The 72,089-nt window shown below is 38.5% G+C and overlaps 3 protein-coding genes across 4 annotated transcripts; 1 reads left to right on the top strand and 2 right to left on the bottom strand.

The window, feature by feature from the left end:
• The first annotated feature begins 22,175 nt into the window (after positions 1-22,175).
• LOC109207763 (putative rRNA methyltransferase YqxC) lies at positions 22,176-35,896 on the top strand. Of its 2 annotated transcripts, XM_019370746.1 has the most exons (9): positions 22,176-22,406; positions 22,622-22,709; positions 23,923-24,002; positions 24,708-24,810; positions 24,907-25,063; positions 27,778-27,906; positions 28,067-28,153; positions 32,984-33,028; positions 35,078-35,896. In XM_019370746.1, the coding sequence occupies exons 1-9, from the start codon at positions 22,289-22,291 to the stop codon at positions 35,228-35,230; spliced, it is 960 nt and encodes a 319-aa protein (XP_019226291.1). In that variant the 5' UTR covers positions 22,176-22,288; the 3' UTR covers positions 35,231-35,896. The 2 variants fall into 2 exon arrangements, with proteins under 2 accessions (XP_019226291.1, XP_019226292.1); XM_019370747.1 differs by lacking the exon at positions 22,176-22,406 and having other exon boundaries at positions 22,625-22,709; positions 24,703-24,810.
• A 638-nt stretch (positions 35,897-36,534) lies between these two features.
• LOC109207762 (ubiquitin-like-conjugating enzyme ATG10) lies at positions 36,535-40,182 on the bottom strand. Its single transcript, XM_019370745.1, has 7 exons — positions 40,018-40,182; positions 39,646-39,821; positions 39,513-39,563; positions 39,327-39,410; positions 38,528-38,627; positions 37,878-37,975; positions 36,535-36,957 (listed from the first exon to the last, which is right to left on the bottom strand). The coding sequence occupies exons 2-7, from the start codon at positions 39,817-39,819 to the stop codon at positions 36,724-36,726; spliced, it is 741 nt and encodes a 246-aa protein (XP_019226290.1). The 5' UTR covers positions 39,820-39,821; positions 40,018-40,182; the 3' UTR covers positions 36,535-36,723.
• A 3,982-nt stretch (positions 40,183-44,164) lies between these two features.
• On the bottom strand, positions 44,165-52,050 carry LOC109207761 (rhodanese-like domain-containing protein 4A, chloroplastic). Its single transcript, XM_019370744.1, has 4 exons — positions 51,296-52,050; positions 45,645-45,747; positions 45,069-45,305; positions 44,165-44,526 (listed from the first exon to the last, which is right to left on the bottom strand). Exons 1-4 carry the CDS (start codon positions 51,964-51,966, stop codon positions 44,473-44,475), a joined length of 1,065 nt encoding a protein of 354 aa, XP_019226289.1. The 5' UTR covers positions 51,967-52,050; the 3' UTR covers positions 44,165-44,472.
• Positions 52,051-72,089: the final 20,039 nt, after the last annotated feature.

The raw sequence follows: 72,089 nt of genomic DNA, 5'->3' as shown, positions 1-72,089 counted from the left end.
CGACTAATTAAGTTGTGTATGATGATTTAGGATGTTTGGTGTGCAAAAAATATGAAGAAAAGATGCTCCATCTATAGGAGAATAGGTTGGATGCGTCGCATCCAACCTTGGAAAAAAGGCTATTTGGAGCACCCTTAGCAGTGAAGTCTCGAGAAGGCATCCATGTCGCGCCCCCTTTTTCTCGCGAAATCGGGTTTTCGACATTTGGTAGGGACAACTCGTTCCTTTTGGGAAAGGGGTTTTGCTATTTTGAAGAGTCGCCACCTAATGATTAGGGTGCATTAGGACACCAGAAGAGTTCGATTTGAATAACCAGAGATAGGGTAAGGGCTTGAAATTATTCTAAGGGGAAGGTGTTAGGCACCCCTCAGAATCCACTAGTGTGGTTCCCGGCCAGACAATTATTGTGAATTTGGGTACAATCAACATATAAGCAAATAAGGCTCAAATAGGAGGGGATTTCATCACATAAAGGTTTGAAAGTAAACAAGGTTTGAAAGAGTAATTAGAAAGCTGATTTTAAAAATAAAGAGTTAAAATGCTGAAAAGAAAGAAATAAAGAATAAAGGGAGAGGGGTCCTAGGTTTATTAATAATATGGATCACCCCACACAATGCCCGGTAATCACTCCTCAATGAGGGGCTACATGTGACATTATCGCGTGGTCATCATATCCATATCTACCCTTCCCATCCCGTTAAGGTATTAAAGCGCGGAATGGTCTCGATTACTTATTGCATGCTATTACCCGCCCCAATCCTATCAGTCCCGGAGGCACTTACGACTACTAATCCTAAAAGGGGAGGGATATTGGGCTTATTTGAGGTTTCGAAAGGTAAAAAATCTAAGGCGGCATACAAAACACATATTGCACATTTTAGGAGGAAAAGCATATAAACAAACAGGGGCTCAATTATACTTCCTTGAACAGAAAAGCACATAATTAGCATGACTTTCACATACTGTTTAGGTCTGATTAAATACTAAATGTGAGAGAGAATTTAAGAGTTGAGGCAGACTGGTTCATTACATAATTCAGATAAGAAGCCCGAATCAGGCCTGCTACTGGTTGTAATTGTTAAAACAGATTCAGTTTATAGTTTTACCCTATGGCTTGCCTAAGTGTTAAGACGGGGTCCTATAGACATGATATCTACTGAATTTAGAAGGTAATAAGACATTAAAATTCGAACGAATTGCTTGAAGACCCTATAGGCATGCTTGCTAAACTTTGGTTAAGCGAGGGATTCAAATTATTAAAGAGAGGCTGAATTTAAACGAATTGATTACAAGCTCTGCAACTAACAGTATCCATTATTACTGATTTTATATCTAACACTGAGTGAGGCGAATCAGATTCATTTAGAAACTCCTCTAAGCATATTTTCTACATATTGCTGATTTTAGACACTTATAGACGTGGTTTCTAGATGCAGGACTTGTTTTAAAACTTATAAACATGGTATCTAAATGCAGAAGTTGAACCTTATAGACATGGTATCTAAATGCAGAAGTTGAACCTTATAGATATGGTGTCTAAATGCAGAAGTTGAACCTTACAGACATGGTATCTAAATGCAGTAGTTGAACCTTATAGATAGGGTATCTAAATGCAGTTTGAACGGCGTTGGAATAATCCTATAGGCGGAATTGAATATGCAGAATTGTAACAATCCTATAGGCATGATTTCTATGTGTATTAGAATAGACCTATAGGCATGATTTCTATATGTATTTGAATATGCAGAATTGTAATAGACCTATAGGCATATCTGAATATGCAGAATTGTAATAGACCTATAGGCATGATTTTCTACATGTATTTGAATATGCAGAATTGTAATAGACCTATAGGCATGATTTTCTACCCTTCGCATGCATAGTTACCCATCCCTTTTTTTTCACTAGCCAGCCCCAAGCGTTTATTACAATTTATTACAAACCAGAATGAATAAAATTACATCAGAAAAAAGTAACAAAAGTACAACCAAAGGAGAGCCTGATTTAGACTTCCTGTCTGAATTATGAGATAGACCAACTCAAAGACCATTGATCCAAATCCTTTCACCTATTTGAGTGTGTCAGAGTTCCCTAAGAGCCTCAATGGGACTCCGGGCAGTGCTCACACCCAAATTGCATCACCAGAGTAGGGGACAAGTGCAGTGTGGAAGTGTCAGCCCTCAAGTGTCCAAGTTCAGAGGGAACTCAAAGCGTCCCAAGGCAAGGCTCACAAGAGGGGGGCGGAACTTAAGTCTAAGAGAGAGTGCAAGTGAAGAAAACAGAGTTTTAAAGAACTAAGAAAGTACAGAAGAGGGAGAAAGGGGCTGGGAAACAGTCATAAACAAGTCATACAAAGGGTTCAGGGATTGGGGAAATTGCCAAAGAGCCTATGTATTTAGGCATTAGCTAATCCTGGGCATACATAGCAATAGAGAGTGTTGTTATGCTTGCAGAATCAACAAGAATACACAACACATGATGGTGACATAGAGGTTATGATTCCGGGGGAATCAAGTTTGAGCCATAGAAAATAATATTTAATATTGTCATGCCTTAAACAAACCATTAATATCAAACACATTGGGGTATGGGGGTTTGGGATTCATAATAGGAGAAGATTATAGCATGCTAAAGTAAACGCTGAACTGAGCACAAACAATAGGCAGACATACAAGCAAAGGTATTAAATAAACACATTGTTTGTGATTGCTGAAAATCTTAATCAGTACATACCAGTTTCAAGGAGGCAAAATACAGTAAAAGCAGTAGCAGGACTTTGAAAAACAGGCCACAGTACAAGTAACAAGAGAGAATGCTTTTTTTTTTTGAATGTGAGTGTGAGTTCAGAAAACTAAGAGTGTTCGTGTGTGTTGTGTTAATGAGAGTGCAGGGCGTTTATAGTTTGAAAACAGGTGCAGAAATAAGGCAAGAATCATAGTTTAGTAGTAATTATGGAACTATGTACCAATTAAAATGAATCAGTATATGGACTTCCTTTAATTAAGGAGTTCAAACTTAAGCGGTAATGAACAGAAATTATTTAAGGAAGGAGATCAAGTAAACATCTTGTGCAAAGTAGACAATTGGGGGTAAATACATAGGAGTTTAATTAAGGGAAGAATTAATGAAGACTCTTTGAAATACACGGTTAACCAAATAAGGTAAGAAACACAATAAAATCAATCAACATATAGTAAATCAAGGAGTCAGGGATTCGAAATTACTGGTCCATGAGTAAACCAAGTCAGAAAGGCTAAGGAAAGTTTTCGAATCAAACCAAGTAACAGGGAAATTAGCACAACAAGGAAAGAATCAATCAGACTTACACAAAGGAGGTCTGAAATCAGTCAAAAATTGAAAGTCATTTTAGAGGGGAATCTCAGCATATATAAAGAGTACACAAGCGTTAGGCATGCGAGGCTGAATTTAGGACAAAGAGAAAGCGTCATGCAATCACAAAAGTAAGTAGTGAACTATAGGAACATGGTAGTCATCTTAGTGACAAAGAAGAGGGAGAGTATCAAATAACATGCAGAGGGTCCAGTAGAAAGACCCTAGAAGAGTTTAGCAGGAAATTAGAATCATGTAAAGAAACAAAGGTTGAAACAAAGATTTCGAAACTCAGTCGAGCAGTAGATGAAACAACCCTCAGAAACTCGAATAGGTCCAAAGGCGTTAGGGTTTTGAAATCAAACAAGTTCAAAGATGAAGAACAAGCAAATCACATTGCGAATAGTCTCAATACTCGGACGAAACCCCAAATTTTAGGGTTTTGCCATCAGTCGAGTGTAGAGATGAAAGGACAAGTAATCAAGGCAAAAAATACTAACGAAATAAGTTCAGAAATCTCATAAAGGAACTGAGACTTTTAACGTGCATTTTCCAGTAGAAGAACAACATAACAAACATAGCAGAAGAACGACATAAAGAAACATAATAGAAGAAACTCATAAAGAAATGCAGTAGAAGAAAACTCACAAGAAACACAGTAGAAGAAACGCATAAGAAACACGGTAGAAGAAACTCATAAGAAACACAGTAGAAGCAACACATAAGAATCACAGTAGAACATGCTAAAGATCAGAGAAACTTGAAAAAAATCCTAAATCGAAAAGATAAAGGTTTCGAAAGCAGAGTTTACTTAAAAAACGCTTGGAAGCTTAGATAAACTCAGATCTAGAACAGATCTAAAGAAATCAGAAGAACCTCAAAAGGTTAGGGCTTCAGAAGAAACCCAAAGGGTGAGAAAGGCTTGGAAGGTCATTGATCTGAGCAGGAGAAGTCAAGATCAGGCTTGAACAGCCATGGCTAGCTGGAGCAATGTCGGAGACAGCCATAGGACTCGAATGAAACAAAGTCTAGGCCAAGCTTCTTCAAGGTCTAACCTCTAAACCATAGTAACCAAGCATGTAGGAGTCATAGGAGGCAGGTATAGGACTTCGATGGCCTTGGAAGCCATGGATTCCGGTGATTTTGTGGTGGAAGTGGAGAGAGGCAGCTAGGGTTTGAGAAGCTTCGAGAGAGAATTGAGAGAAGGGGGAATTCAAGGGCGGCTACAGAAGGGAAATGATTAGGTTTAGGGGTTAGGTCGGGTTAAAAAAGGAAGGGGCAAATATGAGCCGTTGATCTAAGTGATCAACGGCTAGGATTAAAAGGAGAGTCCGGGCGGGTTGTTTAAAAGGGTCGTGGGTCGGGTAGATCAGGTAATTGGGTTGGGTAATTGGGTTTAATTAGAGGTTCAAATCCGGCTAAAATTGAAATGCAAATGGGCTATCATTTAAATAGCCATTTTTCCCTCATTTATTTTATAAAAAATAGTAAAATAATTTCTGAAAATAAATTAAAGGTACTAAAATAATTAATAATACATAAGTATCAAATTAAAAATATTGGAGTTAATTTTATAAATACAAACACGATTAAATCTTGAAAGAGGCTAATATTACAATTATATGCAATTTAGCTTTAAAAAATACTAAGCAAATTTACAAAAATATGCGAAAGTTATGTTAGCTATATTTTAGAATAGGTATGATAATCCAATTAATAAATCACCAAAATGATATTTTTTGGAGTAATTATTGGGTTTTTCCTGATAAAAATAAAGCAATAAATTGATTTAAAAATCTTTGAAAATTAGGGAAAACTAGTAAAACATTGGACATGCTTATATATGCATATAAAGGCTATTTCGAAGGTATTTTGCATATTGAAATATACAGGGAAAAATTAGGTATCAACAGCTGCCCCTCTTTACCCGGGAAGGATGAAAGAGTTGTTGGGTAAAGATATGATGGCCAATTTTGACCTGGCGAAACGGTTTGAAGAGGACATAGGCCGTGCTCTGGTTTCTGAGCTGCCTACATATCCCCGGTCTTACAGGAATCAGGCCGTATGTAGTTCAGGATCTGTCGGCGGAGTATGCCGATGGAGACTTTCAAGAACGGACGCAATATTTAGGACAGGATGAATGGTTGAAATCAGATAGGGCTGCGGGAACTGGAGCGGGATCGCTCCTGCCGAGATAGGCGTTGCTTGCTGGTTTACCTACAAACAAGCAATACAAACATATATTGTGCGTAAAACGTGATGCAGATTCCCGTCGGACCATGAATGTTGTCTTTGGACGGTAAGAATGACGTCCTTAGACCATGACGTCCTGGGCCATGAAGCGCATAATAATAAAGGATCGCAGGCCATGAAATGATGCTCTCGGGCTATGAGAATGATGCCTTTGAACCATGATGCCTTTGAATAATGATATGCAAAAGATTAAAGGGATCCTCGGGCCATGGCATGGTGTTCTCGGGCTATGCAAATGGTGCCTCCGAACAATGACGCCCTCGGATAATTTGGCGATCTTTCAGCCCATGAGATGCAGTGGGTGGCGATCTTTCAGCCATGCAGGATGTAAGGGCGGTGATCTTTCAGCCATGCAGAAGGTAAATAAGGTGGTGATCGTTCAGCCACGCAAAATGTAAAGGTGGCGATCTTTCAGCCATGCAGAAGGTAAATAAGGTGGCGATCTTTCAGCCATGCAAAATGTAAAGGTGGCAATCTTTCAGCCATGCAGAATGTAAATAAGGTGGCGATCTTTCAGCCATGCAGAATGCAAAGGTGGCGATTTTCAGTCATGCAAAATGTAAATAAGGTGGCGATCTTTCAGCCATACAGAATGCAAAGGTGGCGATATTTCAGCCATGCAAAAGGTAAATAAGGTGGCGATCTTTCAGCCATGCAGAATGCAAAGGTGGCGATCTTTCCGCCATGCAAAATGTAAGGGCGGAGATCTTTCAGCCATGCAGAATGTAAATAAGGTGGCGATCTTTCAGCCATGCAAAATGCAAAGGTGGCGATCTTTCAGCCATGCAAATGCAGATGGAGACAGTGTTTAGTCTCGGAAGGCAGAATGGTAGCCTTATGCAATGTAAAAATGCAGATGGAGACAGCGTTTAGTCTCGGAAGGCAGAATGTTAGCCTTATGCAATGTAGAAATGCAGATGGAGACTGTGTTTAGTCTCGGAAGGCAGAATGGTAGCCTTATGCAATGCAGAAATATAGTAAAACAGCAAATGGTAATAGAGTTTCTTAGCTGATAACATGTTGCGATATTATGACTGCTGGGAACATTGCGGTATAGGGAATGTCGCCGGCGTGCGTGAATAGCAAATGCTGGTAAATGCAACAATTCTGAGAGTTGTATTCCTGAGCAACGTTTGTCTCGTGAGTGTATAGTATGTCCGATGCTTTCACAATCCAAGTGTCTTCATCCAAAGAAAAATTGTGAGTTTTGTAGATGGGAGGTTAGTTCGTATCCCTGCTAGCCTTGCTTGACCTGTTCGGCTTTGAATAGGTGATACAGTATGCATCATTGGGGGTAGCGTCGCTGAACAAAACGATTTTGATAATAAACATGCATGAATTTTTAAAAATATGACATAAGTATATATTTAAGAAATAGCTTTTAGATAAACCGACGATTGTGACGTGGCTCAAGACATTGCGACCTCTCTTGCTACGGAATTTTGAGGGTCCTCCTCAAAATTCTGCCCCAGTTTACTGGGTTGATGCTTCCGACGGCTGTTTGCGATGATTGACTGAAATTACTTCGGAATTTTGAGGGTCCTCCTCAAATTCTGCCCCAGTTTCCAATTGCGGGGGAAATGAAATTTTTATTGAATTGTGACCGAACCCATAAGGCTGCCTACGTATCCCCTCTTAAACGGGAATCAGTCAGACGTAGTTCAATTACATCATATAGGGAAAGCATGAAAATTACACATAATAACGCTTAACTGCATCTGAATTGATTGGTTTTGGCCAAACTTCTTCGTCCATTTCTACAAGTATAAGGGCTCCTCCTGTCAGAACCCAGTGAACCATGTACGGACCTTGCCAGTTGGGAGAGAATTTCCCTTTGGCTTCATCTTGATGCGGAAAAATTTTCTTTAATACCAGCTGCCCTGGTGTGAATTGTCTCGGTTTGACTCTTTTGTTGAAGGATCTGGACATTCTGTTCTGGTAGAGTTGACCATGACATACCGCACTCATTCTTTTCCCATCTATAAGAGCTAGCTGCTCGTAACGACTCTTCACCCATTCCGCATCGTCAAGCTCAGCTTCCTGTATGATCCTCAAGGAAGGAATTTCTACTTCGGTGGGGAATGACGGCTTCTGTACCATAAACTAGCATATAGGGGGTTACCCCAGTTGATGTGCGGGCTATGGTGCGATACCCCAATAAAGCAAATGATAACTTCTCGTGCCACTGCTTATGCTTCTCTATCATTTTCCTCAATATCTTCTTGATATTCTTGTTGGCGGCTTCTACGGCTCCATTCATCTGAGGCATGTAGGCTATGGAATTCTTGTGTTTGATCTTGAAAGTTTCACACATAGCTTTCATCAAGTCACTATTGAGATTGGAGCCATTATCAGTAATGATTGACTCTAGAATCCCGAATCGACAAACGATGCGGTCGCGGACAAAGTCTGCCACGACTTTCTTGGTTACTGCTCTGTAAGATGCTGCTTCGACCCATTTGGTGAAATAGTCGATTGCTACCAAGATAAATCTGTGTCCGTTGGAAGCGGCAGGCTCAATTGGTCCAATAACATCCATCCCCCAAGCGGCGAACGGCCATGGTGAGCTTGTTGCATTAAGCTCGTTTGGAGGTACCTTTATCATGTCTGCATGTATCTGACAACGGTGGTATTTCCGGACATACTGGATGCAATCTGTTTCCATAGTCATCCAAAAGTAACCAGCCCGTAGTATCTTCTTGGCTAAGACAAAGCCCTTCATATGTGGACCACAAGTCCCAGCGTGGATTTCTTCCAGTAGCTTGGATGCTTCCTTTGCGTCGACACACCTTAATAGTCCCAAATCAGGAGTCCTCCTATATAGGATTCCTCTGCTGTGAAAGAAGTTGTTGGATAACCTCCGAAGTGTGCGCTTCTGAATAGGATTTGCAAGCCCTGGTATTCTCCCTTTGCTAAATATTCCTTGATATCATGAAACCAAGGCTTTCCGTCTGCCTCCTCTTCAACGTGGGCACAATAAGCTGGCTGATCATGGATTTTTACTGGAATGGGATCAATGAAGTTTTTGTGTGGATGTTGTATCATGGATGATAGGGTAGCCAATGCATCGGCGAATTCATTCTGAATTCTGGGAACATGTCGGAATTCTGTCTTTGTGAACCTCCTTCTCAACTACTGCACGTGATGCAGATACGGGAGTATCTTGGAGTTCTTGGTCGCCCATTCTTCTCGGACCTGATGTATGAGTAAGTCTGAATCTCCAATTACTAGCAACTCTTGTACGTTCATGTCAATATCCATCTTGAGCCCTAAGATGCAGGCTTCGTACTCGGCCATATTGTTGGTGCATGGGAACCTGAGTTTGGCAGACACCGGATAATGCTGACCGGTTTCTGATACTAGGACTGCTCCTATGCCAACTCCTTTGAAATTTGCTGCTCCGTCGAAAAACATTCTCCAGCCATCATAGGATTCTGCAATGTGTTCTCCTATGAATGATACCTCTTCGTCAAGGAAATACGTTTTCAGGGGTTTGTATTCTCCGTCTACGGGATTTTTCGCAAGGTGGTCTGCTAGTGCCTATCCCTTGATTGCCTTCTGGGTTACATAAACGATGTCGAATTCACTCAACAGGATTTGCCACTTGGCTAGCTTGCCAGTGGGCATGGGCTTCTCAAAGATGTACTTTAGAGGATCCATCCTTGATATGAGATATGTAGTATAGGCACAGAAGTAATGCCTTAGCTTCTGGGCCACCCAAGTCAAAGCACAGCGGGTGCGCTCTAACAAAGAATACCGGGCTTCGTAGGGAGTGAACTACTTGCTGAGGTAGTAAATGGCCTGCTCCTTCCTCCCTGTTTCATCATGCTGCCCCAGGACGCAACCGAAGGCACCATCTAATACTGCAATGTAGAGTAGTAAAGGTCTACCCGGCTCGGGCGGGACCAAAACTGGTGGTGTTGACAGGTATTCCTCGATCCTGTCGAAAGCTTTCTGGCATTCATCAATCCACTTGGTGGCGGCATCCTTCTTCAACATCTTGAAGATCGGCTCACAGATGACCGTAGATTGGGCTATGAACCGGGTGATGTAGTTGAGTCTCCCCAAGAAACTCATCACGTCCTTGTTATTCTTTGGTGGTGGCAATTCTTGAATAGTTTTGACCTTTGATGGATCCAGCTCTATTCCTCGGCGACTCACAATAAACCCAAGCAACTTTCCGGCGGGGACCCCAAATGCACACTTCGCAGGATTCAGTTTCAGGTTGTACCTTCGCAACCTATTGAAAAACTTTCTCAAATCTTCCATGTGATCGGTGGCCTTCTTGGACTTGATGATAACATCATCTACGTACACCTCGATCTCCTTGTGTATCATATCATGAAAAATGGTGGTCATAGCCCAAATGTAGGTGGCCCCTGCATTCTTTAACCCAAACGGCATCATCTTGTAGCAGTACATTCCCCACAGCGTAATGAAAGCCGTTTTCTCAGCATCTTCTTCATCCATCCAAATTTGGTGGTAACCGGCAAAATAATCCACAAATGATTGCAATTCATGCTTGGCGCAATTGCCGATCAGGATGTGTATATTTGGCAAGGGGAAGTCGTCTTTCGGACTGGCCCGGTTGAGATCCCGGTAGTCGACACAGACTCTAACCTTCCCGTCCTTCTTTGGTACTGGCACGATATTGGCTAACCACGTTAGGTATTCCACTACCCTGAGGACCTTGGCTTTGACCTGCTTGGTGACTTCTTCCTTGATTCTCATACTCATATCCGGCTTGAACTTTCTGAGCTTCTGCTTTACCGGCGGACATGTCGGATCGGTTGGCAGTTTGTGAGCCACAATAGACGTGCTCAGGCCCGTCATGTCGTCATACGACCAGGCGAATATGTCCTCATATTCTCTAAGAAATTCCGTGTATTCCTTCTTTTTTGACGACGATAAGTGAATGCTGATCCGTGTTTCTTTGACATTCTCTTCATCCCCCAGATTAACAATTTCTGTCTCGTCCAGGTTCGACTTTGGTCTATTTTCAAAATTCTCAACTTCCTTAACAATCTCCTCCGGTATGTCATCTTCCCCTGAATCTATATCTGTTTGTTGCGTTGTCTCATTGCACGTCACAGTCATTGGTTCATCAAGATAAGTAATAGTAATGTTGTATAAGTAAAGTAATGAGAGAAAGTAATAAGAGTGTTGATTTATAAGAAAAATCGAAATGCTTTGATAAATTCCATAAATGTTTTGAACATTGAAGATCTTATTGCGGAAATTTAAAATGCGAAGGAAAGTTAACTAGTAAAAAAATAAAAGATAGTGCATGATGCTTGTTCAGCCTTGCTACCCCGAGGCTCGCCGGGCTCTGGTAGTTCTGATGGTCCAGTTATTGAGGTATGCTCCTCTACTTAAGATGATCATGTCAGAGTGCACGAACTAACCTTTGGGGAGGGGAATAAAAACAAAAAGTAAAAAAACAAAAAGGTAACCAAGTTAGTGAGGATTATGAAAAGTATTGCAATATTTAAACACATAGTGCAGGAATGTAAAACGCGTCCTAATTGGGGACCTCTTTATGCCCGAGGTAGGCCTAGCGACAACTTGATTTGGAGAACTTGGAATGGTAAATGCCTCATTTTATTGATAAAAAAATAGACGAATCCCAAAATGACACTAAATAAGCAAGAAATAAAATCACTAATGGCCATTGGCCTTATTACATTTTATAAAGCGAAAAGATAAACTCCTATCTATTTGGTCCCAGAAGGACCTTCCTCAGGTTGAATGTTCTCGTTGATCAGATCTTCCAGCTCACGTAGGTTCACCAGTAAAAATGCCTTTGCTAGGTGTTCTCCTTCGCTTCCCTCAGAGTTCTGGCAGTCGGTGACTCTCTTCCTCACTTTTCCTTCCAATTCCAGCAGACTGTATTCCAGATATTCCAACTTTTCGCTAGCTTTGGCGGCTCTCTCTTTCCACTCATTGATTTGGTCATTTGATAGAAGACTCCTCCACCAGTCTAGCAAGAGTGGGGGTGTGCTAATCATACCGAAATTGGGGACCTCGTGCCTCATTTTCTGCAAAACAAAAGGGTTAGACCCTACCCCCACCAGACTCGACTATTTAATATCAACAATTAGCATGAAGCAATCTAGTTCTCCAAATAAATGCACAGAACGTGACGACGTCCATTTTGGGTTTAGGGAAACCCAATGGACTTTGGACAAGGCTATCTTAAAGAGTCATTATGCGGACAACATAACTGACTTGGCTAGGTTTGACCATGATGCATGCACAGTTAAATAGAGTGAGGTTTCTATGGGGTTTTAGACTGGTACCCTTGAGCGGACAAATCAAGGGGGAAAGGCACGGAATCATTGACTACACCGTTGATCGACTGGTTTTACCGCAAATATGCCTTTTCCGGATTTAGGGGGTGATAATATCGGAAGAGCGCAACCACTCATTATAAGCGTTGCTATGAGATTTGTTTGGCATGAGTGGAATATGATGTTGAGCATGATTATGCAACAATTAAAAGCATGTTGTCACGCATTTGCACGTTTAAGAAAGCAGTAAATACAACAGTTTAAAGCGGCAATGAAGGAAAGCAGTAAAGGAAAGAAACAAAAAGACAAGTCAGTTTTGCAATCGAAAAAGAAATTGAATGCTTAAAAGAAATAAATAAATAATTGCGCGTAAAGAAGCATAAATTCACAATAATAGTCTGAAATGGTAAAAGCCTAAAAATCCCCAGCAGAGTCGCCATGCTGTCGCGCCCCCTTTTTCTCGCGAAATCGAGTTTTCGACATTTGGTAGGGACAACTCGTTCCTTTTGGGAAAGGGGTTTTGCAATTTTGAAGAGTCGCCACCTAATGATTAGGGTGCATTAGGACACCAGAAGAGTTCGATTTGAATAACCAGAGATAGGGTAAGGGCTTGAAATTATTCTAAGGGAAAGGTGTTAGGCACCCCTCAAAATCCACTAGTGTGGTCCCCGGCCAGATAATTATTGTGAATTTGGGTACAATCAACATATAAGCAAATAAGGCTCAAATAGGAGGGAATTTCATCACATAAAGGTTTGAAAGTAAACAAGGTTTGAAAGAGTAATTAGAAAAGCTGATTTTAAAAGTAAAGAGTTAAAATGCTGAAAAGAAAGAAATAAAGAATAAAGGGAGAAGGGTCCTAGGCTTATTAATAATATGGATCACCCCACACAATGCCCGGTAATCACTCCTCAATGAGGGGCTACACGTGACATTATCGCGTGGTCATCATATCCATATCTACCCTTCTCATCCCGTTAAGGTATTAAAGCGCGGAATGGTCTCGATTACTTATTGCATGCTATTACCCGCCCCAATCCTATCAGTCCCGGAGGCACTTAGGACTACTAATCCTAAAAGGGGAGGGATATTGGGATTATTTGAGGTTTCGAAAGGTAAAAAATCTAAGGCGACATACAAAACGCATATTGCACATTTTAGGAGGAAAATCATATAAACAAACAGGGGCTCAATTATACCTCCTTGAACAGAAAAGCATATAATTAGCATGACTTTCACATACTGTTTAGGTATGATTAAATACTAAATGTGAGAGAGAATTTAAGAGTTGAGGCAGACTGGTTCATTACATAATTCAGATAAGAAGCCCGAATTGGGCCTGCCTACTGGTTGTAATTGTTAAAACAGATTCAGTTTATAGTTTTATCCTATGGCTTGCCTAAGTGTTAAGACGGGGTCCGATAGACATGATATCTACTGAATTTAGAAGGTAATAAGACATTAAAATTCGAACGAATTGCTTGAAGACCCTATAGGCATGCTTGCTAAACTTTGGTTAAGTGAGGGATTCAAATTATTAAAGAGAGGCTAAATTTAAACGAATTGATTACAAGCTCTGCATCTGACAGTATCCATTATTACTGATTTTATATCTAACACTGAGTGAGGCAAATCAGATTCATTTAGAAACTCCTCTAAGCATATTTTCTACATATTACTGATTTTAGACACTTATAGACGTGGTTTCTAGATGCAGGACTTGTTTTAAAACTTATAAACATGGTATCTAAATGCATAAGTTGAACCTTATAGACATGGTATCTAAATGCAGAAGTTGAACCTTACAGACATGGTATCTAAATGCAGTAGTTGAACCTTATAGACATGGTATCTAAATGCAGTTTGAATGGCGTTGGAATAATCCTATAGGCGGAGTTGAATATGCAGAATTGTAACAATCCTATAGGCATGATTTCTATGTGTATTAGAATAGACCTATAGGCATGATTTCAAAATGTATTTGAATATGCAGAATTGTAATAGACCTATAGGCATGATTTCTATATAAATCTGAATATGCAGAATTGTAATAGACCTATAGGCATGATTTTTTACATGTATTTGAATATGCAGAAACATAATAGAAGAAACACATTAGAAGAAAACTCACAAGAAACACAGTAGAAGAAATACATAAGAAACACGGTAGAAGAAACTCATAAGAAACACAGTAGAAGCAACACATAAGAATCACAGTAGAACATGCTAAAGATCATAGAAACTTGAAAAAAAAAATCCTAAATCGAAAAGATAAAGGTTTTGAAAGTAGAGTTTACTTAAAAAACGTTTGGAAGCTTAGAGATAAACTCAGATCTAGAACAGATCTAAAGAAATCAGAAGAACCTCAAAAGATTAGGGCTTCAGAAGAAACCGAGAGGGTGAGAAAGGCTTGGAAGGTCATTGATCTGAGCAGGAGAATTCAAGATCAAGCTTGAACAGCCATGGCTGGCCGGAGCAATGTCGGAGACAGCCATAGAACTCGAATGAAACAATGTCTGGGCCAAGCTTCTTCAAGTTCTGACCTCGAAACCATAGTAACCAGGCATGTAGGAGTCATAGGAGGCAGGTATAGGACTTCGATGGCCTTGGAAGCCATGGATTCAGGTGATTTTGGGGTGGAAGTGGAGGGAGGCGGCTAGGGTTTGAGAAGCTTCGAGAGAGAATTGAGAGAAAAGGGGAATTCAAGGGCAGCTACAGAAGGGAAATGATTAGGTTTAGGGGTTAGGTCGGGTTAAAAAAGGAAGGGGCAAATATGAGCCGTTGATCTAAGTGATCAACGGCTAGGATTAAAAGGAGAGTCCGAGCGGGTTATTTAAAAGGGTCGTGGGTCGGGTAGATTAGGTAATTGGGTTGGGTAATTGGGTATAGGAATTGGGTTTAATTAGAGGTTCAAATCCGGCTAAAATTGAAATGCAAATGGGCTATCATTTAAATAGCCATTTTTCCTTCATTTATTTTATAAAAAATAGTAAAATAATTTCTGGAAATAAATTAAAGGTACTAAAATAATTAATAATACGTAATTATCAAATTAAAAATATTGGAGTTAATTTTATAAATACAAACACGATTAAATCTTGAAAGAGGCTAATATTGCAATATATACAATTTAGCTTTAAAAAATACTAAGCAAATTTACAAAAATATGCGAAAGTTATGTTAGCTATATTTTAGTATAGGTATGATAATCCAATAAATAAATCGCCAAAATGATATGTTTTGGAGTAATTATTGGGTGTTTCCTGATAAAAATAAAGCAATAAATTGAATTTAAAAATCTTTGAAAATTGGGAAAAAATAGTAAAATATTGGGACATGCTTATATATGCATATACAGGCTATTTCGAAGGTATTTTGCATATTGAAATATACAGAAAAAAATTGGGTATCAACAATCCACTTCAGCATTCGCATCTAGGCGCAACAAAGTTGAGGGAACAGAGGGTGGACGCAAAGCATCCACCCTAACATCCGGTGCTAAGAAGTTCAAGCTGAGGCGGATGCGAAGCATCCAACTCAGCATCAATTCCTGAAGCTGATTCGAAAAAGGAAAAGAAAAGGAAAACTTTGGCCCACGACTTTTGTACGCAATATATAAGCCAAAAATGCCTCTTTTAGGGCATCTAACACACTTAGAAGCAGAGAAAAGCCATCAGAGAGTTTGGAAACCAAGGAATTCGTCTTGAGTTCTTACTTTTTCCTTCTTTTATTGATATTTATGTGTTTTTGGGAATTAATTAAGATTGCTACCGTGACTATGCGTGGCTAAACTCGTTTTATTCTGGGATTATGGTTTTACATGAATGTTGATATTCGAATATTGATTAGACGAGTTAATTTATCATATTGGGTTGTTTATTCATATCATGAATTTAATTATTTTATTGTCTAGATAACAGTGAAATACTATATATGCGTCTTGAGTTGAACTTGAAAGGGGTAATTCTTGATTGCAATAGGATTGAATAGAGCACGATCTTGAATCTAGTCATTGGGGAATTGATTTGCGAATATGGATAGAAATATACCTATTTTTCGTGCTTAGCCAGTTGTGCAAGAAATTGTAATGCGTTATTTTTATCTATAATCTCATAGGAATATAGGGGTTAGAGTAAATTAAATAGGCGAATAGAAGTTGTCGAATTTCTACAAGTATTATTATCCTTGCAAGTTAATAACCCCGATTAATATTAAATCGAGTCGATTGAAGAATTCAACAGGATTGTTAGCCAGTCATAGCCCTGGAATATTATCTCTCATTGAATTCAAGCCTTCGTGTTAAGTGTGCTAGTTAACTCTTTCTTCTTTTTTAATCGCAGATCTAGTTAGTAGAATTAATTAAACAACAATCCTCTTGACATTGTTTTTGACTCGATAAATCAGTATTTGCTTGATTTAGTTGATATTGATCACAAGTCCCGCGAAAACGATACTCTACTCACTTTTTATTACTTGAATGACCGTGTATACTTGCGTGTGCGATTTAGGCAACAACAAGCACCAAAGTTAGGCAGTAAAATCCTATTTTCTTATTCTCTAGCTGCTGTCAATATTTGCTCTTACCCAGTTACATGTTTTCTTCCTTACTAATTAAGGACACCACTTGAAAGTTTAAAACTTATACACCTAGTTCAATCCCATGTTATCAGCTAGTAAGTGGTGGGTCTGGACTACTTTACGTCTTTACAAATGATTAATCAAAGTCAATTACCTTAAATCTCAATTTGTAATGTGTAATTGGCCCACTAGCTACTTATTTAATATACTATCTTATATATTATAATCAATTCTCTTTCACTACCTTAATATTTGACCCAATAGTTATAAAAAAAATTAATTTTCTAATCTCATAATTAATAAGTATATTAAAAATAATATTGGGTTATTACAAATAAATCCCGAGCTACCAAGAAAGCATAGATTTACTCTACCCAATAGGTTACACCTAAGATGAAGGTTACAACCCTAGGCTTTTCCCTATTTGATAAAAACATCAAAAATATTTCAAACATTATTTGCTCATTAGTTAGTTAAATCTCTTAGAAGTTAATTTAGATACTAGTTACCCACTTTTGTTTGAAACCTAAATTAGGTTATTTCGAGTTCTTTTCTTGAGTGTTTACCTTAACACCACTTTAAACTCCCAGCATTTTCGACTCTGACTCGCGTTAGCTAATATTGTTGTAATGACCATTTCATACTTATTGATTGTGAAATAGACGTGATCACTGAGTCATAGTGTCCATAAACCGCAACATGTCGTCCCATGACCTCCTGAAAGCATGGCGTTGTCGTAAACTCTGCCGGGGCCTGCTCAGCTGCAGGTATCTCATCATCTTCCTCAATAATAAGATTCTCCACTAGATCCACAAGTGGTTCCACTAGGACTACTCTAGGACGCCCTCGTCCCCCAATAGGAGCTCTGGCCCTTCCTCGGCCTCTACCTCTAACGGCCGGCGGTGCAACCCCTATGCCGCCGGATAATTCCATCGCACATGTTCTTTCCATCTGTAAGAGAATAAGATAAAGATTTAGATTAGAACAATATCGACAACGCGATAGGAAAATGAATAAAGAAAAGCTTCCTAGCCTCTCGAAGATAAGTACATACGTCTCCGTATTGATCCGCAAGACTCTACTAGGTCTGCTCATGATTCGTGAAGCCTATGTGAATCTAGTGCTCTAATACTAAGCTGTCACGTCTCATTTTCCCCATAGGCTGTTATGGCGCCCAATACCATCGTCAGGCAAGCGAAAGAAAATCAACACAACGATCGATAGTCATAATACTTTTTAAATCAAGAAATGAAATAAATAAGCGGAATTTGATTTAGAAATCATGATAAAATACCAACATCTTCGCCAAGATACGAAGTATGAAGAAAATAATAAGCTAAATGTCATAACAACTATACAACTATAATAACTATCTAAAATCCCCAAAATTCGGTGTCACAAGTGCATGAGTATCTACTAGAATATACAAAACTGCAACTACTGCCTAGTACTAAAAGCAGACAGAATACAATAGAATGGGAGGAGACTCTGTGTGCTACGGGCCGAACATAAAAGGCAGCTCACTACTAAGTCTCCTAGCAAGTGCACCAACGCGCCTGTGTGACCACCAGAAGTGACAGTCTCAGTACCTGCACAATTAATGCAGAAATATAGTATGAGTATGTAAATCAACACATACCCAGTAAGTATCTAGTCTAACTTCGAAGAAGTAGTAATGAGAAGTCGACATCGACACTTATTAGTGGTCCGATAATCAATATGCGTAAAAGATAGTAAACATGTAAGAGACATGGCAAGTAGAAGCAAAGCAGGTAAATATTTACAACATATATTCTAATAAAAGAAACAGGTACAAGTCCGTCAAGATACTTATGAACATACGAACTACCTTTCGAGATATTTCACATAACCCTGCCGAGGCGAACAACTCGGTCCTATAAAAATGGTGTTACATGATCCTGTCGGGGCGAACGACCTGATCCCATAAGAATAGTATTACATGATACGGCCAAGGCAAATAGCCCGATCCCATAAGAGTATTACATGATATTGTCAGGGCAAACATCCCGATCCCATAAGAGTATTGTTGAGGAAAATAATACATCCCAAAAGAATAATATTTCATAATACTGTCGATGCGAACGGCCCGATCTCATTCAACGGATCACTAGCCCAACTCACAAAGTTACATGCGAGTTTAAGTAGTCATGAAACTACCAAACAAATAAGTACGACACGAGGATATGTACGCAAGAGAAGGCATAACTCTACCGGTAAACAAGTATCCCGCCAAATTTTATAAAGTAACAAGGCTCGGTAAACTACACAATTCTAGTCTCAAGCCTAGTCATGAATTCAAGTATTTAAATTGACAAGATTAACTCAAGCAATATAGTTAAAGCATGGTGTAAGTCTAAATCTACCCGGACATATCTAGAATATAGCATACGCACAAATGCTCATCACCTTGTACGTACATAGCTACCATAATACATAGCACATAACAAATAGAATACCTACGGGGATAAGTTCCCTCTTGCAAGATTGAAAAAGAGACTTACCTTGCTCCAAAATCTGATAATCGGCTCTAACATCTCTCTAACACCTCAAACCAATGCCAACCAATCCGAAACTAGCCAAAGAATGTGCAAACCAATCAAACTATACTCAAAACCCTGTAATTCAACAATTAGAAGCAATTCTCAACTCCATACGAAAAGTCAACAAAAGTCAACCCCAGCACACGCGCCCGGATTTCAAAAATTTCTAAAAAATAAATATTACTCATACATCACGAACCCAAATGTATAATTTATTCCTACTTCAATGTCCAGTTTCGTGGTCAAATATTATTTTTATCAATTATAGGTTTTCTACAAATATTCCACTATTTCTACTAATTTGTATGTTAAAATTCACATATAATCCATGTTTTTAATTAGCAACAAGTTGGAATTGCTTAGCTTGTATTAGTATATGAAAATCAAATTGCCCAAAATCGCCTTAACAAGAGAGAATTGCAAAATTATATTCTACCTAGGAGCCCTTCTCTACGATCGCGGAATCACCTCGCGATCGCGAAAACCAACTCCGCCACTGCCAAAATTCCCTTCTTTACAAAAGCGAGTGACCTCTTGCGATCATGACACTCCACCTGCCAAGCCTATGCGAACACGTGCCCAGTTTCGCGAATGCGAAGGCCAAACCTTCCAGCCCCGAACTTTCTCTTCCACGATCGTGAAGGAACTCATGCAATCGCGCTGAGCAACTGCTGACCCAGGACAACACCCGCTATTTCACGACCTTTACCACGTGAACGCGAAATACAACTAGTTCACCTTCCGCGATCACGTAGCCCTTTTCGCGATCGCGAAGAACAAATTTCCCACAGCTCCACACAACACTCCGCGGTTGCGAGATCTTCTCCGCGTCCGTGATGAACATCAGACACCAGCAAAATTTTCCAATTTCAACATGCTCTGGTGGTCCGAAACGTATTCGAGCTACCTGGACCCCCCTCCAATCACATAAACAAGTTCATAAACATAATCTGGACCTACTCGAGGTCTCAAAACGCGTAAATAACATCACAACCAAGAATTGCGGCCCAAACCAATCTAATCGACTTTTCAAACTCTCAACATCTTTCAACAAACTCCGAATGCGACGAACCATATTTAGACAACTCGAAATGGAACCAAATTTTACATACAAGTCCAATATAACAACACGAATCTATTCCCAAGACAAACGGGTTCTGATATCAAAGTCCATTCCAAGTCAAACTTAGCAAATTCTAAAACCTTCAAAATGCCAACTTTCAATAATAAGCGCCAAACCGCTCCCGGGCCACCCGAAACTCGACCCAAATATATGTCCAAATAAAAAATCACCATACGAACCTATTGTAACTTTCAAATCCTGATTCCGAAGTCATTTACTCAAAGTGTTGACTTAATTCAAACTTGGTCACCTTAGGCCAATACTGTGGAACTAATCAATCGAACCCTTCTAAAATGAAATCAACCGACCCCGCAAGTTATATATATAGGAGAAGTACATACGGGAAGTCTTAAATAGGGGAATGAGTTTCTAAAAAGTAAAAAAATCGATCGGGTCGTTACAGATTTAAAACCCAAAAGTTCTTCTCGGAGTTTGCACTAGTAAAGGTTCAAACACTAAAAATCGTTCCTGGAGTTTGAACTAGTAAAGGTTTAGACACCAGTAATCATTACTGGAGTTTGAACTCCAGCACATTTTATCGGGCTTCCACTTTTCAAAGCTTTGAAATCTAGCATCGATTGCTGGAGTCGTATTCTGTATCTTAGTTAGGGGCAAAAGTATTAATTTAATCGATCAATGACTATTTTGTCATTACAATTTAAAATATGGCTAAACTCTAATAATCGACTTAAAAATGGCTAACCAACTAATTTAGCTTTTTAAGTTCTGATTAATATATCATTGAAAATCATAAAAAAATATTATCTGGGTTGGTTTGTTATGGGCCAAAATTTACAAAGTTAAGACCCCTAATGTCAATGCATGCTATTGACAAGAAATTATGTTAGGTGGGTATTCATAAGACCACCATTTATATTTTGACTCCATTAAGAAAATCTTAGCCGTGTTAACCTTCCGCCAGATTTTCTTCTTCTCCTTCTCCTTCTCCCTTTTTTTTTGGCATCTTCTTCTTCTACTGCTTCATCCTTCTGCTTCTTCTTCTTCTTCTTCTCTGTTCTCGCTTTCCTTCTTTTCTTCCAATTAATTATGAGCATACAACTAAACTTTTTACAAAATAATAAAATAAATAGTGTAGAAAATTGAAGATTCTTTATTTATTTGTGATTAGGATTGAGTGGGTAATGTTTCATTGAACTTATATTATCTATCTTTAATGAATTGAATTGATTTGGTTGGACAAAATTAAAAAAAATACCACTGCTGACTGCTATTTGACCTTAAATAAAAACTTATTAAAATAGACAAAGTGGATCTATTATTTTTGAAGGTTTAAGTTGAATCTAACTAATGAAAATTGTTGAAATTGATATTAGAAGGTTGTATATCAAATTTGGAGTCATTTAGAATTGATTTTGATAAATTTTGAAGTAAAATATGATGGTAATTCTTTTGTACAATAATTATGACAATGATCAGAATTTGTGGTCAGATATAACAATTATCAAAGTTTTTACAAATCAATTATGGTGATGGTCATAATCTATGACCAATTATGACAATTTGTCAGAAATTCTAACCATCGCCGTAAGCTAAGAAATTCTAATGAGCATGCATCAAAATTTTGACCAAATGTTATTTTTCAAGATTTTTTTAATAAGGTTAAAATTTCAGCTGTGGCAACAAATGATCCCGTTCGTGCAAATCAGGGTGAAATTAAAAAATAGCCAGATTTACAGGCAGTAATTGAGAAATAGGCACAGTTTCAAAAATAATCGAAATTTAGCCACTTTTTATGTAAAGATAAATCTTAATGAAAACAGTATTCAAAATCCGAAAAATATTCCTAATATAATATACGGGAGTTCAAATTTTTTACATGTGAACTTCCAGTATATTATACTGGAGTTCCAGCATAATATACTGGTCCAGTATATGCCGGAAGTTTATACACAAGTACTCTAATCTCCGGTATATTATGCTAGAACTTTTCGTGTGCTTTCGTACACATGCTGAAAAAATAGTAACTACTTTTCAATAATTTTACAAATGCCGGCTATTTTTCAATTATCGGCCCAAAAAGTGGCTAGCCGGTGCTATTTTTACTACTATCCAGTGGGCCGCTAAACCCAAAAAGCCAGTCCTTGCAAAATCTGCGTCTCCTAATCTCCTCTTCCTTGCAGAGGTCAGAGAAAATGGCGCTTCAAATACTGAAGCTACCCATCATCATATCACGCTGTTACTGTGCTTGCAGCTCCAGCAATAGCTTCTTTTTCTCCTGCAAATTATCATACAGAACTCCAAAGCTTTCTGGTACTTTTAAATTTAACTCATTTCTTCACTTGTTTTACGTTACAACCCAAGTCTCTGTTGAAATTGGTGCATTTTTCGACTCTTCAAGTACAGCTGCTACGTGAGGCTTAAATTCTTATCCGTTTTTTTGTATTGAGCTTATATTTTTGCTTTTTCTTGGTGGGTTTATACGGCATAATATTCTGATGATAAAATTCTGTATTTTTATTGATCAGCGAGATGGGTCGAGTTCAAAGCCCGCAATCATCCTTATGTAAGAACCTTTGCTTCACTGACCACGGAGAAGGGTCAACCAAAGAAAAAGTAATATTTCTCTCTTCTTTCTGGTTTCGTATTAATTTATTCTTCTTCGACCTTTGACCAAAATGTGCTTTCTTTCGAAATTTATTCCAAGAGTTGGCAGCTTTAAAAGAAAAGTACAAAAAATAAGCAAAAAACATGTGCTTATATACCAACTAAACATAACTGATGTCTGGAGGGTGGCCTTAAAGATAAATCACATGAGATAATATGTTTTATTAACCTCAAGTTAAAAAGAGTTTCGCCAGACGCATTTGTGTTTTCTCCAATTTTTGTGTGTAGATTCCCTAACAGGTTTGGCAGAGAATTGTTCAATTCTAGAAATTCGTAGGCGTTTTACAAAGCATTATTGTGCTTTAGTGGCCTTTATAGTATGTATTTTCTTATTACACATTTTTAAATTTGATCTGACGTGTTGGCCTGTATAATGCAGTCTCGTGATAGATAGAGTACTGTCTAATTAACTCGCATTTGGCAAATGAGATTTGCATAGTAAATATGTGCACAAACACGTATATAAGCATGAGTGATCGAGGAGGATTCTTGTATCCATATAACTCTAACCATATAGATAAAGTACTAAGTTGCGCTATTTATGTTTAGAAGAACGCACATTTTGGTCAAAGATGCAATTAACAATGTTGTGTTGGTGTTTCGCTTAATGGCGTCCATCAATTTTGAGCTTTTAGTATTTTTTTTGTAATATTACTCAAGGTTTCATTTCACATATGCGATTTTGCATATTTTTGGTATTATCCTAAAAATAGCACACCACTGAATTGTTGAGTCCAAAGTACATGTTTTTGTCAAAAGGTCATTCTTCTATTCCTTATAGATGGGCAAGAAATATAAGCAAAATGCAATAGTTCTTACTGAGGTAACAAACTAATGAATACTATAACATGCTACGAACCAACTGCAATATTAAAGGCAGTAATATTAAATTTGAAACATTAGATGTTAACTAAATATGCTCTACCCACATACATGACTCTTGGTTCTAATAACTAGTAGGTGATGGCATCATCAACAGAGTTTTTTTCTTCTTCTTTTTGGGCTCTGAAAAATGTTTGTCCTTACATCTGCTCAGGACTGGTACTCTTTTAGCTATTTACTCAAACAAAGGTCTAAGCTCTCTGTGTATGTTATTTTGTTGATAACTTCCAGTCTTTTTCCTACCATCATATTTGGCTAAGTGTTTGTCTGGTTTCATTAGGAAAAGGAGACTGGATGAACTGTGTCTTGAGAGATTTCAGCAATACAGCCGGACATTTATACAGTCATGGATTCTACAAGGTAGTTGTTATTCATCAAGCCTATTTGACACTTCTTTTTGATATTATAATGGAACTTCTGGATTGCTCAGTGACCTTGAGCTTCTGTAATCAAACCTGATTTTCGCACAGCTCATTGCAGGGTAAAGAGATTTCCTGTCTCTGTTCTTATAATTTGGTTTGAGCTATTTAGGGTTAGAAATTTATTCTTTATGGTACAGTTACAAGGTAGAATACCATTATTTGAGTAGAGTCTATATAACAATAGTGTAGCTATCATAAATCACACTAGTAGAGTAGACACTGAACGTTTCTAGACGCAATTTTTCAGGAAATGTAATTATATAACAGATTTCTGATCAATCCTAAATTATAGTATTTCAGATGTCAATAGTTGTACGGGTATGTTAATTGGTCTTCCTGAAGGAAATGTCTCTATTTCTTTTCAGACAATCTTTAGTGATAGTTTCTCTCAATTTTTTGTCTTATGAGGTATCTCAACCTGACAATGTCAAACTCCTATTCAGGCTAGTTTATCTCCAATCATAAACTTCATCCAAATCATCTTATGGTGTTTTCGAATTCCTTCTCTTCTTTTCGGGTTGACAACTTATTGTAACTTCTTTGCTTCCACTTTGCTGTCAAGTTGATATATCCTAACTAGAGGTTGATTTGCTTTTGTCTCTTTGTCTCCATCTCCGTAACTCCTGACAATCTTCTAGCTTAGGCAAAGTGCTTGTGGACGGAAAAGTTGTTAATAAAGCAGGGAGTCAAATCTCTGATAAAGCTGTCGTGGAGATCATCGCTGAAGTTCCCAAATATGTCTGCAGGTGAATATTCCTCCTCTGAGCCTATATTCTATTTTTGACATCGTACTATGCTGAGATCCCTCCAGCTAATTGACTTGCTTGTTGATGTATACTCAGAGGAGGACACAAATTGGAGGCTGCTATTGAAAACCTGGGGATTGATGTTGCAGGGAAAGTAGCTCTTGATTCAGGCTTGTCTACTGGAGGATTTACAGATTGTTTGCTTCAGTATGGTGCTTCATTTGTCTATGGAGTTGATGTAGGATATGGACAGGTAACATCATCATACTATATTACAAGCATGAACACTTTTAGGAGAAGTTATTTTACAAAAATATCCTTCAAAAGTTGAATGACCAAATTATCCTCTATCTGATATTAAAATTACCTCCCATTAAATAAAAAAGTAAAATTAAAACGCCACCCATTAAATGGTTTATTTGAACTAAATAGCAGCATAGGCTTATTGCTATGTTGGTTTCGCCAGATCAATACCCTCAAAATATTAAATTAGGATCCTATTACATGTAAAAACGTTAAAGAAATAACATTTTCTACGTCTCTCCACTTACCTATCATTATTGTATTCTTTGAAGCACTTAAATTGTAGAGTTAATCTCCTTAAATACAATAATGTCATATGAATTTGAGCAATACGAAGAGACTAACTAAATAATATTGCAGTTGGTGTTATTCCGATAGATATATGTAAAGCCTTAACGTTTTCTGAGTTAACTCTTCATTTCGATAGCTTGACTGTTAAATTTCTAAATGCTTAAAAATATTACAGGCATGAGACCCAATGGTCTCTATTAGAACGTGCGATGTCAAACGAGATGCTCCCCTGCATAAGTAGTTTCTTGCTTATTATTATCCGCTAAATCTTAGTTATGCTGGATATAAATTTATTGGAAGCAGAGATGTTTTTCTCAGGTTTCAGCACAGAAAAAAAAGGTACAATATTTAGTGTGCATATGAAAGGTATTCATCAGATAAAGAAGCATATACACGATTTGATACTTGCTCGTTCCCCTTCATCCCAGGTTTATGTACTGGACACGATTCCAGATTTTGTATATAATGGAAAACTTATGTCTTTGGCTTTTATTATCTCTTGATAATAGAAATTTGTTTCTGATTTTTATATATCAGATTTTGGTTTGGATTAAGGGCAGTGGTGAAGGAAGGTTATGTAGCAGTATGAGACAAAACATACATGTTTTCGATAAGGCACTAAGAATTTAAAAAAAATCAGGATATATACCGTTCAAATTAAGTGTCATTCTCCATATTTTTTTTGTTTTTTCTTTATCTTTTCTTTTGAAAAAATATACTCATGTTTTCTTCTTTAACTATTTTTTATAGTGACTATCGTTTGCTTTACGTTGGAATAAAAGTACATTGCTACACTTACAGTTTAGGCATGTACGATCAACTTTATCTTCTTTTATTCTTTGAATTATTTTCCACATTAATTTTAAATCATAACCAACAATTTAATAATTGCATATCCTTATTATAAGAACAAAACCCTTAATCTTACATTCAAATTTATTCATATGCTTTTGTTTATTTTTCTCCAACGGCAAGTTTTATTTTCTTTGATCTTAGAAGAAATTACTTTAATTATATTACAAAAGTGGAAGCTGAAACCTTTTGTCGTTATGCTAAACATTGATCATTGAGATCGTACAAGCCTTGTTTTTTAACTTTTAATGTGTTTAATTTATGTTCCTGCAAAGTTTATATTTGGTTGAAATGAAAAAAGTTTATTTTTTCTTGGTGGGTAAAAAGTAGTCCTCCTCAAAAGAAGAATTCAGACATAATTAGTAAATGAGAGACTATGTTAAAGTTTAACCTTTTATGGTAACAGGAGTAGACAAAAGTATCATATATATATTTAGTTAAATTTTCTCTCATTGCTTTTGGTCATCTTTATAGTATTGCATTTGTTTAATTGCAAAGTAAATTGGACACTCTCTTTCAGCCTAAATAGTTCGTATAATTTGGATCAATATGATAAAATTAAAATTTAAAATTGTACTTAATAACATTAAAATTGAGTTCATTATACATCATACGTACCTAACTAAATGCAGTTGTATAACCGATATCCAATTATTTGTCATCAGTCAAATAGGTTCATCATTTAGCAGTTTACGCTTATATTTATTCACTTCAAATTTATTTTTTTGTGGTACTCATCACACATGTATTTTGACGCTACTTATATCATTTTATAGTACCGATTAACATGGGCTACATGTGCAACGCACGTGTCCAAAAACTAGTCAGAATTAAAAGTTGATGCTCATAGAGCTTCTATTGTTTTAAATTTTCTTTTACTGGTATATACTCTAATCAAGAACGCAAGTTAAGGTACTGGTCATCAAATTTGAGATGTCTTAGAGACAGAATGGATAAGATGCTGAATATAACACAGTGCCAAAGCTTGTTGGAGCAGCTTTAGCAAGCAGTGTTTTATTTGTCAAAAGATAGAAGACGAAAAGAACATTGTGTTCAAATGCATTGCCAAATTTAAGTGCACTGTGCAAGTTGGAAAAGGAGGGGAAAACATGAAAAATCCATGTAACCTCTTAATTATAAAACCAAATTGCAAAAATGTACATTGTAACTGGAAGTATCTTTCTACACAAAGCTGAGCTCTGTAGATGGAAATGGTAACCTGAAACTACTTCTAGCATAAAATAAGCTAAGCAGGTGGAATAATGTAGCAATGAAACAGCTTTCTTTTCTCTTTCTGGAAAGTATACTAGTGGCAATGACTGCCCATAAAGAAAGTCTCTACACACTAAGTTCAACAGTTCACTAAATCCTGAATTATGAGATTGTCCTTGTTTTGGCAGCTCGAAAACATCTTTCACGTCTTTGAGTTTAATTAGTTGCCAAGCGGTCCTGGATCGATTTCATATTCACTGACTATTTGGTTGTTTAAATTTGTAAAGACTTGCTGATTTTTTTTTACAGGTGGCAGATAAAATTCGGCGAGATGAGCGTGTAAGTGTTATTGAGCGTACAAACTTGAGATACCTTTCTGAACTCCCACAAAAGGTTGATTTAGTAACTTTGGACCTCTCCTTTATTTCGATACTTCTGGTAAGCTTTCTCATCCGAAAATGCTTCCAATGTAATTTCTTTAATGTAGCTTCCTAAGTAAACAGTTTAGCATATAAAATTAGGCTGTTCCACATCTGTAGATGGTAGATGGTCTTTGTCAATACCTAGTAATACTCACATGTTCATTCCTCCAATCCAGGTTATGCCTGCAGTTGTCAATTTGATGAAGGAAGAAGCTACTTTAGTTACTCTGATTAAACCTCAATTTGAGGCTCGGAGATCCCAAGTAAGCATTTTTCATAGATCATGCCTGCATTTGTAAAGCGTTAGTATGCCGTGAGAAGTGACCCATTGCAGACCTAATATACATAAATAAAAGTGTCACTTTTTACCAACATTCTATAACTCAAAGCTCTTATTTGGATTGCTTAGGGATGCAATTTGATCAAGTCTTAAGGATTGTTTGTACACATCTCTGAATTACCTCATCAGTGAATCTTTTTCATATTTTACAGTATATGGATACCATGTCTATGGTGAAGAAAGTTGAGATGGACCAATCTTTTAACACCGTTGAATTGTGTGACTATTCTATCTAAAAGCTTAGGCCATTCAGAAAAGTGATTATACTGTTTTTTTTTACTTTATAAAAAAGAAGCTATCAGAGAAGTGACACTTCTATTTATTTATATTAGGTCTACAAGACATCATTTATGTGTGGGTCCGATTTTTTTCCTGGACCAAGCATGTGGAAATAATTTTGGTTGATGGTGCCTGTGAGACTTTAACACAGAATCTATGCCTGCTTTTGGTACCATGTCAAATTGTGTGACAACCTCATCTAAAAGCTTAAATTGTTATTATGGAGAACTACTTATATAAGTCTGCAACAAATATACTAAAATAGGCGATTTTGAGTGGACAGACTGGTAGAGTACTTTGTTACAACAGCAGTAACAACAACAAGCCTAGTGTAATCCTACAAGGTGGGGTCTGGGGAGGGTAGTGTGTACACAGACCTTACCCCTACCTTGTAAATGTAGAGATGTTGTTTCCGATAGACCCTCGGCTTTGTTGACTTAATAAGTGGACCAATTTCGCTGAAAGTTGATCACAATTGAAAATATTCAGTTGTCTGAAATTGAGCTTACTCACTCCAATCAAATGCAGTTAAATGAGCTTCTTGAGGTGGTGCTCCCGTTGTGTTTGGGCATGAAGGATTCCGCGCATATATAATATAGGGTACAAGTATCAGCTTATCAATATCCTTTTCAGTCCAAGTGTTGGCTCAATCAGATCAACTGAAGCTCAATTATCACGACCCCAAAATTCCACCTTAAGGATCGTGATAACATCTAGTCTTTAAAACTAGGCAAGCTGATCACTTACAACAGTCAAACCAATTAAACATGACATAATCAAAACAATTTAATATAAATATAGAAATAAAGGTGATACAAGCCTACGCTGCAAAAATCACAACAAATTCTCCTAGACTAGGTAGTACAGAGTCACGAACTCTACTGAATACATAGAAAACTCGAAATACAATACTGTTCGGATAAGAGAATGGACAGTAATAATGTAAGCAAAGGACTCCAAGAGACTGTGACGATCAAGCAACTCTATCTTGAATCCTCATGATCAAGAAGCTCTCACTGCCTGAATCCGGTAGCTCTAATACCTAGATCTGCACAAAAATGTGCAAAAGTGTAGTACGAGTACACCACGGTCGGTACCCAGTAAGTATCGAGACTAACATCGGTGGAGTAGCGACGAGGTTCAAGTCAAGATACTCACTAACCAAGTAACATGTACAATATATCAATATAAAGCTAACAACAGAAAGCAAAATAAATGGCAACAAAGAGTAATCATGTGATAAAACAACAAAATAATCAAAGCACAGATAAAACACAAGTGAAAACAATTAAGGGAAAGCAATGACAGTTCTAACCATCAAACTGCTCTGACACAAGATTTACAACAAGAGTCACCCCAAGGTACCACACCTCATAATCACAAATCTCAAGTTACAAATCACGAATCATATACACATGGCACCTTGTGCCCACATTATAATCACAACCGCACGGACAACTCACGTGTTGCACGGACAGCTCACGTGCCAATATCACAATCTGCTCGGTGTGGTCACAGGTTCAATATCACAATCCGCCTGGCGTGGTCACAGGCTCAATATCCCAAACCGCAGAGAAAGAAGATATACAAGAATACATGTACATGATCAATGAACATCAGTTTCATACTTTTGGACTGGTTTAAATGACATGTTACGGTGTATGCATGTGCAAGTGTACTATCACAGGGAAACAACACAACAAACACGTAATATGCATGACACACACAAAGAAGTCCAACCACCACACAAAATATCATCAATAATACGCCCCCAGTCCATTGCACATCATCCCCACATAGTGCCCTTTGTCTCGCCGCGTGCGCAACAATAAAGTATGTGCCCACCTTGTCTCGCCGCACGCGCATCAACAATTATCCCACCTTGTCTCGCCACATACGTAAACCAAATATATATCTATAAACCACCTTGTCTCGTCGCATGTGCAATATCAATAATAACAATAGCACGACAGAACCTCGTGCAAACACCCCGACAATCCGCTCAACAAGTCCACGTGTGCCAAATCATAACAACACAACATACCAACAACTGTCATCAAGATATGAACTCACAAATCTGCCAACGCAGTGCACACGGACAATAAATAAGGGGAACCGGATGTTCAACATATAACATGAGTTCAGCTAACCCAAATAGCAACAATTTCACAAACGCCCAACTTGGCCAATTAAGGAAATAAAATCCTGAAACATGATCTCTAACAAGGAATATGAACTCAAGTAATCATCCGCAACAGGAAACATGTAGTGTAGAGTACTCATAATAAAAAACAAGGCAATAAGAGCAATATCGGGTCATATCCGGTCAAAACCAACACATATACGTCCGTGTGCAAAATCATCACCTTATGTGCATGTCGTTCACATAGTAAAAATAATGCGATTAGATAAAATCCTATAGTATATTTTCCCCCATAAGGTTAGACAAGATACTTACCTCAAAAGCCCTTAATTAATACTCTAAAAATGGTTTTCCTCTAAAATTCACCTCCGCTCGGCTCAAATCTAATCAAAATCGACTTAATAATAACATCTAACAATACAAGAGAAAGCAATTTCAATCAATAAAGTTAAGATCTTTGCACAATTCCCCAAAAGTCAATAAAAGTTAACCCCGGGCCCGCTCGGTCAAAACCCGAGTTAAAAGGTAGATCTTGACTACCCATAGCCCCACTAACTTGAATACTATGTTGCGCGGACTCTCCAAAATGCTGCCGCACCCATGTCGGATCCTCCAAAAATGCACTACTTTTGGAGGATCCGACACGCACCCAATGACATTTTTGGAGAGTCCGAGCAACATAGCTTGAATATGTGTTTGATTTTCAAATCCGAGTACAATTCGACTTTCAAATCTTAAATTTTTATTTTTCAAAAGATAGACAAAAATCCCCAAAAATTCTCTTCAAATCTCATGATTTAGATGTTAAAACTCACAAATAATCACGTTATATAATTAAAATTGAATTAAGATCACTTAGCCACTGATTGTGTGTGAAAATCTCTCCTCAAAATCGCCTCCTACCGAGTCTAGGACTCAAAATGTGATAAAATGAAGCTAAGTCCCGAAATACCCGGCTATAAACAAGCTACAGATATGGCATTTGCGACCTAGGGTTCGCAAATGCAACCCTCACAAATGCGGCATAAGGATCGCAAAAGCGACCCATGCACAACTCTGCAAAAGCGACAAAATATTCGCAATTGTAAACCCTGACCCCTTCGCAAGACCACCGGATCGCAAATGCGGAAAGCCCTAGCCCAGTGCCCCATCGCAAATGCGATAAATGAGTTTGCAAATGCGAACTCTCCGGCCTCCAGCCCGCTTCACAAATGCGAGCAGACCTCCGCAAATGCGAGGTCTGCAACACTAGCAACCTGAAGCAATGAACAAAATACCCCGAAAAACGTCTGAAACTCACACGAGCCCGCGGGGCTCCACACCAAACATCCACACAAGTACATAAATAACATACGAGCTCGCTCGCGCGATCAAAACACCAAGATAACATCCAAATCAGGAATCGGACATCAAAACACATGAAAATCGCAATGAAACTCAAGAACTTCTAAAAACACAACCACGCACCAATTCCTATCAAACCAACTCGGAATGACGCCAGACTTTGCAGACAAGATCCAAATGACAGAATGGACCTATTCTAAGTACTGAAACCAAAATCCAAACCCGATAGCCACAAAGTCAAACCATGGTCGAACTTAGGAAAATTCTAAACATTCAAATTGCCAACTCTCGCCAAAAAGTGCCAAATCAACCTAGGAACCTCCGAATCCAATTCCGGGCATACGCCTAAGTCCAAAATCACCATCCCGACCTAACAGAACCATCAAAACTCCGATCCGAGATTAAATATGCAAAAAGTCAATCTTGGTTAACTCTTCCAACTTAGAGCTTCTAAAAATGAGAATCATTCTTCCAAAACAATCCCAAACCACTCGAAAACCAAAGCTGATGATACACGCAAGTCATAATACACCATATGAAGCTACTCAAGACCTCAAACCACCAAACGAAGTGCAAATGCTCAAAACGACCGGTCGAGTCGTTACATCAATCATTTGTGTTTTATCCATAGTCTTGTATTATATTGCTTTCAAGATGCCTTGGCTTCTATTATGCTCTTCAGGTTGATCTGTATGTTAAATTTGTGATTGATTTTGCATGCTACGGATTCTACATGTGGATATATAGGGTATAATAATCGGCTTAGTCAATATCCCTTTCAAGCCTGATTGGATTCAATTAGATTAATAGTCATAAATTTTCAACTGATAGCTCAATCATTTGCGCGTATCTGAAGTCTTGCATTGGTATTGCAATCAAGAGGTGTTGGCCTTTATTTTGTTCTTAAGAGTTAGCTTTGTGTTAGTTTTGTGATTGAATTTGCTAGAAGATGATGTATTTTGATGTAGACTTCTTTATGCATGTTAGGTTGGAGGAGGTGGAATTGTAAGAGATCCCTTAGTCCATCAAGAGGTATTTATTTGCCCAACTTTTTCGTTTGCTTGCTTTTGATGCTTTATGACCGACTTAAAATCTGATTATTAAACTCATGTTTTAATGCTAATGATACTAGTTTCTTGGCTACTTTGAGGGATGATGGGCTATAAAGCAACTGATTTTCTTTCCATCTTTTATAAGCAGTCAATAAATATGAAAAGTCAAGAAATACATTCGATCATTGGGAGATAGGAAATTTCTTATAGCAAGAAATGACATTTGAATTTGTGCTTTAATAACGGAGTACTGTATCGACCACAAGTTAGACAAGTAGCTACATACCTTTTGAAAATTCTAAGAGTGCATTGCTTATTTTGTTAATTGAATGTTAAATATGTTAAGATCTCTCATTTTCTTGTTGATTTATTCTACTAATGTCGTCTTAACTTGATACATTTTTAAACAAATACTTGTTATAGTATGCCCTTTTCTCTATATTTATTACATAGCAATTTGATGTTATAACCATTTCCTGTGAAGTTTTTGTACTAATTCTATGTATTTTCCTTCGTTTACCACATTGAACCTTGTATGAGTTACACTTGGGGAAAGCAGTAGATAAGCTCAGCACCAGCCCAGCCAGTGTTATCAAAGGCGAGAAACGCAAAAAAGCTCTAAGATTGGTTGGGGCTTTAAGCGCAAAGCGCAAATAAAGCGTGGGGCTTTAATGAAAAAAGGCGCAACTGGAGAAAAAGTAAAAATATGTATTTGTAGTCCAAGTCTAATAATTATAAGCATGAATAACAAATATATGGACAAAGAAATTGGAAAAAAATTATGATAAAGTGAAATATCAATAGTTTAATGTCGCCTTTTCAGGATTACACTCATTGGTAAGGAAAAGTATGCCTTAGAGCCTTGATACGACACTACAGCGCCCACAAAGTGAGGCGACGAGCTCAACATGTTTTGAGCCTCGCTTCAGGGCTTAAACGCGCCTTTAACAACGCTGAGCCCAGCATCCTAAAAATTGACACCTTTTGCATTTTGTTGAACTGAGCTTGGCAGCTTATGGACAAAGTGCATAACAATTGCCACTTATATGGCTAGGGTTCAGTAGCCCCTTGTTTATTAGTCTTTCTCCCTACTTGACTGCTCAACCAGAAACTAAGTGGATACCACTCACAAGGCTGAATAAGTAGGTCAATTGGAGGGAAGTAGTCCGTTGGACTTCTTTACTCAATTTTGTTCAGGGCTATAATGATTTTTGTTTTTTTATGAGATAACTACTTTTGGTGAGGTCATAGTTAGGTAAAATAAATTAAAGTATATTGCAACTTAAAGTAAATCCAGTATCTTGATAATTCTCTTCTTTCCCTCCTTGACTCCCATAAATCTTTTGTGGATGCATAGATTGCTGGAGGATGGGATGTAGGTCTCCAGACCTTTTATGTTTTCTCTAACTCTGATGGATGCCAACTGACAAAGGGTGAAAGAAAGTGAGAACTTAGATTTGTATAAAGAGAATGGTGAGTTCTGTCAACTTGGGTAGGATGGGAAAGCCAGTGAAAAGCTAAGTAAACAGCAAAGAGAAGAGCTGTATATATAGAGAAAATTGCAGAACTGCATTTGATTGTACATCTAGCTGTTTGGTGTTATGGAACAGAATAGTGTCACGGGTATGTTGCTATTGTTTTTGCTGTCTGCTTGTTTGTGCTCTGGATGTGCCATGTGGCTGAACTCTTGGAGAAGTCAATTTTGGTTTGAGTTAGCAGTTCTCAATCTTTTTAGTAGGTTTGTCACTGTTTATGGGGTCAGAGCATTTTGTCATCAAAGGAGGTATTAGAAATCTTGACTGTGTGAAGTACGACGAAGTTGATATTTGCACTGTAACCTCACATGATGGTAATTTAGAGATGCTTAATTCTATTGTTCCTTCCTTTTGCCGCATCAAGTCATTTTTAGTGTTTGAAAATAACAGGAAAAAAGAAGTTAATGCTCCTAGTCACATATCTTGCTTATAACAGAAATTCCTTGTTCTTACTGTTATAGCTGTCACAATATATTTCCTTTATTGTTGTACAGGTGATTGAGAAGATCATAAATGGAGTTCAAAACCATGGGTTTCAATGCAAAGGTTGGATTGAATCACCTCTAAAAGGAGCTGAAGGAAATATAGAGTTTCTGGCTTGCTTCAGTCGACAGGCAGTCATTAGTGAAGAAGTCGAAAAACAATGAGCCTACCTAACATTTGGATCAAACATGTATTGTACTGGCATGCTGGACGTGTTTCCGGAAACATTAAAGAGCACAGCTTCTAAAGGGCTTGGAGGTCACGTCAATTACATGGAAGCATAATTCTTGAGTAGGAATTCCAGATGAAGCGCCTTCTGAGTCTTTGGTCCTCTCGTCACTTTGTCTGTAAACCGTGAACATCTCAAGTTTTGGCGACCTTCGGCATGCCACCAACACTTGCAGCAAGAGGATGGGGGTTGGACTTTTAGTTCACGTCGTGTAGCTTCTGGTTTACAAATGTGAATTTCGAGTCCAATTACCTGTTTATACAATAGTCAGCTGGCAATGGAATGTAATGCATGTTCATACTGCATTTCCAAAAGGCAAAAATATGGGTTACTGAAATGCCTTTGTAAGTGCTAGATAACTACTATACTTTTTAAAATATTAGAATATGGATTTAAATGGAGTGACATGGATAGTCATAGTTCATATAGCTGATCCATCTTTCTTGGGTTCGAGGCGTAGTAATTATTATAGTACTGAAATAAATACCTTTGCAAAGGTTATAATGGCTGTTCAACAATGCCTACTAGCACAATGGTATATTTTAGGCCCCATTACCTTTAACAGGGTGAGGCTAATACAGGTTGTACTAGGGTTTCCTTGCATGATCCTCTTCCGTTTTCGGATTGGTTCTAGTTTAATGAGAAATTCGTGGTCATAAGTATTGCTCGATGACTTTTATCTAGGGCCTGTTGATTTTCTCCAAGCAAATGACCTGTGTGGTATGTCGAAAATGAAAGCTTCCACGTTCGAAATGTATAGGATCGCAAAGCTTAACATGAACTCACTTTGAAAGTCTGATATTTGAATCTGATCTTGGTGTAAACATTCAAAATTTGCTAAGTTTCAGCTTGGAATACAGATAGTAAGCATATCAAATTAAGTCGATCCAAATTGTCTGCTGACAGAACCTTTTTGGCAGCCTAATTTAACATTGTATTAGAGCTTCCTAGTTCAATCTCACTTTGTCTCCCTCACTGGCAAAAGGAATTTCCACATAAGAATTAAATTCACATGTTAGAAGACATGTTGAAGATATAATTAAGTAAATAAATGTCCCTCTAACAACTAAAACTTTTAAATGAGATGATCATACACTTAAACATAAACCATTGTACTGTAGTATGATGTTTTGAATCTGAAAGCACTCTTTACCAACGTATATCTTAGGAGCCATGAAAGTGAGATAAGCCCCTAGAAGAAAACTTGACATGCTAAAACTCTAATAGTAGAAACTAAAATTGAAAACTTGATCGGCCTAGCCATGTTAAAGGTTACATTTATGTAAAGAACCAACAGTTCCTAACATAAGACATAAGATAATAATTAATAAACACTACATAATAGCTTATATTTTGCATTTTAGCAGATGGATTCATTTTTGCTGCTGTGTTCAGAAGAACATTTATGTTGAGAAGATAACACTAAATCTATGTTACATAAGAAACATTTTCAGACTTGTTAGACGCATTTAGAAACAATTTTAAGGGGATTTTAAGACCAAAGATCGGACATATAACTGAAAACCATGAGATCAGATATTTCTCAACTGCAACTCCACCTTGAGACACCACTGAATGTTCATTACTGAAAAGTAGCTTCATCCAGTCACCAGTTCCACAAGGATGTAACGTGTACCACGGCCGATTCAGGTAGGGATGCTCCTACAGATAATTCAGCATTAGAATTTAAGATGGATCTAAACATGGTGCACATTCATTAACACACATTTTTTCCCACTGACATAAACTTCACGCTAATTGGTAAAAGGAGATATAATGAGAAAAGCAAACTGCACTACCAGGAAGACAAACAAAGCCTAAGATATACCTTAGCTTTAATTGAAGTTACTCCTCTTTTACTTTTTACTGGCGAAGAAGGGTTAGGGAAGAAACAAAGCAAAAAGAAGCAGAGACACTAATTGAGAAGCATGAAGTTATGTCAAGGATCATCCAAGCAGATTCGACATCTACTAGAAAGGACTGGGATATAATTTGAAGAGAATTTTGCCAGAACCTTGACATTCAGATAGTCTCAACCAGAAAATAAGGATTCCACTGAGAATACTTGAGAACTAGAAATTGACAGCAGCTATGATGGTTGGCTGCAACTAAATGCCACCAAACATTCTTAAATACTACTAATAGTATACATATTATCAACCAGGGCTTAGTAAATCATAGATATAAGTTGCAGTTCTTCCCAGTTAGTTAAAATGCATCCGTTTCAATATTCCTCCGCTTCATGAGGGAAGACCCTGATATTTGTGGTCATGCATGATGGCAAGAGGCTAAAATGCATTGGCAAGTGGGATGGATATTGTTACTAGTCTGGTAATTAACATAGATGAATTATGTGGTGAGATACAACGGTGTCAGGCGTTGATAGGTAAGTGAGTTGAGAAAGAGGAAATATATCAGAAGTGTTCCACAAAAGCTAGCTTGGTTGAGATAATTCTTTTTTTTCCATAGAAGATGAAGCCATGCAAACATACCAAGTGCTAACAGAAATCACAAGCCAAGACAATGTATTCAGTTTTCAGAATATATATAAAGCACAAAAAAAAAATGAAGAAGCAATATACCTCCTGAGTTATAAAGGTCCATTTAGATATTGCTAATTCTTGTGTAGTATAGGCAGGAAACTCTTTTTCCAGGTCTTCTATTGCCAAGGGTTCTCCATCTATGGATGTAGCACAATCAGAAAAATATTTATGTTGGTATATAAGTTAGCATGCATTAGCTGAGAAAGAATAGCAGATCAGAAACCAAATACAGACTAGCTTGCTGTTTGATTGAAGTGATTAATGAAACAAATAAACTGATGACAATGGATTACGAAGTATACAGCAAACAAGTAGTAGAGGCAGAATTTAAAACTACGCAGAGCATTGGATTGACCCGAGACTAGGATTCGTCATCATCTTTTCCACACGTATCAAGCTCATCATGATTTGTCTAACCAAAATTTTCCGCTTTACTTCAGAATTAAAATTTTATAAACTAGTGTCTCAGTGGCACAGTTATGAAGCTGCTATCTTTTTTTTAATTACTAGCGTTTCTGTAGCAACCAAGTCGTAAAGCATGGTTATAATATCACAAGACAGATGCTCCTACAAACTGTGTTGCAAGAATTCTCCAAAATACCGTTGACCCGTGCAGATACTCCAAAAATAGCAAGAGAACTAACTTATTCAGTTTCTTTCCGGCATAAAATGGATACGGACAAACATACCACTGCAGTATGCACGGAAATATAGCACGGGAACCCTGAAAGAAGAACTGTAGACGATATGGAAGTCATAGTGATGTCTTTCTTGGCTGTGCTTTTGAACCTTAAAGGAGAAACATCACGTCAATTGTTCAACCATTTATTTTTCAACAAAAGATAAGAGGAAAACTGAAACAGTAAATTGCTATTTACTGTATCACAGCTAAAGTATGTGGCATTGAAGATGGAGCATGAATATGTATAAATGTTGACAACTACATATTGCACATGAACCTTATAACAACAAGGAATCTATAACTGCATCAGACACAAAGTCATTGATGCATGCCCCTACCCTTCCAAAAGTAAGACTGAAGGCAATAGATACATACTTAGCAAGTGTTTAGTACTTAAAAGAGGAGCAACTGTTGACAAGAGCACCAACATCTACCAAATTAGCACCCGTATCCAATTGAAAGTTTTTTTTTTTGATAAGGCCAATTGAAATCTTTATAAAGATGCTAAGGATAAGAATATATGAATTCATGAACCTTAGTTGCCTGATTCCAAGAAATTAACGCGTGAACTAAGAGATTGGACAATTAGTTGTGTTCCGCCGAAGACTCAAATGTTAATTCCAAAGGAAGCACAAACTCTGGAAGTTGAGTTTGCTATAATTCAGCAGTTCAAACAAGAAAATGTCCCTGTTAAAACCTCCAACACGTGAGTAAAAGATAAATATTTTGAAACTCGAGCACTCCATGAAATAAATTTTTTCCCCAAGTAAACAGAATTAATTCAAGAAATAAAATGTGTAACATACCAATATAGCAGTATCCGTAAATACATCTTCATTAGAGCAACTCAAATCTACTATTCCAGCAAGACCACATTGATTTCGATCTTCCTATAAAAAAAGATAAAAAAATCAGCAAAGTCCTACAGGTACATAACATCTTATGCTAATTTTTCTCAATAATATAGCTCCACTGAAGTTCCAAGGACAGACCTCAGTGGATCCTGGAAGAATCATATTCTCCAATGATAAATATCCTTCTACCTGCCCAAATTGCAGAATACAAGTAGTATTAATATATATAACACGCCGAAAGCATATATAAAGCAAATGCACAAAGACCAACCTTGCTAGCAGCAAACCGTGGTCCCTTTGGACAATTGATCCATGACCAGTGAGGAAACCCTAGATCTAAATTGTTCCATTGCTCAGCAAAATTAGCAGCAGCAACGTGAAACTCAGCAGATGTAATGGTGCCATCCCAAGTGGAGATGTTAATTATGGCCTTATCTGATGACATTTCTGCCCAAATGGACAAAAATACATATAATTAAAGACTCGGGCAGCAGTAAAAAAGATATAATGAAGCATCAAAGAAAGAAAGACAATTTAAGTAATCATTGATTAATACATTTTAACTCAAATTACTGGAACCACAACATATATAGGTATTAACCTCTGAAAATATACAGAAAGATTGCTGGAAATTAGAGGATACCTCTTTGACGGTAATAGAATCTTCAAATAAAATCTATGGGCAGTGAAAATTCGAAAATTTCAGAATCAGCTAATTGGGGTTTTGACTTTTGAGATTCAGTTAGAGATTTTCAAGAAGAGGCGCCAAAGACGAAGATATGGTCCATATGAAGTAGTAAGTAGTACTCCCGGCGTTTCAAATTAAATTACGTATGTTTGAGTCGGCAAAAAAAATACTTTTAAAATTTGTGGTCTTAAAAACTTAAGGGGTAAAGCTTTGTGGGGCCATGACTTTTGTGTGGTTATAAAAGCTTCTCATTAAGGGTAAAATGGATAAAATGAGGAGTTTAAAGTTGAATTATTTCCAAATTTAGAAATGTGTCATTTATTTTGGAACAGACTAAAAAGGAAAGTACCTCATTTAATATGAAACGGATGGAGTAATTATCAACCGAAAGTTCATACAAATCTTTTTAAACTTCAATTTAACTCTAACTCAAATAATTTTTTTAATGATATTCATTTGATTCGACGTAAAAGTTAAGTGTTTGGATGAGTAAATGTTAATAAACCAAAATCACCAAAAGTCATAAGTTAATCAAGACCCTTTTTATATTTTTTTAATTTATGATATTTTTAGTCCTTTGTAGGAGGAACTTCAAGGCCGAGGTGGGGATAAGAGATTGTTCAGGTTAGCCAAGGCGCGAGAAAGGAAGGTGCGTGACTTGGACCAAGTAAAGTGCATCAAGGACGAAAAAGGTAGAGTTTTGTTGACGAGGGACTTATCCGTCGGAGATGGCAGACCTACTTCCATAGTCTCTTGAACGAGGAGGGGGACAAGAGCATTGTACTGGGTGATTTGGAACTCTTCGGGAATTGTTGTGACTTTAAGTATTGTAGGCGAATTAGAGTTGATGAAGTTGAGGGGGCTATGCGTAAGATGAGCAGGGGCAAAGCAACCGGGCCAGATGAAATCCCGGTGGAGTTTTGGAAGAGTGCGGGCAAGCCAGGCTTGGACTGGTTCACTAGGTTATTTAATGTCATTTTCAGAACGAAAAAGATGCCCGAAGAGTAGAGGTGGAACACGATGGTTCCTGTATAAAAGAACACGGGTGATATCCGAAAATGCAATAACTATCAGGGTATCAAGCTGCTTAGCCATACTATGAAAGTCTGGGAGAGAGTGGTAGAGCTAAGAGTGAGGAGGTGTGTCTATTTCCGAGAACCAGTTCGGTTTTATGCCGGGGCGTTCAACTATAGAAGCCATCCACCTTGTTAGGAGATCGATGGAGCAATATAGGGAGAGAAATAAGGACTTGCATATGGTGCTCATCGACTTAGAAAAGGAGTACGATAAAGTTCCTAGGGAAGTTTGTGGAGATGTTTGGAGGCTAGAGTTGTACATATTGCCTACGTTAGGTTGATTAAGGACATGTATGATGGAGCAAAGACTCGAGTGAGGATGGTGGATGGGGACTCGGACCATTTTTCGGTTACGATGGGGTTGCATCAGCGGTTGGCACTCAACCCTTTTTTGTTTGCTCTGGCGATGGACGTACTGACGCGCCACATCCAATGGGAGTTGTCGTGGCGCATGCTATTTGCAGAAGATGTTGTATTGATTGACGAGACACGAGACGATGTGAACGCGCAATTAGAGGTATGGAGGCAGACCCAAAGATTTCAAGTTGAGCAGGACCAAGACAGAATACTTGGAGTGTAAGTTCAGTGGCGAAACTCAATGAGGGAAAGGGGAGGTGAGGCTGGACTCACAGGTCATTCCTAGGAGAGGAAGTTTTAAGTACCTTGGGTTTATTACTCAGGGATGGAGATTGATGAAGATATCACACATCGTATTGGGGCGGGATGGATGAAATGTAGACTCGCTTCCGATGTTTTGTGTGACAAGAAAGTGCCACCGAAACTTAAAGCTAAGTTCTACAGAGTGGTGGTCAGGCCAACGTGTTGTATGGGGCTGACCTGAGCGTTGGCCAGTCAAGATCGCTCATGTCCAGAAGATGAAGGTAGCAGAGATGATGATATTGAGATGGATGTGCGGGCACACCAGGTTAGATAGAATCAGAAATGAGGTTATTCGCGACAAGGTAGGTGTGGCCCCTATTGAGGACAAGATCCGGGAAGCGTGGCTTAAGTGGTTTGGTCATGTGAGGAGGAGGATCCCAGATGCTCCGGTGAGGAGATGTGAGAGATTGATATTGGAGGGCCTACGGAGAGGTAGAGGTAGGCCAAATAAGAGCTGGGAAGAGGTGATTAGACAAGACATGGCGCAGCTTCAGCTGACCGAGGACATGACATTTGGTAGGAAGGTATGGAGGTCGAGGATTAGGGTAGTAAAGTAGGTAGTCTAGAGTGTTTATAACAGTAGTATTGCCACGCAGTCTCGCTTTCTGTTGGTAGTAGGTTTTATGACTAACCATTATTTTCTTTCATTGTTGATCACCTTAGTATCTTGTTGTTTTTATTCTGCTTTTATATGAATTTTTGGTACTGTCCCTATGGGTGTCAATGGATATTCAAAAACAGACTAAACCGACCGAACCGTACTGTACCGAACCAATTTTTAGGTTTCTTTTAATAAAACCGCAACTTTTTATATAAATCTATAATCGTACCGATAATTAGGGTAAGTTTTTTATTTTATAAAATAAACCGAAAAAGTCCCGAACAGTACGGAATAAATTTACATGTGAAAATATATTTATATTTAAAATTTAATAATAATAATACTGTATTAAAATTTTCCTTGGGCCTTGGAATTGTGAAAACGGTTACAAGCAAACAAGTAATTAAACTCAAAATCTTAATTCAAACCTATAATGCTACTCCTATTGAAACTAAATTATTTCCAACATACTCACTAGCAAGACACAAGCTATTCTAGCGATTAGTAGCACACTACAATGTATTGAATATGTTTCCTTTCATATAATTTAGATTTATTTTTTTAAATATTTAATCTTCTATAGACTTTATTCTTGAGTTCCAGCATGGATAATATCTTTTCACTCGGTTAATATCTTTGTTTAGTTTCTTTTACGCTGCTGCTGTAGATAGTTGATGGATCTATACTCAGGAGAGTAAAGATATCTAGATAGTTTGCTAAGTCTTATAAAAGTATGTATGTTATTGCATTCTACTTATACTAGTGACATTTACATGACATTTTAAAAAAATACCGAAAATTAACCGAACCATACCGATACCAAAGAGAAACCAACATGATTGGGACGGGTTCGAAAAGTCTAATTTTGGTTATACATAATAGAATAACCAAAAAATTGGTATGGTACAAATTTTAGAAAATAACCGTCCGAACCGAACCATTGACACCCCTAACTGTCCCTTTCTTATCTATATTATCATTAATGTGGTGCTTATGCTTTCTTGAGCCGAGGGTCTATTGAAAACAACCTCTCTGTCCTCACAAGGTAGGGGTAAGGTTTGCTTACACACTACCCTCCCCAGACCCCACGGTGTGGGATAATACTAGGTATATTGTTGTTGTTGTAATTTATGATTTTTTGTTTGACCAAAATCTTTACTATTTTATCGCTGATCTTTTTGTAATCCATGAAATACCATTTCCTAAAAATAATCTAACTTCCTCTCTGTAACTTTTTCACCATTGGTCCTTCTTGTAAAAATCTTTATAATAAGCATTTTAAAGGTTATTTCAGAGTAAAAAAAAAAAATACCAATCTTACCAAGTTTTTTTTACCAAACGCACCTATTGATTGTTAACAATTTTAGCACTTCATTCAAACACGTAACTGTTTATTAACACCAATAATTTCAGCAATTAAAAGTGATTTTTTACCCTTAAGACATTTGGTTAGATGATAGAGTAAATGACACTTTCACCTTTGCTTAGACACTGGATGGTTCTCAAATAAGTAATACCCTTCTTTAAAGTTCATAGGTTAATTATGTTTTTGTAGTTTGTCGGTTAATTATGTTGCTAAAGTCTATTTATTAAGTATTATCTACCTACTTTGACTCTCAAAGTTATGTCCTCTTTCTTTCGCATTCTGCTATCTCACTCAAACCAATTGAGGGAAATCGCATCCTTTGTATCACATTACAAGTACCTCAATTTCTTGATCACATTGGTTTGTTCTAATTATCTTGGTAATTTAACGTATGCTGCCTCTCCGACAAGAACATGTATGTATAAAATACGAAAATTGTTCTGGAATATGGATAGCGTTGAGAAATAACTAATGTTTAGCTTGTTGATACATGCAATGCCCAAAACTGAACTGTAGAAGCAATTCTGCATTCCCATGGTAATCGACGAAAAAATAAGAGCCATTAATTGCTTTCGTTAAATCAGTGTGCATCTGTCATGCTCTCTTCAGGAAGATATTGACGTCAAGCTGCAGTTGAGATATCACAAAGATTATGCCATTCAGAACGACGAGATATGAGGCATCAAAGAAGCAACATGCAACTGCCGTCAACTTTGAGGCTTTGAAGGAGTAGGTGATGATGGGGGCTTCAAATCTGGGTACTGCAAGATATCAAGATAACAGTCTCAATAAACCACTTGAGAGAATTCACAAGCCTAAAGTTATTGCCAGCAAAAACCAATTTGATGGTTGTGTGCAAAGAGGAGAAAGAACTTCCCCAAAAACCATTCTTAGCATTAGTACATGACCTAAACTGACTGAGATCACCACACCGAGAGGAAATGAGACGCAAGAAATACTGGTTCTACTTTGGTGAGTTTGGCACTGTCAACTGCTGGCTATCATGGGATGCAGGGGGCGTCAGGTTATAATATTTGAGAAAGATTTATACACAGTTCGGACAGGTGTGCCAGACTCCCCGTTAAGACCAAGAACCTAAAGCATAAAAGAGTACATTACAGTCTCTATGAGACAGCCAACTTGGATGCTGAAGCAGCAAGTGGCATTTGAGAATTGTCCCAGGCACCCTTCGACTACTCTTGAGGTTAAAGATAGTAGTTCAATAGATTTGCAATCTCAGACACTTGCTCATGGATGTGTAATCAATATGGGAGAGTGCATGCACGAGAGATAGAGAGCATACATTTGGATACGGGGATGATGATCTAGGACCACATTCTGTCGCTGAGGTTGAGTCAACAGACTTCTTAATGGAGCCATTGCTTATCTGCTCAACTTGGGTCACGCCTATAGCAGATGGAGATTGACTATTAATTTCATTTGCTTGAATCACCCCATCATTACTCTCTTGCTGTTGCACTCCTTTAACCTTCTTGGCATAGATATGAACAGATGGAGGGAGAAGGGTTTCTTGGATCTCCTACAAGAAAAAATAAACGTAACTGAAAAAGATGAAATAATTCTGTGCAGAGTTTCTGATAACTTAAGCATCAAGCTTCTGATTTCATTCCAAAGACCAGCAACATAAAGTTAAAGTGCCTAAGGCCAAATCTATTAGGTCGCCAATTAGACAAGGTAAGATGCAGGTTATCAGGACCCAAAGCCTCTTGGAATCTCTCATCATTTATGAGTGACAGAATTCTACGGAAAGAATATAAAAACAGCTACTTGCAAACATACATACGCAAGAAGATGCAGTTGGACACGAATGAAGAGATTATCAGCCTAACTCAATCTACTTGGAAGAAAGGAAGAATACCTGCCATCCGTTCTTGCCTCTTATCCCACCTCGGATAGCATAAGCCTCTTTAAGACCATTTTTTACCAATAGCTCAGCCACTTTGATTGAGTTTCCATCAAAACTACCTTCCACATCAAAGAAGATATCCGTCAAACTCTTAAAACCGCTCAAACAGTTGAATGTTACTATGTCACTATCTGCTATTATAGCTATCTATCTATAAAAACATCAAGTGTTTACCGGACAGAGGTCATAAAGCCAACTCTCTCTAGGAGAGGAGACATATTCAACAAATACATGTTTATTAAATGGGAAACTTAACTATTCTCTCCTTTTCTTTGCAGCAGCTATCTGACGGTAAAACCCAGTTATAAGGCTGATTAAAAAGACATTATAGTGGGTTGACATATAGGTTACAAAGCAATCCTCATGATCGCCCAGAGAAATCATCAGAGACAGAATGTGAGTTAACTTTTTTGACAATGATAATGAGAATGTGAGGTAACTTAAAAGGATAAAATGAAAGTGGAAAAGGGCATTTACACCTGCCACTACTTAGACAATGAGGAAGCATCAAATCATAGCTCTACTCCACCCCTTCTGAATCCACATGTGAGCTGACTGTGTTGACAGCCTCCTGGCATCCAGAGGGGGACAGGTGCAAACATCCTTCTTGCCTCAGTATTACAATCGAATTGCTATACTCATGAAGAACAGACACAAAGAGACACATGGAAGCAACACCTAAGCTAAATCTATCCATAACCCCTGGACCAACCATAAAGGTGATGGAAGGTTGACATTATAGAAGATCTTACTTTACAATAGCAATTGCACTTTCATAAATTAAAAGAGTTATTTGATTTAATGAGGAAGAAGGATCACGAGAGAAGTTTGCAAGTTATATAATGGCGGACACAAAGCTACTACCTCCCAATCTCTATACGTGCCTATACTCCTAAAATGACACAACAACAAACAAGAAGCACCTACTTACACGCCCTATGTGCACACATACACATATATTACCAGAGGCAAACAGTCACACACACATATATATGGAACTTAAGATGTTTGATCCCAAATAGAAGCACCGAAATAATTATAGACAAATAGAAAACTAAGAATTTTTCAATCTTTCTTCCCAAAGGAGCCAATAGACATTGCCACAAAAGCTTGCCACATCTTATTGTGCCAAAGCAGCTAATATCTATTTACATGGGAAAACTTCGACAATAAAAAGCTGCTTATAGAAAAGGTCAATCAATTCTGAGACTGGTAAATTTTTTATCATCGGCAGGTCAAATGCTCCACTTTAAACTCATGCTCAGATGAAGAAACAGGTAAATAGTTAGAAATGGAGGACTCAAAATTGGAAACACCCAGCTCAGTTTGGCGTCTATAACATGCCTTGTTGATCATGCAAGTGAATAACCAAAAGACAATATACATAACAATCTCCATTATCATCACTGAAATACTTATGTTTACCTGTATGATAATTGCCCTACTATGCAACAGTACTTGCTATCTGTTGAAATGTGAAAATAATAAACTTGTTTTTCATTTGTTCACATTTGTTTACATTAGTCTACATCAGCTCATGAACTAGAATATTAAATTAGTACATGTATTAGAGTATGAACACACATTGATGTATTTTGGAATATGTGAAGTGTGGATATGATTAGTATGTTTACATGTACTCTAGGCTAGATACATGAAGAATTTTCCCTATAAATAGTCATGTATTCCTAGCCATCTGAGGCAAGTCAAGTTGAATTGAAATCATGCTTTCCTCCATTTTCTTCTTTGTGAGTTTTGAATGTTCTTTTGTGTTGTCTTGCTCTCCCAAATTTTCTAACATTGTGGTATCAGAGCCGATGTGTTTGAGAGAGAACCAAACTTGGAGAGAAAATGACAAATAGTAACGGAACTCCATTTGAAGTTCCTATGCTCACAAAAGAGAACTATGGAAATTGGTGTATCCGGATGAAGGCCTTGCTTGGTGCCTATGATGTTTGGGAACCGGTGGAAGTCGGAGGTGATGAAACGGAAGATGATGCTGCCTTTAAAAAAAAAGATCAAAAGGCACTCACTCTCATCCATCAAAGTTTGGATGACAAGATGTTTGAGAAGGTTGCAAATGCAACCACCTCAAAGCAAGCATAGGAGATTCTTCAAACCTCCTTTAAAGGTTTGGATAAAGTGAAAAGAGTTCATCTCCAAACCTTAAGAGGAGAGTTTGAATCATTGCATATGAAGGAATCCTAATCCGTTTCGGATTATATTTCAAGAGTTTTGGCTATTGTCAATCAAATGAAGAGATATGGTGAAGACTTGAGTGATGATAGGGTCATTGGAAAAATACTACGATCCTTTGATTCAAAATTTAATTATGTTGTTGTGGCTATTGAAGAGTCCAAAGATTTGGATACCATGAACATCGAAGAACTCACGAGTTCTTTGCAAGCACATGAAGAAAAGTTAGTGGAAATCTAAGCTCAACAGATATAAAATGACTTTTGGGAAGCTTTGGTTAGGCAGGGATGTGCCTAAATTAGAAGAAACCGAAAGAAGAATCGGTTGAACAAGCGTTGCAAGCAAAACTTTCTTTCAAGGAGAAAGATGAATGGCGTGGCTCGCAACAAAGAGGTCGTGGACGTGGACAAGGTCGTGGTAAAAAAGGAAGAGGTGGTAGCCAACCACCATATAAGAAAATAGGAGCCAAGACTCTAATCAAGGAAGACGTCGTGGAAGAGGTAGAGGACGGAGGCAAATCAAGGAAGGTATTATAAGTCTAATATTGAATGTTATACTTGTCATGAATTTGGTCATTTTTCCTCGGAATCTAAAAATAATGTGGAAGAAAAAAATTATTTTATGGAGAGCAAAAATGAAGATGGAGATGGTATTTTAGTTCTCACTCGCAAAAGAGAAAAAAGTGTAGAGAGAAATCAATGGTACCTTGACTCTGGTGCAAGTAGTCATATTTGTGGAAAGAAAAATTTATTTGTGGAGCTCAAAGAATTGAATGGTGGCAACATCACTTTTGGATTCGCGGGTTAAAATTAAAGGAAAATGTACGATTTTAATTTGCTTGAAAAGATGGTAGTCACCAATTAATTTCTAATATTTTGTATGTACCCGAGATGAAAAGTAATATTTTAAGTTTGGGACAACTTTTGGAGAAAATTATGATATTCATTTGAAAGATAAAAAGTTGTTCTTGAGAGATGAAAATGGGAGATAGTTAGCCAAAGTTCCTATGGCTAATAATAAAATATTTGTTTTGGACCTTCAATGTGATGTTCCAAGGTATTTGCTTTCATGTACCAAAGATTCACCTTGGCTTTGGCATATGAGATTTGGTCATGTGAATTTTGATAGTCTAAGGTTGATGAAGAAAGAAAGCTTGGTGGATGGATTGCCAACTATTGATCATCCGAGAACTTTGCGGAGGATGTCTCTTTGGAAAGCAAGCAAGAAAAAGCTTTCCTAAAGAGTCTTTGCCTAGAGCCCGATGCCCATTGGAGTTATTCACATAGATGTGTGCGGACCAATAAAGCCATTTTCACGTGGTAAAAGTAATTATTTTTTACTTTTCATTGATGTCTAGGAAAACTTAGGTGTATTTTTTGAAAGTGAATCGGAGGTTTTTGATACTTTCAAAAAATTCAAAAGCATGATGGAGAAACAAAGTAGCTATCAAGTTAAGTCATTGCGGTCTGATAATGGTGGAGAATTCACTTCAAATGAATTCAAAGGGTTTTGGGAGGGTAGAGTGTACGCGGTCCTTAGGCAGAGAGGTTGTTTTCGGTAAACCCTCAGCTCAGGAAGATAACTATGTCCCTAGAGGAATAAATGTCCATAATATACACCCTTAATGGGATAGTCTAGAAGTCGAAGAGAAGAGTAAAACCTTGGGAACCACGGCTTGAATCTAGGAACAGTGATACTATGTGAATTCTTCCTCTCTCCCCTTCTCTATCTCTACAAATAGGATTGCATAAGCACTGAGCAATACTATATCACGCCAAGAGTATCCGTGACAAAACAGCTCAAGAGGCTTGGAGTGGTTTCAAGCCAAAAGTTGCTCATTTGCGAGTATTTGGGAGCATTGCATATGCACATGTGCCGGATGAGAAGAGGTCCAAGCTTGACGATAAACGCAAGAGGTATGTTTTCATTGGCTATGATCAAAGTTCTAAAGGTTATAAATTATATAACCCAAGAAATGACAAGGCCACCATAAGCAGAGATGTTGAGTTTGATGAAGATAATGCTTGAGAATGGAACACTAAATAGCAAGATTGCTCTTTTAGTCCTTTCTTTGATGAAGATGATGATAAAGAAGTTGCGAAGCAGCCTATCACGCCACCTTCAACACCTCCGGCCCAAGTTCAAGAAGAAGATGAGTCAAGTTCAAGTTCTTCAAGTGAAGTGCCTAAGAAAACTAAAAGTCTTCATGAGTTGTATGAAAATACGGAAGTGGTAAGAAAAGATTTATATGATTTGACTCACTTTTGTTTGTTGGTGGATAGTGAGCCTTTAACTTATGAAGATGCTGCCCAAAATGCCAAATGGAGAGATGCCATGGATGAAAAAATCAAGGCAATCAACAAGAATGACACTTGGGAATTAGCCACACTTCGAAAAGGCAAAAACACCATTGGTGTCAAATGGCTTTACAAGATTAAAAAAAAATTCAAGGGTAAGGTGGAAAGGTACAAAGCAAGATTGGTTGCCAAGGGATACAAGCAAAAGGCCGGTATTGACCATGATGAGGTATTTGCATCGGTTGCTCGTTTGGAAACAATTCGTTTTATTATTTCTTTGGCAGCTCAAAATCAATGGAAAATTCATCAAATGGATGTGAAGTCGGCTTTCTTGAATGGTGTTTTGGAGGAAGAGGTTTAAATTGATCAACCTTTGGGCTACAAGGTTGAAGGCCATGAAAATAAAGTTATGGAGCTTGAACACGTGAAGCCACAAGACCGAATTGCAGATATTTTCATCAAGCCATTGAATTCAAAAGCTAAGGAAGGCTCTTGGAGTGATGAAACAAGTTTAAGGGGATGTTGAAATGTGAAAATAATAAACTTGTTTTTCATTTGTTCACATTTGTTTACATTAGTCTACATTAGTTCATGAACTAGAATATTAAGTTAGTACATTTATTAGAGTACAAACACATTGATGTACTTTGGAATATGTGAAGTGTGAACATGATTAGTGTGTTTACATGTACTCTAGGCTAGATACATGAAGGATTTTCCTTGTAAATAGTCATCCATTCCTAGCCATTTGAAGCAAGTCAAGTTGATCTGTGAGTTTTGAACGTTCTTTTGTGTTGTCTTGCTCTCCCAAATTTTCTAACACTATCTGTGAAGTCTTGCAGGTTTGAGCAGACCATAGTATATGACTCATACAGGAACCACATCAAAGAAATTGCTCTATCTTATTAAACCAATATATATATATATATATATATATATATATATTTTGATTTGCTCCGGGTGTCCGAGTCTCTAAAAGACCCGACTAATCTCGGGGAAACCAAAAAACAAAATATAATGAAGCATCAAAAGCCGAAATGCAAAATTCTCACATATATTGGTACGCTAGGTACTAAGAAATGTATTAAACATATTGTTGACAAGACTTACTTGTCTAAAACACAAACAGTAGTATTCTCTGGCTGCTTGAAATTCTCAAACACCCTCTTAACAAAGGCATCTTCATCTCCTTCACGGAACTCAACCTGCACCACACTCTTATTCAACATTCTCAAATTGGGCGAAGGCAAATAAGCCAAGCTCTTCTTATCCCGAACATCTAACAGCAGCGAACTGGGGTCATCACGGAGCTTCCCAAAAGCATCAACGGCGGAGATGAACTTATACTTTTGGAAATACTCTTCAGCTAATGGGATCACAACGAGCCAGATAAAGGTAACCCCAGCAACAAAAAATGGATACCTAGTGAAAAATTCATCAATAGAGACCAAGATTGCTTCTAAGTTGATTTTAAAGGGAATTTCTTCAGTGGGCACAGCAGTTTCAGCGGCAAGGGTTGTAAGAGGAAAAGAGAGACCCAAAGAAAGGAAAGAGAGATGGAATTTTGGAAAGATTTGTTGGGATTTTGTAGAATGATGAATTGGGGCTTCTGTTTGTAAAAGGGGAGGGATTTTTCTGGTTTTAGGGGAATTGAGTTGGAGTGAATTGCAGATGAAAGTGGGAGAAGAGTTGGGAAATGGGGATTTTGGGGAGGATTTGTTGGTATTGAAGTGATTTTGGAGAGGTAAAGAAGTTAAAATGCCTACCGAAAGAGACTCCATTAGAAGGAGCCGAGATAAAAGAACTGAGAAGGGAAAGACGTATTGGATTTGATATGGAAAAGGAGACGATAAGATGTCGCGCCATTTATAACGGCAAATTGCTATATAGACATTTTTTTCCTATTATATTATCTGTTCTTTCCAGGAAGGAATATCCTTCTTTTCAGTCAATTGAATTAAATTTCCAATTGATTCGCAACTTCACAAGTTAATAAAGCGAATTATGTTATAAATAGAATTTTATTTATGCTGAATGTTTATATTTAGAGAGATTCTAGGGTTTATTACTTGGTGGCTAAGTCACCATCTCCCTATAAATAGAGGGTTCTATTCCATTGTAACTAATTCCAAAATCAATAAGAATTCTCTCCCTCTACTTTTCTCTGCAATACTCTTCTTCTTCTTTTATTGTTTTATAACACGTTATCAGCACGAGACTCTAACCAATTGAGTAGAAGCTTTGAGATTAAACATAATGATTGTCAATTATTCCATGAACTTCATTCATGATTAAATTCTGGATTTAAGGTAAGTATTTTACTTTATTTTTCTCTTTTAAATTCTTGAAATTCTATAATTTGATTTTATATACAAGCAAAGACAACAAAGTTTGATTATAGCTCTAATGGAGTTTGTAAGAAATTATAACCACCTGAAGTAGTAAAAATTTCTATGTCTTGCCATGATCAAATTCATGTATGATTATGAGCACAAAAAGTGGAAACCCGTCCCATTAAATTTGCTCCATTCTCATTCCCTTAAGAGAATGTGATAGCAGTATGTGATAAGTCTGAAAGAAGACACAACTATCACTATGAATGTATCAATTGATGTGGACGAGGCAATAGACGAAATTATAATCGTCATCATTTGTGGTAATGAGAACAATAAGGATTCTCAAAATAATCTTTCACTCTGTGAAAAATATTTGTCATCGATTTGACATGAGATTTGGTAAAGCACATATAGATGATTATGGTCCATTCATGATGTGAATGTGACAACATCTGATTTATGAATACATACTCATTCTTCAAAGAATATGAACGTGCTAGTGGTAGTGAATATACTGCACTCACCTCTAAAAGGAGGTTTGAGATGATATAAGAAAATAATATCATTATTATGGCATGAATGGTCATTGGTCACGTACCTATTGTACGCCAAAATATTTTGGCATTGTGATTGTTAAAAGACAACGGTAATGCAAGAAACAGATCTTGCATATAATTTTGACCATAACCATAATGGTATAACTTTCTCTTTAAAAGAGATATTCACCATATAGGTGTTGATGAATATGTGATACTACAAAATTAATTGAGAACTCTGCAAGAGCCAATTATACTATTTTGGAGAAACACAATTAATTACCAATAAAGTATTGTGTTGTAGTAAGTCTCAAAGAAACTTATTCAGTTTCCAAAGTATACGCGAAAGCGGTTGATTATATTGAGACTATAAATAAAGGAAAGATTTAATATCTTCTATTACTACAACTTGTAGCGGGGTAATATATATGTGAAAAGCTACCCACTTTATTCTCCAATTTGTACTACATAAACAAAAGAATACCATAATGAAGTGGATATTTATTGATATAAAAACCCATATCATAATAAACTTGGAGTTTATTCATAATTGCACACATCATAGTGTAAACCTGAAGTTTATCAATATTGATAATTTATCCAGTTGGCATAATTGGTTTAGCCATGTTAATTCAAGTATGATGTGCAAAAATGAAAGAGAATTCACATGAGTAAATATTAAAGAACTAGAAAGTTCTTTACGAATTCTCTTACATTGCTTGTTCTCATTAATTAATTAATAGACCAATTAAAATTGGGATTGAATCCCATGAATGCTGGAAATATCAAAGGTGAATATGGGCCCATTCACCTGCCATGTATACCACATAAGATGCATCTATGAGATGGTTACATGTGCGATTATTATTAACCCGCAACCTGGCCGGTGTTTGCGAGGTAACTTGATCAGTAATTTAATTTCGAGCATAATTTCCACATTTGCTATTCAAGAAGTTCATCTTGATAAGTTGGTTTACATCACAGTTGGTTTAGCAAAATAATTTATTAAGTGTCTCTACTTAATAGCTAAACTATTGCTAATGAGAACAAAGTTATCTATATCAGTTTGATATAGGTTATATACGAAAGTATATTACATTCTCCCCTCACAAGTGGTTCAGGGTCAGGAACCAAATAATTCCATCTTATTATAATTGATGTACGGTGTATATTTTGACTAACATCATAACGCACAAAGATGGGTTCTCAAAGTTGAGGAAACAAGTTAGTTTTTCTAACATGAGGGGGAGACATGATAAACAGTTAAGAAAAAGTTACGTGGAATGAATTATCATTTGTACATCTAGATCCTCGAATAAGATAATATGAACTTGAAGTTCATAAAAAGATAGTTCATTTGCAATATATTGCAAAGCATGCCAGACGCATTTGCTGACCCAAAGAAAGTAACTATATTCTCATTGCAAATGCTCTTATTAAGTCCTAGAAGGACAACGTCTATGGTATGCTTAAAGCATATAGACAAATCGGTTTCAAATAAACTTCTTGATAAAGAAGATGAGCAAATGATCAAAATGATCATAATAAAGGAGGCAAGTGATCTAGAAGATCACATGACATAACACTTCATAAAATCTCATGAGAGATTCAGGTACCTGAATATATGAATGAAGAGGTCTCTATGTTATGTCTATATGAAAATAAGGAGGTTGGAACCGATATAAAATGTTTGTCGACGACATCGATAATAACACTAAATATATATGAGGATCTTAAGTCTGGTGAAACAATTTCGAATAGAATTGGTTTCATATGAAAGACATGTAGTTTTGAACATGCATGTAGTTCAAACACTTGAAAGTATAAAGTCAAATGGTATGTGCAATCAGTTTTCGATATCTTATATATCTAGCATGACATGAAAACTTGATATGCATCTAAAGTCTATTATATGGCTTATATGACTTAAAAATCCTTGAAGGATTTAAATTGCTTAAAGCATATAGAATTCATGGTCATGAAGTACTACATCCTCAATGCAATTTGTGCACAAATGTATCTTGCTATAACTATATACATGATAGTATGATAGCAAAAGTTTTCACCTCTATGTGAAGATATTGAACTGACGATTCCAACAAGATCATATGAAGACAATCCATCTCTATCAAGAATGATGATTTCAAGGTGCAATATATTCATTCAAGTTGATATGGCTGATTTATTTATCAAATATCTACCAAAGATCTTTTGAAGATGGTGCACAAGATCGGGATGCGAAGGCTCAAGGATGTGAATTGATGCTCTCATCAGGGGGAGTTAATGCGCGTTGCACTCTTTTTCTCTTACAAGGTTTTGTCTCGCTGGGTTTTTCTTGCATGGTTTTTAACGAGGCAACTAATAGGCGCATTTCTAAACATCTGTACTCTTTTTCCTTTTCTAGAAATTTTTTTCCCATTGGGTTTTCTTTTAGTTAAGGTTTTAACGAGGCACATTATCTATTGAATAGACATTCAAGGGGGAGTGTTATAAATAGAAGTTTATTTATGGTGAATGTCTATATTTAGAGAGATTCTAGGGTTTATTACTTGGTGGCTAAGTCACCATCTCCCTATAAATAGAGGGTTCTATTCCATTGTAACTAATCCCAAAATCAATAAGAATTCTCTCCCTCTACTTTTCTCTGCAATACTCTTCTTCTTCTTTTATTGTTTTATCACAAATTAGAAGTTTTTTATAATTAGAGTGTAAAAGGGGATATAAAAATGTTGAAAAGTATAATTGTTTACCCTTAAAATTGGATAACAACCAAACTTATAAGTAGTTTTAAGGATATATGATTTCACTTGGCACAAACTGATAAATATGAGAATTAATGCTAGAAATTAACAATAAAATAAAGCAAACCAATGTGATGAACAACGGTGGCCCTCGAGCTAAATCGCCCTTGAACCAACTGAGTATGCTATTGAAAAAGTATGAACTGAACAGCAGAGCTTAAGAGAGCTTAAGAGAGAAAGATGTAATATATTGCTTGATTATGCGTGAATGTGTGATGCCAACAAAATGATTAGGACCCTCTTTATATTGTAGAGGAATATTATTTATGGTATAATTCTAATTACAGAAGCAAATCCCATGATAGGCTAAATAACCGGTCCTGACTCGATTCGTTCCGAGATTTTCGCCACGATCCTTGCCCGATCATGGATATCTCGGCTTTTTGTTATTCGACCTAGAAGGCTTCCTTCGATCTCGCTCCATCTCTTTCTTGCTACGGTCTAATGGAGTGCAATGATAAGAAACGAATTGAGTCTTCGAACTTCCTCTCAGTTTATCATGACGTAAGTATCGTGACATAAACGGCGGAGGTGACTGAAACGTCTCGTCGCTACAGTTCTCTAGGCATTTAATGCTTGTTAGTCGACGGCCAGCCACCACCGGCACTGAACCGTCGTCTTCAACCTATAAATGCATCTTTCTTCATCTTTCAAACTTTAGTTACAAATCTTCTTCCCTCTAATTTCCAAAAATCTTTGCCTTCTTCAAAGCTCTATATTTTCAGATCTCTGAATTTCCATACTTGTTCCATCACAAGACACCAAGCCTTCTTCCTCCGTTTCATTCTTCACCATCTACGCTAAAACCTCAACGATTGTTCCACATAAGGAAACCGCTTCCTCGTCAAAGTCCGTCGGCACCGTAGCCGCGACGGAGCATCCTCTTAAGAACTTCGTTCCAACAAAGTGCGCCACTTGAAGGTGGAGAATACACCCTCGACACCGGGTCGATGCAAACCGATGTCGAAGTACATATGTACGATTACCAAAGATCTCCTCGAGAAGGTGAAAGAGGAGTGAAACTAGGTAGGCAAAGATGTAGTAGTTCCTACCCTTGAGGAATCCATCACGACTCATATGTAGGGGTACCTAAGTGTCTACACTTACCCCTTCACGATAGGTCCCTTAGACCCAATCATCGTCGCCTTTTGCAAAAGGTATGACGTCACTCTTGGCCAAATCCATCCATCGTTCTGGAGGATCGTAATCCTCCTCTGATTCATTGCAAGCAAGGTCGAGGGGCATCCTTTATCACCTTATGCGTCTCTACAGCCCCCATCTTTACTGTGGAGGCATGATCAAGCTTTACCGCCGAGCCACCAAACCCCCGTTCTCAAGCATAGACGAGACTTGAGACTGAGGTTAGATGAAGACATGTCGTTCCCTAAAAAATGGAACATGAATCGTAAGTATTGCTTCGCCATGAATATCTAACTTTGCCGTTTTGCTTGTTATTTTCCTTCATCATCTAAGCCTTTGTGTTGTATTTATGGCGGTCGTTCCGGAGGTGATCCCCGATCTCGAGCAATGGGTCAGGGGCCTGGTGTCACAAAGGTCGTACTCCGAGCGTGCTTGGATGGAAATATCAAAGGGCCAATGGGAGGCCCGTAACCATGGTAATTTATTCTTCTTAGAACGGTTTCCATTCAGACTTCGTATTGTATTTATTCATATTTTTCCCTTTTGTAGGCCTAGGGAAGGATGTACCAATGAGACCCCCCTCTACTGAAGAAGAGGCATTTTTCTATCCACCTGCTCTGAAGCAGACCAAGGAGAAGAAGATAAAAAGGGATCCGAGCTCTCCAAGCTCTCCGGGCCCGGAAAAGAAAAAACCGGCGAGGAGGCCTCATAAACCCAGGGGGAACGTCATCCGCCTAACCATGTAATCGGTCAAATAGTTGAGGGATGAGTCTGAAGAGGACGAAGAAGAAAACTCTGGGCTGGTGACTCGTATGCAAGCTTGCACCGATATTCGAGGAGTCACTGGACCGGCGGGAGCCGAAACTGCTATGCCCCAACCTGATGCCGAGCCAGAAAAAGCCAAAGATGCTTCACCTCGTGGTGGGGAGGCTACTGAGCAGGCGATCAAAGCCGGTGCAGAAACTGGACTCGAGGATCTCCACAACGGAGGCGATGCCTCGAAAGACCCTCTTGGGGCAATAGAGATCGGGGATTCTCCCTCGTTCCCTCTAGTTTCTGATTCGTTGATACGTGACGCTCAGGTTGCGGAGGCTTGTCACGGGGAAGGAGCCCACGGAGAAGAAGATTTTTTCCGTAGTTATTTTGTTGAAGTAGAAGATGTCACCGGTTTGTTTGACTTGGATATACTGAGGAAGAGCTCGAATGAGGCTTCCTTGAGCTTTATACTGACTAGCCAATTCCCGACCCCCAGCGTCGATCGTGAGCATAAGAAGCCACTCATTATCTCGGTCACGGAGGATGCTCAAGTTTTTTCTTCCCCCGTAGGGGTGGCTAGCTATCTCCGATGCTTGGTTACTAAAGAGGACCAAGCCAAGATGGATGAAGTGGAAGTTGCATGTTTATTCAATGAGGCCCAGCATGCTTTGAATCAGGTAAGTTCGAGGGCCATTGCGCTATCTCTTTATGACTTTGAATTGTAGATATTTCTAACATTTTTTTCCTTTCCGTAGGCTTCGGTGTTGCATCATGAGGCCTTTCTTCGAATCCGAAAGGAATGCAAGGTCGAGATCCAGGGCCTCACTGAGAAATGTGATACTTACAAGCTTCTTAGTGAGAAGCTTCAAGTAGACTTGGTGGGAGCTCAAGATGAGCATGCTAAGATGACCGAGCAGGTATTCCGAGTCCTTCATGATAGTGAGGACGAGTCGAAGATAACAACTAACGATCCAATTCTGCAAGTTCGACAAAGGCTCGAACAGATCAAAGACCTTTAAAGGCAAATAGATAAAGTACGAGCCGAGGCTGAAAAGTTCAAGGGTTGTACGGATATCTTAGCCTCGAAAAAGGAGGCCGTCCAAGCAGAGCTGGAGTCAACTGAATCTCAGCTTCGGGCCGCAAGGGAGAAAATCTCGGGGCAAGCAAGGAAAATTGAGGAGCTTCAGTCCAGCTTAGCTAACTCGGTCAAAGAGCTCGAGGTTGCCAGATCTGAAGTGCCCGCGGCCTATACTAAGGCCCAGGCTACTGCGGCCCAATACAAGGTCGATGCCGAAGCCACTATTGAGCAGGCTAAGGGCAAGGTGAATCATCCGAAGTGGCAAGCTCGAAGGGAGGCTCTCGAGGGGGCCCTTGCTCAAAGTTTCGACATATTTGCTAAACTCGAGATCGCCAAGGCCAAGGAAGAAAAGGCTCGGAAGCTAGCATTTCCTGAGGAAGATTCCGAGAATGTGAGCGAATCCAGTGGAGAAGATTCCGAGGGCAAAGAAGCTTCCTCCAATAAGGATCGTGTTGCTTAGGCTTAGTAATTTTTACTTTGAGCTCAATAGTCGAGTTAGAGTAGTTTCTCGAGTTTTGAAATATTGTGGCCCTTAGGCTTTGTAGCCGAGTGCGGGTTGTTCAAACTCGACATATTGTGGCCCTTAGGCTCAAAAAATAGTCCCCGAGTGAGAATTTATTGGAACTCGAGTTGAAGTATCCCTTAGTCTTAGTAGTCGAGTGAGAGTGATATCTCGAACTCAAAGTGAGAGTAGCCCATAGGACTTTGTATTTGGCCGATCTGGCCTCTGTATAACGATCGTTTTAACATATAGAAGGCTTTCTACCCTTTTCGGCTTTAAGAATTTTTCCTTTGCTTTGTCATTCATGTTCGAAAGGTTGTAATGCCTTAGCATGAAATAATGAAGTCGTGTTCTAGGGTTCGAACAAAATCTTGCTTTTACTGCCCTTCTGGGTTAAGGGGTTATCGAGGTTCGATTTTTATCTACGTTTTTTTCCCGAAAATATCTCAAGTATTAATATTCTGCCGAGGGTATCCTTTTAGAACCAGTTGTGAAAGAATTGTTTCTTATTCGAAGGCCTATATTTGTTACGGATTTCGGACGTTTTGGAACCGTGCTAAGTTGGCCATAGCCTTTTAGTTCGGGTGTAGACCAGTGAGCTCGTTTTGTCGAGTTATCCAGGCTTGCCTAAGATAACAGCCCCCGAGTGGGTATGGCCGTGGCCTTTAAAATTTGAAGGTTGCCTAAGAGGTCTTATGCTCTCGATGTTTAATGGTTCAATTTGTTCGAGTTTATTCTAGGGACGGCAGTCCCTGAGTGTTGGAGTGGTTATCCATACTTTGGTTGCAATCGGACCTTGAGCTCATTTTCTTAAGAGATCAAAGTATTGGAACGTAAAGTGGAAATTTTTCCAAGGCATAAGATAGTTGCAAGGAATGTACTTCTCTTTATTCTTGTTAGAAATAATCATACATGCATGCATGTTTTATGTGAGGGCTCGAGCAATCTATGTGGGAACGGTTTGTTTTGACCATTTGGCCCTTACAGTAAATCCTGCCTATTGAAACCCTTTCATTTCGAAATAATTTCCTTGCTAAAATGATACAATAACCAAGGGCAATACTCCCTAGTATTCAAGGTTGATTGTAGAGAAATCCCGGATACTGTTAATACTTTCTTTGACACCGATTTGTGATCGGGATTTGATCCTAAGTTAGCATGATACATTTTTGCCTCGGTAAAAACCTTGCCGAAAAACTCAATTGGGACAAAAACGGTTCAAGGGAAAAAGAGTGCAACGCATGCTTTCAGACCTAAAGACTTCGTGTCGAGGAATCCATTGCTGTTTCCGATCGGACACCTGCAAGAGTTAGTTTAAAATATAAATGAAAATGGAAGGGGCCATACCTCAGCAATAGTATCGTTTTAACTTTTAAGTGCGATACATTCCAATTGCTTGGTAATTGTTCGCCGTTCATCGTGCCGAGCTTGTAGGATCCTTTTCCTGTGATTTCGAGAACCTGGTACGGTCCTTCCCAGTTCGGGCCTAGTTTCCTTTCATTCAGATTTCAGATGTTGAGGGTGACTTTTCTAAGCACCAAGTCTCTGATGTTAAAATGTCAAAGATTGGCTCTTCGATTGTAGTACCTTTGGATCCGCTATTTTTGGGCGGCGAATCGGACGAGGGCGCTTTCGCGTCTTTCATCCAATAATTCTAGGCTCGTATTCATGGCCTCGTTATTTAATTCCTCTATTGAACACCAAAATCTGATACTAGGTTCTCCGACTTCGACCGGGATCAGGGCTTCGGTGCCATAAACCAACGAGAACAGTGTTGCTCCGGTACTGGATTCCGATGTTGTGCGGTATGCCCACAGAACTTCGGGCAGTATCTCTCTCCACTTCACTTTGGCGTCGGTTAATCTCTTCTTAAGGTTTTGAATGATAGTTTTGTTGGTCGATTCGGCTTGTCCATTCCGACTAGGGTGATAGGGCATCGACATGGTCCTTTTGATCTTAAGGCCTTCGAGAAATTTGGTCACCTTAATGCCGACAAATTGTTTTCCATTGTCACATGCAATTTCGGATGGTATCCTGAATCGACATACGATGTGGTCCCAAATGAAGTCGATGAATTCTTTCTCCCTAACTTTTTGGTAGGCCTGTGCTTCAACCCACTTAAAGAAATAGTCAGTCATAATCAAAACAAATTGAGCTTACATGGCGACGATAGGAGAGGACCGACGATGTCCATTCCCCATTTCATGAACGGCCATGGGGATAAGACAGAATGGAGATGCTCTCCGGGTTGACGAATCATAGGAGCATGTCTTTGACATTTATCACATTTTTGCACAAACTCCTTTGCATCTTTCTCCATATCAATCCAATAATATCCGGCTCCGATTATCTTTCGAACTAGCGATTCAGCGCCTGAGTGGTTTCCACAAACGCCATCGTGAACTTCCCGTAGTACATAGTCAGTATCTCTCGGTTACAAACATATTGCCAACGGTCCATCGAACATCCTTCTAAATAGCGTTCTGTCTTCGGACAAAGTGAATTATGCTGCCTTTGTGCGCAGAGCTCTCGACTCCTTTGGGTCTGATGGAAGCTTCCCATTCTTTAAGTACTCTACGTACTTGTTTCTCCAATCCTAGGTTAAACTCGTGGAGTTTATCTCGGCGTGGCCTTCTTCGATCATCGATCTCATGAGTTGTACGACAGTCTCCGAGTTGAGTTCGTTATCTTCTACTGTCAAACTTAGATTGGCAAGAGCGTCGGCTTCGCTGTTCTGTTCTCGAGGTACATGTTGCAAGGTTTTTCCTTAAATCGATGTAGAGTCATCTGTGGTTTATCCAAGTACCTCTGCATTCGGTCCTCTCGGACTTCAAAAGTCCTGTTAAATTGGTTTACCACAAGGAGAGAATCGCACTTGGCCTCTATGACCTCCGCTCCCAAATTTTAGCTAGTTAGAGACCTGCAATCATGGCCTCATATTCGGCCTCATTGTTAGTCAATTTTATAGTTCTGATAGACTGCCTAACTATATTACCCATGGGTGATTTTAGCACGATGCCTAGTCCGGACCGCTTCACGTTTGAAGCACCGTCCGTAAAGAGGGTCTAGATCCCCGAATATGTACCCGATTTCATCAGCAATTCTTTTTCAACCTCAGGTACAAGGGCCGGCGTGAAGTCAGCCACGTTGCCAAAATTTGAGACTTGATGGAGGTTCGGGGTTGATACTAAATCATACCCGCTGATTTTGATGGCCTATTTGGCCAATCGACCCGAAAGCTCGGGTTTGTGCAAAATGTTTTGAAGCGGATAAATTATCACGACACATATTGGATGACATTGGAATTATGGTTTTAGTTTCCTAGAGGCGCTTATTAAAGCAAGCGCTAATTTTTCTAAGTGCGGATATCTAGTTTCGGCCTCACCTAAGGTCCGACTAACATAATAGACAGGGAATTGCGTACCTTGTTCTTCTCGGACCACGACTCCACTTACCGCTATCTCTGAGACTGCCAAGTATAAGTAAAGATGTTCGTCCACTTTTGGGGTATGGAGCAACGACGGGCTCGATAAGTACCACTTCAGTTCCCCCAAGGCCTGCTGGCATTCCGGGGTCCATGCAAAGTTGCTTTTCTTCTTCAGCAGTGAGAAGAATCGGTGAGTCCTATCTGAGGATCTCAAAATGAATCGCCTTAGGGCGGCTATGCGCGCCTCTGCACGGCCTTTATATTATCTATGACCGAGATGTCCTCCATAGCTTTGATCTTATTAGGGTTGATCTCGATCCCCCGATTAGACACCATGAGGCCGAGAGACTTGCCCGAGCTAATCCCAAACGCGCACTTTTCTGGGTTGAGTTTCATATTGTACTTCCTCAATATATCGAAAGTTTACTGCAAATTCTTCAAATGGTCCTCTGCTCAAAGGGACTTAACTAGCATGTCATCAATATAAACCTCCATAGATTTCCCTATTTGTTGTTCGAACATTCGATTTACGAGGCGTTGATAAGTTGCACCAGCATTTTTTAGTCCGAATGCCATAACATTATAACAGTAGGTTCCATACTTAGTGATAAATGAGGTCTTTTCCTGGTCCTCCAGGTTCATCTGTATTTTGTTGTACCCGGAATAGGCATCGAGAAAACTGGGTTCTCGTTGCCGGCCGTGGCATCAATCATGCGATCGATGTTAGGCAAAGGAAAAGAATCCTTGGGGCATGCTTTATTCAGGTCTTTATAATCTACGCACATTCTTAGTTTGTTTCCCTTCTTAGGGACTACCACTACGTTCGCTAACCATTTGGGATATGTTACTTTCCGAATGGATCCTATTTTGAGAAGCTTGGTCACCTCATCTTTGATGAAAGCGTGTTTGACCTCGGACTGAGGCCTCCTTTTTTGTTTCACTGGCAAAAATTCGGGTCCAAGCTTAGTTTATGAGTAGCGATCTCCGGTAGGATCCCTGTCATATCGAGATGGGACCAGGCAAAGCAATCCACATTAGCTATAAGAAATTGAATAAGTTTTTTCCTGAGCTCGGGAGTTAACCCCGTGTCCAGGTATACCTTTCGTTCGGGTAGATACTTGATTGATATGATTTGTTCTAGCTCTTCGACCGTTGATTTTGTGGCGTCAGAATCATCGGGGATTATGAAGGATCAAGGTATCATATAATCATTATCATCGTGAGTCCCTTGATCCTCCAGTTGAGTCGAGACTGGTGTCCGTGGTTGCTATTTGGCCTCCTGTTTTCCCTTTGAATCCGATCCATTTGCTGATGAAAGTCTTGATACTGGTATCACTTCATCGATTGCAAATATTTCCTTGGTGGCGGGTTGCTCCCCGTACACTTCAATCATTTCTCCTCTCGTTCCGTGCAAAGCTTTGCCCAGACCCGCTGCCTCTACGATCTCTGTTGTACGGTTGATATCGATCTCTATTTGACCTTGGCTCTCGATCGATATCCCTCTTGACTCTATCCATGGTCCTGTTAGGATAAACGGACCCGGAAGGAGTCCCTAGTTGATCATCCTCGACCCTAATCTTCGACTGATATCGATTATGGACGTCGGCCCAAGTGACAGCTGGATACTCGATCAAATTTTGCTTCAACTACTGTGAAGCTATGGAACTCCGAGTGTTGAGACCTTGAGCGAAAGCTTGAATAACCTAGTCATCGGTGACCGGAGGCAAATCCATTCTCTCCATTTGGAGCCGAGATACGAATTCTTTGAGCATCTCGTTATCTTTCTGTCTTACCTTGAAAAGGTCTGATTTCCTTGTTGCAACTTTAATGGCCCTGGCGTGCGCCTTTACAAAAGAATATGCAAGCATAGCAAATGAATCAATAGAATTAGGCGGTAAGTTATGATGCCATATCATGGCGCCTTTCGATAGAGTTTCTCCGCATTTCTTCAGCAATACGGATTCAATTTCGTCATCTTCTAAGTCATTTCCTTTGATGGCGCACGTGTATGAGGTAACATGTTCATTTGGATCAGTAGTCCCGTTATACTTAGGAATCTCAGGCATACGGAATTTTTTGGGAGTTGACTTCAAAGCCGCACTTGAGGGGAAGGGTTTTTGCACAAACTTTTTAGAATCTAGTCCTTTCAATATTGGTGGTGCCCCCCGGATTTGATCGACCATGGAATTATAGGTTTCCACCTTCTTATCGTTTTCCTCTTTCTTATTTTCCCCTGTCTCGATTTGCTTTGTCAACTCTTCGAGCATTTTAGGATAGCGGGATTTATCTCCGATTCCTTCTCATTTGATTTTCCCGAAGCCGATTCGACCCCGTGCACAACTTCTTGGGACGGCTCGAGTTCGACCATGCTCGGTGTGTGGTTACGATTTTGGAGCTGAGCTATTGCTGCCTGCTAGTCCTGCGGCATTTAGAAGATTACTCGAATGCTGATCCCGCCATCTTCACCACCATGCGCATTCTGAGTAGCTGATCGGGTGCCCCAACGAACGCTGCTTTCGGGATCGACAACGACATTTCCATTGATGTCTATATGTGAACTGACGTCGATTGCGTCTGCAACCGGAATCCATCGAGGCCAATGGGGGTGCAATGTTTCCTGGTGCAATGTTTTCATTCTCGCCGTGTTGGCTGAGATCATTGTCAATATGTTGAGGTGCTGACTAAGAGTTTGACATCTTTCAATCTGTAATCAAAGACACTTCAAAGAACAAGTGTAAAATAGTGTGCGTTATGAAAATTCGTACCAAGCAACCACTATTATCCTCAGCCCCGCGGTGGGCGCCAAACTGTTTACCCTTAAAATTGGATAACAATTAAACTTATAAATGGTTTTAGGGATATGTAATTTCACTTGGCACAAACTGATAAATATGAGAATTAATGCTAGAAATTAACAGTAAAATAAAGCAAACAATATGATGAACAAATGTGGCCCTCCAGCTAAATCGCCCTCGAACCAACTGAGTATGCTATTGAAAAAGTATGAAATGAACAGTAGAGCTTAAGAGAGAAAGATGTAATATATTGCTTGATTATATGTGTGTGAGCACGTGATTTTTGCCCTATATGAATTACTCCCATAGTTTCAAATCAAAACAAAATGATTTCTTTTCATTTTTGCAATTTTGTGGATTTTGTGGCATTTTTCGTTAATTGTTTGCATTTGTTTGTGCATGTTTATTTTATTTAATTAATGAAAAATACAAAAAAAAAAATATGCGTTTGCATCTAGGGTCTAATTTTGCATTTTAAGAATTAATTAGTAATTAAGTTATTTTACAAAAAAAAAGAAGAAAAAATCACAAAAATAGTTTAATTTGCATTCTAATTTCGATTTTGAGTAGTTTTTCCTTTTAATTTGTTGGTTAATTAATTTTGATAATTTTTATTTATGTTTAATTAGTGTTTTTCAGGTTAATTTGGGTTTTATGATTTAACTTTGATTTTAGTTTAATTTCAAAAAAAAAGAGATAAAAAAGAGAGAAGAAAAGGAATTAAAATAGAAATAGGAGGAAATTGGAAAGGGAAAAGAATTAGAATCAGATTCTGGGCTAGTCTCACATCAATTAAGCTAGGCCCAGTCCGTTTTCCCTTGTAACTCGTTAAGCGAAGCCCAACCCGTCCCTGTTAACCTGACCCGGCCCCAAATTATAACACATATGAACGGACAGCCCTAATCTCCCAACTCAAGAAACGCGACTGTTTTCTTCTTCTCCAAAGAAAATCAAATCCAGCACCAAATTCGTCCCAAAAATCGCCAAAATTCAGGCGAGGGAATCCCAAATCCCTAACCCACGCGTTCCCCCCATCCCTCCTCTTACCGTTCTAACGGTTTCTGATGCCAAGATTCCGCTCTCCTCTCACTCGCTCAAATTTGAGTTATATCTCACGATTGGAAGGTTCTGGGGACGAGATGCTGGATGAGTGTGAGGCGTTGGATTGATTTCCCTCAATTCGAGCCCCACATTCATCAAGGATGCGTCTTCAAAAGGAGCCTTATCCAATTTTGAGAGGGGACTCTGGCAAAAAATTTGGAAAAAAAAAGTTGAAAGGTTTCTTAAAAACCCCTGGTTTTCTGATTTTATTTTCTGCTTTTAAGAGTTCTTTCAAAGTTTAAGAGAAGCATATACAATTTTTTTTATTGTCTGAATCCGGCTTTGAGTTCCAAAGAGATGTAAAAGATGAATTGAAGTTCGAGCTTGGTTTTTTATTGTTGTCCTGCTGAGTCGCTGCTGAACCTCACTAGTACTCGAAGGTAGAAGGCGTATTATTAAAGCTGTAATTATTAACAGTAGTTTGCGACTTCAGGTTTGATTTTCTTTTTTTTTCCCCATGTAACTCTGTTTTTAAAAAAAAACGTTCTTGAGCTGTGCATTCTGTCTAGAATGGTTCTATGATTGGATTTCTTGCTGGTGAATCTCTTCTCAGTGGTGTGATGTATTTGAGTATGTTCAGTTAGTAAAGTTGAGTTTGCGGGGGTGTCCTCTATGCTTATATGATTTAGCTGTTATTATGGTGTCGAGTTTTCATTTGAGTCAAATTTCGTCGTTTTCAAATGAACGTTTGCTTTCAGCCTTGAGATGGTATGAACTCTTGAAAGTGTCACACTGCTGTTAGTTGAAGTCAATTGGTTTAAGTCTAAATGACTGTGTTCATTGGTTCTAGTTTCATAATATGGATCAGTCCCAGTTTGAATGACCAGTTCAACTGGTGCTTGTGTTGCTTTGGCTATATACGACATGTTGATGCTCAAAGTAATCTGCTCGAATCTACTATTTTATCACAACATGTTTGACATGAATCACTGAGTAGTCTCCCTTTTCCCCTGATTCCATGACCATTTTCGCATGTTTTGCTGGTTTGAAGTTGCTGAGATTACCCCTGTTAATTTGGGAGTTGAATCTTGTTAAGTTGATTAGCATATGTTCAACTTCTATTCAATTGAATAATCACCAAGTGGTGTTTTGTTCTGTTGGCATTGTTCTTCCCTGCTAATTTAGTCACTAATAATATTATATTGCTTTTGTTGGATTTGTTTGGTGCACATAAAAGTAGGACTCGATGTATTTTTAGGGTGAATTTCTCATTGCAATCCATATGTGAACTTTCATGATTTTTGCTACACAGACATGTTATGCAGATACTTGGTTTTCTCTTGGGTAATGATAATGGTAGCACGGCCAAGTATACTCGGAGGCATCATTTGGTAAAAGTGCTTCTCTTGGCTGTTAACGATTTTAACCCAGATTGTGGACTTGCTTCTTGAGTGTGTTGAATTGTCATATAGGCAAGGCTGATGGCACCAGGCTTAGGGAGGATATCCACAACGCTCATGGTTATCGGTTCTTAGTTCAGTTTGCTTTAATTCTCGCAAAGGGTCAAGGTGATCAGAATTCCCATTTGAATTAGCTGAGGCGTGCCATATTCGACAACAAAATAGTTATGGCCCTCATGAGTTAGTATAGAAACCTTTAAGTAGAATATTTTGAGGTGCGCTATGCCAAACAAAAATAACAATTGCGTGGCCCTCGTTTTAATTAGCTTTAACTCAACCTTAGAACACGGGGCGTGCCATTTAGCGAATTTTCATGGCCCTCGCAAAGTGCAAACGCGTAGTTGCTTTAGGCGCGTGTTTAATAATATTACTTTCCTAAATTCGGGTGCGCATTTATGTAACCCAAATCCAAATCTCAACGATGTTAAGATATGTCAAAAACCACGGGTGCATTTATGTGACGTGGTTCGAGACATGTTTTAACGACGTTGCAATTCTCTTTAAAAATAATAATAAACGCGGTTAAAAGTTAAAATTTGCACATAGGTTCATAACTGTTTAAAATCAGATAATTAAGCCAAATATAGTAGTTGAGCGACCGTGCTAGAACCACAGAACTCGGGAATGCCTAACACCTTCTCCCGGGTTAACAGAATTCCTTATCCGGATTTCTGGTTCGCGGACTGTTAAACAGAGTCAACTTTTTCCTCGATTCGGGATTCAACCGGTGACTTGGGGCACCATAAATCTCCCAAGTGGCGACTCTGAATCTCTTAATAAACGAATCCCGATTCGATTGTCCTTTAATTGGAAAAACTCCTTTATTTTATACCCTTCCGGGGGGTGTAAGTGAAAAGGAGGTGTGACAGCTCTGGCGACTCTGCTGGGAAAATGAACCCAGAACTTTTGGTTCAGGGTTCAAGAATTCGAGCTTAGAATAATTGTTGTGTTTGGCTTTGTTTATTATCTGATATTTTTACATGTTGGGCTTAATGTGCAAAATGATGCTTTTACCGCTTTGATATTATTTGAACTGTACATATAAACTGTTACGAAACCCTTCTCTTCTTATCTTCGGGATGTGCTCGCTGGTCGAGACTCCCTATTCTGTTAGTGTCATACCTTGAAATAAGAAAGAGGCTCGGACAAGTTACTAAGCCGGATGATCTTTCGGGTCCCCGGTACGTAGACCCCTCCTCGACTCGAGTTGTCCGCTCGGGTACACAATCTAGAACAAATACCCAGGTTTTGAACCTAGAATAACTCAACCTCATGCCGGATCCCTAGTAGGAACGTTTGTTTGCATCACGTGCATTTGACTTTGGAGGCTCAACACAGGTGTTGGGTCTGTCTAGGACAGGTGTACCAAAATTGAAAACAGACCATCCTGATGCATCTTACGTACTGCTTGTGCATTTATTTGCTTCGGACTTACATGCTGACCGGCTTTCGAATATTTGGGGAAAAAGGAAAAAAAAAGAAGGGGAGAGAAACAGCGGTATGAGGGATAAAGAGAGATAATTACCTGTTTTGGAAAAACCAATGTCCAAATAGTGTCGGAATTCTGCTGAATTTTTCTGGGGAAAATGAAGAAACAATAGAATGAAAAATGTGTTTGTTTTCAAAAATAGTTTGTTTTATTTGCCAATGAAAAAGGAAAAAAAAGAGTCTTTTGTTCAAAAAATAGTTTATATATTCGCCAATGAAATGAAAAAAAAAAGGAGTCTTGTTTTCAAAAATAGTTTGTTTTATTTGCTCGAACTACGCCAGTTTGATTCTCACAGGGTGTGGGATACGTAGGCAACCCCCATCGGGTCCAACTTCCCTTTTGCAAAACTAGCCCAAAAAAGAACAAAATTTTATGGTAAATAAGTAAGGTGATGCCATTCTTGTCAAAAATAGCCGAATGTCCCTAAAAGGGCGCCGGGAGGCTGTTTTTGCAAGAACAACCACCTTTGGTCATTTTTAAATTTTCTGGCCGGTTAGCGAACACAGCCTTAAAATCTTCTTCCTCGAGGTGCTGAAAGGCCGTATTGGCAAAGACGGATATTTTTATGAAAATTTTGAAAAATAGTGATAACTTTTTGAGTCAAAAATGAGTCTTGATTTTTCTCCTGTTAGTTTCCTTTTTGAGCCTGTTGGTTTTTATGGTAAAAATTCGGTAGGATGAGTCGTTGTAATCAAAACATTTTATTTTTATTTGAAAATCCCAAAATGTTTTATTATTTATTTTGTCCCCCAGAACTACGCAAAGATCTGATTCATGCGGGGTCATGATACGTAGGCAACCTACATAGGGTTCGATCGAATTATTTTTTTTATTTATCCAAAGAAAAGGAAAAAAAGGGGGAAAATCAAGGAAAATAAAAGAGAGAAGAAAGAAAAAAGAGAGGTGAAGTCATGGATGTGAGAAATGAGAGGGAAGAAAAGAGTGATAATCCGAAAGGAAAAAGGGGGAAGGAAAAATGAGCGAGCTAAAGAAGGGCGAGGAAAGAAAAGAAAGGAAAGAGGTTGAAATGAACAAATTGGGATGATGCCAACTGACCTTTGTACCCTCGAAGTCATTTTAGAACTGATAAATTTGGCTAGGTGCATCGCACGTAAAGTGAAATTATCTTATGTTAAATGCCCTAACGCTAACGTGATGGCTTCATTTTGTTGTGTTCATACCAGAAAGGTGGTTGGTTTGTAGTTTTAAAGTGGTAACTCTTCTCTACAACACAACGTCAAAGGCAATGGCAGACAACAACATAACTGGGTTGGTTGATATGGGTGCCCGAAAGCAGTTGGTGGAACAGAACACTGGTTTGGCTGATGAGACAAGGATGTTAAGACAACATATGATGGACATGTATCAGGCCTGGATGAATGGGAAGGCACCACCCCCGCCACCACCTAGCTTCCTAGATGCTACCCTTATCCAAGCTCCGGTCATGGTGCCAGACGATCCTCCATACTCCCCAGATACACCCGTTTGTCATAGTTTTCCCAACCACCCTAGTAGCTTCACCACTCCTCCTCCAATTACCTCTCCCCAAAATTGCCCTCCTGTCATATCCACTACCCCCAACAATGAATACCCACTCAAAGATTGTGATGCCCAATATCACCCCTCAAAGGGTGACCACAAGGTCTTTGATTCATACAAGAAGAGCTCCCGGGATGAGCCTCATGCCGAAAATGAAAAGTTCACAGGAAGAGAAGGGAGAGATGGAATGCCTAGAAGGCTGAAAGGCACGGAACAGTCTTTAAAGAACAAGCGAAGAATGGGGGGCCAAGGTAGCATGACTTACAAAGAACTATCCGTGTCCCAGGACATTCGCCTACCCAAGGGGTTTAAAGTACCAAAATTCAGCTTGTATGATGGTTTTGGGGATCCGGTAGCCCACCTGAAGGTTTATTGCAACGAAATGAGAAGTGTGGAGAGAAAGATGACTTGATGATGGCATATTTCAGTGAGAGCCTAACTGGGGCAGCTTTGGACTGGCATAATCATCAAGATGTTGATAAGTGGCCTACATTGGGTGACATGGCTCAAGACTTTGTCCGATACTTTCAATGCAAATCGACTGTTACCCCAGACCGCTCCTCCCTATCTAAGATGGAAAAGAAGCCGGAGGAAAGCTTTAGGGAGTTTGGGCTCAGATGGAGGGAGCAAGCTGCTCGAGTCAGTACCCCGATTGGTGAAGAAGAAATGGTTGAGCTTTTCCTACAAGCCCAGGGGCCCACCTACTTCAATCATTTGATCCCGGCTGTGGGTAGAAATTTCGATAAGGTGTTAAGAATGGGGGAGTTAGTAGAAGAGGGAATCAAGTCAGGCAAGATCATGAGTTGGTCGAAAGATATTCCGAATATCCTAGCAAGCTTGGGTGGGGGAGGGGGAAGCAGAAAAGATGATTCGATGAGTTTTCCTGATCAACACTCCCAGCCCCGACACCGTCCCCGTGGATATCCTTGTGCACCAGGTGACCCTTCCCAATGCTACTTCTCTCCACAGAACTCCCAGAGTCATACACCACTTTTCCGGTACCC

The sequence above is a fragment of the Nicotiana attenuata genome, unplaced genomic scaffold (genome assembly GCF_001879085.1).
Source record: "Nicotiana attenuata strain UT unplaced genomic scaffold, NIATTr2, whole genome shotgun sequence".
NCBI classification, from domain to species: Eukaryota; Viridiplantae; Streptophyta; class Magnoliopsida; order Solanales; family Solanaceae; genus Nicotiana; species Nicotiana attenuata.
Note: the sequence above shows the minus strand (reverse complement) of the source record. Positions and strands in the feature narration are given on the sequence as shown.

Coding starts and splice junctions, on each gene's coding strand:
- LOC109207763 (XM_019370746.1), top strand. CDS start 22,289: ATGGCGCTTCAAATACTGAAGCTACCCATCATCATATCACGCTGTTAC. Junction 22,407..22,621: donor CAGAACTCCAAAGCTTTCTG/GTACTTTTAAAT, acceptor TTTATTGATCAG/CGAGATGGGTCGAGTTCAAA. Junction 28,154..32,983: donor TTGAGGCTCGGAGATCCCAA/GTAAGCATTTTT, acceptor TATGCATGTTAG/GTTGGAGGAGGTGGAATTGT.
- LOC109207762 (XM_019370745.1), bottom strand. CDS start 39,819: ATGTCATCAGATAAGGCCATAATTAACATCTCCACTTGGGATGGCACC. Junction 39,411..39,512: donor TTCTTCCAGGATCCACTGAG/GTCTGTCCTTGG, acceptor CTTTTTTTATAG/GAAGATCGAAATCAATGTGG. Junction 38,628..39,326: donor TTACGGATACTGCTATATTG/GTATGTTACACA, acceptor TTCTCCTTTAAG/GTTCAAAAGCACAGCCAAGA.
- LOC109207761 (XM_019370744.1), bottom strand. CDS start 51,966: ATGGAGTCTCTTTCGGTAGGCATTTTAACTTCTTTACCTCTCCAAAAT. Junction 45,306..45,644: donor GAGGCAAGAACGGATGGCAG/GTATTCTTCCTT, acceptor TTTTTCTTGTAG/GAGATCCAAGAAACCCTTCT. Junction 44,527..45,068: donor CATCATCCCCGTATCCAAAT/GTATGCTCTCTA, acceptor GATATCTTGCAG/TACCCAGATTTGAAGCCCCC.